The sequence below is a fragment of the Cynocephalus volans genome, chromosome 9 (assembly GCF_027409185.1).
Source record: "Cynocephalus volans isolate mCynVol1 chromosome 9, mCynVol1.pri, whole genome shotgun sequence".
Classification (NCBI taxonomy): Eukaryota; Metazoa; Chordata; class Mammalia; order Dermoptera; family Cynocephalidae; genus Cynocephalus; species Cynocephalus volans.
In genome coordinates this window covers 5,377,107-5,444,020 of record NC_084468.1, presented here as the reverse complement: position 1 = coordinate 5,444,020, position 66,914 = coordinate 5,377,107, and the positions used below count along the sequence as shown (strand labels likewise).

The 66,914-nt window shown below is 50.6% G+C and overlaps 2 protein-coding genes across 3 annotated transcripts in view; both read left to right on the top strand.

Annotated features, from left to right (window-relative positions):
* Nucleotides 1-7,697: 7,697 nt before the first annotated feature.
* MAN2B2 (mannosidase alpha class 2B member 2) lies at nt 7,698-48,808 on the top strand. Of its 2 annotated transcripts, none has more exons than XM_063108220.1 (19): nt 7,698-7,835; nt 10,292-10,438; nt 12,589-12,694; nt 20,057-20,229; nt 21,827-21,942; nt 24,350-24,527; nt 25,538-25,736; nt 28,182-28,372; nt 29,497-29,668; nt 31,275-31,408; nt 34,242-34,516; nt 38,870-39,061; nt 39,586-39,838; nt 40,344-40,454; nt 40,553-40,745; nt 43,056-43,193; nt 45,296-45,408; nt 47,363-47,480; nt 48,591-48,808. In XM_063108220.1, exons 1-19 carry the CDS (start codon nt 7,698-7,700, stop codon nt 48,686-48,688), a joined length of 3,045 nt encoding a protein of 1,014 aa, XP_062964290.1. In that variant the 3' UTR covers nt 48,689-48,808. The 2 variants fall into 2 exon arrangements, with proteins under 2 accessions (XP_062964290.1, XP_062964289.1); XM_063108219.1 differs by having other exon boundaries at nt 40,553-40,766.
* Nucleotides 48,809-64,915: 16,107 nt separating this feature from the next.
* Nucleotides 64,916-66,914, top strand: part of MRFAP1 (Morf4 family associated protein 1) — a 2,132-nt gene continuing 133 nt past the window's right edge. The window contains exons 1-3 of the mRNA XM_063107942.1: nt 64,916-64,990; nt 65,113-65,544; nt 66,043-66,914. The exon at nt 66,043-66,914 is cut by the window's right edge and continues 133 nt beyond it. Coding sequence (XP_062964012.1) covers nt 65,148-65,531 — 384 coding nt within the window. The 5' untranslated portion in view covers nt 64,916-64,990; nt 65,113-65,147 and the 3' untranslated portion in view covers nt 65,532-65,544; nt 66,043-66,914. The remainder of the gene's footprint in view (nt 64,991-65,112; nt 65,545-66,042) is intronic.

Genomic DNA, 66,914 nt, shown 5'->3' with positions numbered 1-66,914 from the left:
TAACAGAGTTAAAAGACAACCAACAGAGTGGGAGAAAACATTTGCAAAATATACATCTGACAAAGGATTAATATCCAGAATATATAAGGAACTCAAACAACTTTACAAGAAAAAAACAAGCAACCCAATTAAAAAATGGGCAAAAGAGCTAAGTAGGCATTTCTCTAAGGATGATATACAAATGGCCAACAGACATATGAAAAAATGCTCAACATCACTCAGCATCCGGGAAATGCAAATCAAAACCACACTGAGATACCATCTAACTCCAGTTACGATGGCTAAAATCCAAATGACTCTGAACGATAAATGCTGGCAAGGTTGCGGAGAAAAAGGAACTCTCATACATTGTTGGTGGGACTGCAAAATGGTACAGCCTCTATGGAAAATGGTATGGAGGTTCCTCAAACAATTGCAGATAGATCTACCATATGACCCAGCTATCCCACTGCTGGGAATATACCCAGAGGAATGGAAATCATCAAGTCGAAGGTATACCTGTTCCCCAATGTTCATCGCAGCACTCTTTACAATAGCCAAGAGTTGGAACCAGCCCAAATGTCCATCATCAGATGAGTGGATACGGAAAATGTGGTACATCTACACAATGGAATACTACTCAGCTATAAAAACGAATGAAATACTGCCATTTGCAACAACATGGATGGACCTTGAGAGAATTATATTAAGTGAAACGAGTCAGGCACAGAAAGAGAAATACCACATGTTCTCACTTATTGGTGGGAGCTAAAAATTAATATATAAATTCACACACACACACACACACAAAAAAAAAAACTGGGGGGGTGAGATGAAGATATAACAACTACAATTACTTGAAGTTGATACGACAAGCAAACAGAAAGGACATTGATGGCGGGGAGGGAGGAGAGGGAGGAGGGAGGGAGGTTTCGGTAATGGGCCACAATAATCAACCACAATGTATATCGACAAAATAAAATTTTTTAAAATAAATAAATAAATAAATAAAACTGCACCCCCTTTAAATAGTACCCAATTTAAAACTGTACCTCCTCCCCTATCTTTTAGATATTTTAGCACTTACCATTACTCAGTGTTGTATATATTTTGCTTATTTATTTTGCTTATTTTCTGTCTCCCCCTACATGGATGTAAACTCTATGGAGGGAGGGATTTTTCTCTGTTTCAGTCACTACTGCTGACCCCCAGGAACTAGAACTGTGCTCAGTATATAGTAGGTGCTCAGTAAATATTTGTCTCTTTCTCATCTGAGAAATCAAGGCAGGCAACCTTGGAACACTTAGATGAATTTACCTAAAAGGAATAGTCCACACTTTTACCCCAGAGGTTGCTGCCTTAGCCTGCTGGGGTTCACTGGAATAATCAGATCTTTGTATAGTTTAGTCATTATTGTTTCCTATTTTAATGTTGCAGCAGGAATGTATTGTTTTCTCTTACCAGAAAAGCATCTCCCTTTTTGGGGGGACATGCCCTTCCCCACTTTAACCATGGGAGTGCCATGCCACCAATCTAAGTATACCCTCCATGCCCACCACTCCCCACCTCCATAGTGTAGACACAAGGCTCACAGACCGAAGCCCTCATTCCTGATTCCTCTGAGACAGAGGTGGAAATAATGACTACAGTGACTATGGAGGTTTATGGCCCTTGCTTGGACCTATCAATGCTGTAGAGAAAGATGGAAAAGCTGAGAGTGAATAATCGCCAATGGAAAGCCAAGTGTGAAGCCAGAATAAACGATTCTTTATATTCTTGGCAGCACATAAACTCTCGTGTTCTGCAGCTGGAAGGCAGAAAAAAGCGAGAGCCAGCCCAGGGCTTAGTTATGTGGAGCAGAGCTGCAGAGGAAGCTACATCCCAACCCGGGCACGTCTGCTACACCAAGGTCGGGGGACTGATCATGAAGAAGACCCCAGGAAGAGTGGGATGGGAGGTCTGAGTCAATGCAGTCACCAAATCGTGGTTCCCCAGATTTCTCTGAACCCACTGGGCCTGTACAAGTGCCCAACTCCTCCCTTAAAGGATGCGCTCCCACCTTGCCTAGAGAAGACACCATACTTAGGCCTTCACCTTGGGACATCATATGTGCTGTCCTCAGAATCCACCTGCAACTCATGCAGGCCACCAGATTAATGACTAGGGTTAAGACACAAGAACACTCAGCTGGGGACATGCTGCACCAGCAAGAGAGGACCAGGACTATTCCCCAAAGGAGCTATGAACCCAGCCAGCATAAGCAGCAGGAGGCAGGAAAGTGCTCTCAGGACTGAATCAAGTGCAGGAGGAATATCATGTTGGATCAGCAAGGGTCTAGTGACATGGGAGCCCTCTCCAGTTGTTATGGACCAAATTATGTCCCCCCCTCAAATTCCTATCGTGAAGCCCTAAGCCCCAATGTAACTGTATTTGGATATAGGACCTGTAAGGAGGTAATTAAGTTTGAATGAAGTCATAAGGGTGGAGCCCTAATCTGATAGGACTGGTGTCCTTATATAAAGAGGAAGAGGCACCAGGGATCTCTCTGTCTCTCTGTGCACACACAGAGGAAAAGCCATGGGAGGACAAAGCAAGAAGGCAGACATCTACAAGTCAAGGAGAGAGGCCTCAGAATGAAATCAACCCTTCCAAAACCTTGATCTTGAACTTCTAGTCTCCAGAACTGTGAGAAAATAAATGTTTGATTAAGCTGCCTAGCCTGCGATATCTCACGACAGCAGCTGATGGAGTTTGGATGTGTTGTCCCCTCCAAAACTCATGTAGAAATTTGATCCCCATTGTGGCAGTGTTGGAAACTGATTGAGTTATGGAGGTGGATCCCTCATGAATGGATTAATGCTCTCCCTGGGGGAGGGGGAAGTAATGAGTGAGTTCTCACTCGATTCCTGTGAGAGCTGGTTGTTTAAAACACCCTGGCACCTGTGTCTCTCTCTCTGTCTCTCGGTCTCTGTCTCTATCTGTCTCTGTCTCTCTGTCTCTCTGTCTCTCTCTCTCAGTCTCTCTCTCTTCTCTCCTCTCTCTCTCTCTCCTCTCCTCTCTCTCTCTCTTTGTCTCTCTCTCTCTGTCTCTCTCTCTCTCTCTCTCTCTGTCTCTCTCTGTCTCAGTCTCTCTTATTTTCAAGCAAAAAAAAAAAGACCCTGGCACCTCCTCTCTGTCTCTCTCTTGCTTCCTCTCACCATGTGATCTGCTTGTACCTGCTGGCTGCCTGCCACTTTCCGCCATGAGTAGAAGCAGCCTGAGGCCCGTGCCAGATGCAGCTGTCCCAGAATCATAAGCCAAATAAACTTCTGTTCTTTACACATTACCCAGGCTCAGGTGTTCTGTCATAGCAACACAAAATGGACTAACACAGCAGCCTAAGATAATGCACCAGTCATGCAGGATTTATCACCAGGAGACTATGCTGACATGCTGCTGCAATGGCTTTCGAAGCTTGGAGAAAGGGTTGGGCCACACTAAGTGAGGAAGGGATGCCAGAACTACCACAGCAGATGGTAAAGAAGGGATGAAAAGATTCAGAGAAGTGGGCATGTCTAGATAGCAATGGTATGTCACCCCAAAACACCCAGTGGGTGACAGTGTTTCACAGGAGAAACATCCACTGACCAAGCATCAGCATCACCAGTAGTTCAGAGATGGGCTGTCCTCTGGAGGCTGGGGCTGAGGCAGCAGGTGCATTGCAGAACTAGGCTCCCTGTAGCACTGGGAGTAATGTGCTACAGAAATAAGAGGCCAGGTGACTGCACTTATCCATCAAAAGCAAGGTCAGTGCAATTATGGTAATAAGCATTAAGACTGGAATGGCAGCAAGATCCTCTGTGGGAGCAAGGGAAGTGGAGATGGTTAATAGAAAGCTGCAGCCCTAGGGGAAAAATAGATGGACGGCTGACACGGGGGACACTTAGCATGTCCTCTCAGAAGAAATCAACGGTGGATGGGTTAGGAGGCTGAGGGGAGCCACCCCAATGAAAAGTCCTGATCCCTTGTCCGGTTTCCAGAACTTAACCAGGTGTCAAATGCAAAACCTATCAGCTGAAAGAGAGATTGTGTTCCTGGGAAGGACTCTGCTACACCATGGCAAGGGCATGTGGGAATTCCCCATCCTTTGCCAGTGTTGAGTTATGGTCATTTACTCAGGCAATGAGTCATCAGGAAAAGATTACACAAATATTTCGAGGAGCGTAGCTGACAACAACCACAATGTTTATTATCATCACACTGTCTGTAGGTGACAAATTCAGGAGCAGGTCACGGTCTTTGATGAGGCTGCAGCAAGGACATCAGCTGGGACTGTGGGGGCTGGGCTGGAGGATCTGCTTCCCAGGGGCTCCCTCCCAAGGCTGGCAAGTTAGTGCTGGCTGTTGGCAGGAAGTGTCATCTCCTCTCTACGTGGCCCTCTCCACAGGCTGCCTGAGTGACCTCATGACATGGCTGCTGACTTCCTCCAGAGTGAGAGTCCCAAGAGAAGGCCAACCATCCCACAGGGCCATGGGATCCACTTTCCAGCAGAGGAGGTGGGACTGCAGGCCCCACACAGTATCTACTGGTCCTGTCATGTGCCATACCCCCAAGAAGCTTCCAGCCTGACAGGGGAAGGGAACAGCCAACTGAAGTCTCAGCTAAAACACCAGCCTGGAGATGCCACCTACGAAATTGGGACACCATCCTCCAGGGTGTATATACACCCTGAATCAGTGACCAGTATACAACGGGTCCTCAAAAAGTTCATGCAAATATTCGTATTAACTTTTAATTCTGTTTTTCCACAAATTTTTTGAGGTGCCCTCGTACGGTGTCTCCATTGGGTAAAATACTGAGAAACAACAGATGGAAGCAGGAATCATCCCGGGACCTACTGTGGGAAGTTGTGCTTCCTGTGCACACAACTGCAGCTCGAGTTCTGATTTCCAAAGGGGGAACAATTCCTCCAGGTAACACAGCTACAACTACCAGTCACATTGGGCTACTCATGTCTTGGAAGAGTCACCAAGCTAGCAGGAGTAATTGACCAGACCATCAGAGGAGGTAGGGCGGCTGTCACAGTGGAAACAGAGAAGACTGTGATTGACACCCACATGTAACTGAACATGTCCCATTGCCCAGTGCACAGTACATCAAACCCTGAGACACCAGTCTTTGCAACAGAGAAAAAGGTTTATTTGCAGGACAGCCAAGTGACAAAAGGAAAAACTTCAAATCTGCCTCCCTGATAGCAGGGAAGAAGGGATATTTAAAAGGAGAAGGTTAGAGGTGGTGCAGGTAATATTGGGCGGTGATTGGACAAGGGGTTTAAGAAATTTCTTTGGCATTCTGCTCAAGCACAAACTGTCTGCATTCCTCCTCACAGGCTGCACATTCAGACAATGGCAATGTTAGCATGATCTGGAGGTGGAGTTTTCAGCCCTCTGACATCAAACAGTGATACTCATGTAGACTCAGAGGATGGGCTTGTGGGCTCAGCTAGTTTAGGCCAGTTTGCCTGGACAAAGCTCACTCCAAGGGGGCTGCAAAACAGAAAAACTCATGAATTTTGTGTCAGAGACATTATCTTAAGAACCAGTACAGGAAGGGACAGCACAGGAAGCTTGTAGTGGAACCTTACTAATAGAGTGAGCAGAATAAGCAGGAGATCATTTTTAACCAAGAAGTCACCAGTGTCACACATGGGTGTCTCTCAGTACTCCTTTGCCTGATTTGCACAATAAACAGGTAAGTGAGTAGCCATAACTCAAGAAGGGCATGGTAACCAGGGGGACAGACCCCTTGGGGATGAGGATCTGGGGGGGCACCCCACCAGCTAAGCTATCTAGACCAGCACAGGTGCTCGCTGAGGGTGAAAGGAATTTGAATGAGTAGTGGGGGAGGGGTTATGAGTATCAGTTACAACCCTGAGCTGGCTGCAGCAAGAGGACCTAATGCAGAGGCCTTGAGAGCACAGGTATGGAAGTCCGCGCAGCTGGGAGACAGCAGGCTGGAGGAGAATGATGTGAGGTCTCGAGTGGTGGCGCTCAGACACGGGCTGCAGCTGAAACTGCAGGGCTGGCCCTACGTGGCCCTGCACCTCTCTCTTCATGTGCTCAGTTTCTCTGGGTAGGTTTCCCCACACACGCTGGTTTAGGCTTCCTCCCAGCATGGCTGCCTCAGAAGGCATGGAAGTCACACAGTGCCACTTTCACCACATTCTGTTGGTAGCAAGTGAGTCAGAGCCCACCCAGATCCCACAGGAGAAGATGCAGGCGCCATCTCTCAGTGGCGGAAATGTCAAGATCATCTCCTATGAAGAGGCGTGGATTGGTGCTGTTGTGGTAGCATCTTTGGTAAATACAGTCTGCAACACTGCTCTACCAGATAAACTTAGTGACGACACAACAAAAGCTTATTTCTCCCTCACGTCACACTCCATTGAACACCTTGTGGTTCCATGTGGTCCTTCAGAGCCTCCGTCAGTGGCTCTGGCCTCTCTGAGGTCTTTGGTGTGAGGAAGAGAGCAGGGCTCACACATGGAAGGTTTTTATGGACCAGCCTGGAAGTGGAGCTCATCCCCTCTGCCTACGTCCCTTCTGCTAACGCTCGCTCATGTGGCCACGCCTGGCCACAGGGAGGCTGGGAAAAGTAGTCCAGCTGTGAGTCCTGGAAAGCCATGAGGACACAGATGATGAGCACAACCACATCTGCACAGAGGGCCTGACCTGGGCTGTGGGGACGCAGAGGACCCAAGGAGGTGGATAGGACAGAAGGAGGATGCAGGCTCGCTTGGAGAATGTGCTCTCAAGTTGTATTTGCTGAACGAACGGGCAAGATGACTGGCACTGTGAGTCGGAGCCACAGCTCCAGCCCCGCTAGAAAATGCCAACCAAGGCCCCAGCCACCGTCTTCTCAGGTCCCTGCTGTCTGGGGCTGAGATGGTCCCAGGCAACTCTCGCCCCACCAGCTGCACTGAGGTGACCGCACCCTGTTGTGGGTTCCATCGTCTGGGCCTTCAAAGCACCTCCGCCATCATCCGCACTTCATCGAGGCTCGGAGAGGTTAAGTCTCTTGCCCAAAGTCACCATCCGGTAACCCAGACCTCCTCCTGAAAGTTTTCATCGGTCTTGGCTCCTCCACCAACTGTGTGATCTCACACACGCCAAGAACAAGGGAACTTCAAGAAGCTCATGCAAAGATTTGCTTTACCTTTTAATTCGACTTTCCCCGAACTTTTTGAAGTTCCCTCCTACTGTCTCTGAAAGCCAGTTTTAACTCCTTGTAACAGAGACAACCATCCCCACGACAAGCCCAGATTGGGGGTTCGGCGTGAGGCAGAGGGGTTACCCGGGAAGGCTCCCGGAGGCCCGAGCTGCCCCGACCTTTGCGCAGCAGCCAAGTGCAGAGCGCGGGCCGCGCGGGTGCTGCAGGCGCGAGCGCAGCGAGCACGAGCCGAGGGCGCGCCGTGGGCGAGGGGGCGGCTGGGGGACATCTGGCGGGCTTCCGGGGGAGGTGGTATTTGGGATTGGGCTCAAAGGATGGACAGGGACGTTTGGAAAACTGGAGATTGGGGCGCAGCGCTGGACGGCGTTGCACAAGCGCCGCCACCCGCCGGCCGGGCGCAGACGACAACAGCTCCCGAGTCCCCGCCCTCCCGCTCGCTCTTCCTGCCCCACCTCCCGGGGGACCCGGAAGTCGGTCCGGCGCCGTCCCGCCACCCGCCGGCCGTGGGGATGGGGTCGCTGCGCTGGCTGCCGCTGCTCGTGCACCTGCTGCTGCTGCGGCCGCCCGGGGCCCGGCCCGCGGGCCTCATCCGGGCCTTCGTGGTGCCCCACAGCCACATGGACGTGGGCTGGGTCTACACGGTCCGGGTAGGTGGCCGGCGACGCTTCCCGCGCCCCCAAAGCTGCAGCTCCTTCCTCCCTGCGGGATCGACTGTGGGTTTGCGTCCTGGGTCCGTCGCCGGCGCAGGAGGACCGGCCTGGGTTCTAGTGCAGGCTGCTGTGGACAGGTTGAGTCGCTGACTTTGGGCTGTCCACTTCCTGTCTCTGAGCCTCAGTTTCCCCTTCTGTAGAGTGGTACATTGATTGCATGGGTCACTGCATTCCAGGCTCGAGAGGGGTGTGGGGTCCCCTATGCGGGGTTGACGGCAGTAACCCCTTTTCTGGATAAGCCTGGAGCAGGAGGGGTTGGGGCTGGCTTCGGAGCAGGTGGACGTCAGGTGACCGCGGGAAAGCGGGCTGCGGCTGCCCCCTGTGAGCTGAATATCGGAGGCGACCCCTGTCCCCCTAGGACAGGCTTTGGGGTTGGACCTGTGGTCACCTCATGGTTCTGCTCAGCACCTTGGGCAAGTGGCTTTGCTTCCTGAGCCTCAGTTTCCTCATCTGTAAACTGTTAGGAATGTTCTCATTACAAAGAAATAATTAAGTTTTGTAATGATGAATATACTAATTTCCCTGATTTGATCATCTCACGTTGTGTACATGTGTTGAAATTCCACACATATGTATGATCAATGTTTCAATAAAAATAAATAAATAAGAGAAAAAGGGAAAATAAAAATTAAAAAGATAAAATAAAGTGTTAGGACGCTCCAGGAGTGGTGGATGTCAGATTTCCACACAGCCAGGGCTGCTGAACTGGAGTTGGGGGCCAGGCCTCAGGGCAGCCCTGGAGTTCCTGGGGAGGAACTGGCCACCAAGGCTGCCTTCCCATCCCTCTCTGGCCCTGGAATGGGAGGGGAGAGTGGGAGGAACCACATCCTTGTCATCTGTACAAATGCAGTCACCGTTAGGCGTGTGCCCGACACTGACCAAGGCGTGTAGTGGTCAGCCGATCCCCACGACTCTGCAGAGTTCCTCCCCCAGCTCCCCTCCACCCAGCCACCCTGGCCTCCCTGCTCTTCCCCTAACACCTCCAAAGCCATTCCTGCCTCAGGGCCTTTGCACTGGCTGTTCCCTTGGCCCAGAATGCTTTCCTCCCAGATAACTGCACGGCTCAGTCCCTCCCTTCCTTTGGGTTGTTCCTCCAAAGTCACTTGCTTGGTAAGGGCTTCCCGGCAGCCCTGTCTCTGCCCCTACCCCCTCTACCCCTTCCCACTTCATGTTTTTCTCCGAAGCACGTGTCACCGTCTGTTTATTTAGTGGCTCGTGGGTGGTCTGTTTCCCCACTAGAACAGAAGCTCCCCAGGGCAGGGGCCCTGTCCACTTTGTTCACCGCACAGCCTCGCCTGCCTGACAGAGCAGGTGCTCTGGGAGTGTGTTGATGAATGAATGATGAGAGTCTAAAAAGACAGAGAGGAAGCCTCTGGTCTCCTTCGGTTTCTGGGGTGGGTGATTGGGTACTATTTTGCAGGCCTCCTCACACTCTCTCTTGGAGAGAGGAAAGAAATGCCTAAATAAGTGGACAAAAAACCTTCTGTGATTATGGATGTAATAATCTTACAAAGGACATTAATGAGCAGGTAGCCCCACATTTTAAAGAGAGAGAGATGGGAAGAGGTTTTGATGCTAAGTGTTAGATCCAGTCCTGGGGTGCATTCACCAGCCTCTGGGGGAGGTGAACCACCCAGAGATGGAGACAGCTTAAGGGCAGGGGGAAGCGTGCCCACCACTCCCAGTTTCCAAAGAGGAAACTGAGGCCCAGAGAGGGTCGGTGCCTTGTCCAGGGTCACTCAGGAATAACCCCCATGCCTCCTGTCTCCTGCCCAGTGCTCTTTCCATTCATTTAATGAGCACTCTCCTGGCTCCACTGTGTGCAGGGCCCTGGAGACTCAGCTGGGAAGTGGCTGCAGCTCCATCCCTGAGAGCTCCCAGCCTGGGGGGAGGCAGCAGCCAGACCCACAGGGAAATCCGATGTCTCCTCTCAGCATCAGCTCCCACCACCCACTTCCCCCATTCATTTTACCCCGGGCAGGCCCCTTTGGGGTCACTGGACCATACTCCCCTCACCCATTGCACCCTCATGGCCCTGCTTGCACGTCCCCCTCTGGGAAGCCATGGCTGACCCCTGGGCTGGGGGGGCGTGTCCCCCTGCCCACGTGGTGTGTCGTCGGTTTCCTCATCTCTCTCCCCAGGAGAGCACATTCTCAGTGAGGGGAGGAGAGCCCATGTCATCCCATGTGTGTGTGGCACAGAGTGGGCACCGAATAGTCACTGGTTGGATGAGCGGTGGGGATGGGAGAGAAGAGCCCCCTGTGCAGATGTGCCCTGCAAGTGGCAGGGGTCCTGGGGACACTTGGTCTCGCTGGATTTTTCTCTCTGCTCCTCTGGCCCGAGCCCTCCAGGAGCCCCCACTGGGGCTGGTGTGATGGTGTCCCTCTTCCCAGGAAAGCATGCGGGCATACGCGGCCAATGTCTACACCTCCGTGGTGGAGGAGCTGACCCGCGGGGAGCAGCGCAGGTTCATCGCCGTGGAGCAGGAGTTCTTCCGGCTGTGGTGGGACGGCGTTGCCTCGGACCAGCAGAAACGCCAGGTAACATGGTTCACCAGGTGACACAGGGTGGCCCTGGTGGGGTCAGCCGAGAGAGGAGCAGCTGGGGTGTCCCAGTGAAGACCTAGGGCTGGGCCAGGATTGTGCCCGTGCAAACCATGAGGTCGAACCCCCTCCCCTCCTGGGCTGTTCACAGGGCTTGTTTAGATCAGGGTTTAGTCAGCTCCAAGAGACAGAGACAGACAGACAAACAGAGACAGAGAGAGAGGGGAAAAAAAGGTTTTTCTTTAATCCTGGCCATTATTGAGAAAATTGCCAGCTCTGGCAAGCCAGTTATGGATTCCCAAGAGGCAGCTCCAGCTGTTGCCAAGTGCATCACCTCCTGACACTGGGCACTCCCCAGGTGGTCCTGAGCCCCACACTCCCTTCCCTCATTTGTGTCATCTGGCTGGCCCACCGGGCACAGGAGTTGGGACCCTTGATGAGGGTGCAGCAGTCCCGGTGGTTTGTGGGCGGTCAGCCAATTGCTCACACAGTACAGAGAGTCAGAGTCCCCCAGTCCTGCCTCAGCTGCCACAGGCCACAACTGGCCTCTGTGAGTGGCAGGTTCCACTTCTGTAAAATGGGGGTGACCTCCCTTTCTCAGAGAGGTCATGCCAAGAATGAAACATGAAGTTAGCACCTAGAAAAATTCTCAGGAGCTCTTAGTTTCCTCCCCAGCATTCACCTTCTTTCAAAAGTCACTGAATGTGCAGTTCAGAGAGGCTGAGTGACTTGCTCAAGGTAACACAGCTAGGAAGGGTGTCCACCAGGTCCTGCTGGAGGGGGTGTCTCTCAAACCTGCAGCATGTCAAGTCTTGAGGAGGAGCCTGATGTTTGATGGGTGCTTGCTGTATGCTGAACAGTGGAGATTGTGAATCTTCTTTACAGAGAAGGTACAGGTTCAGAGAAGGCAGGTGACCGGCCCGGAGTCACATAGCTTATAAGCAACAGGTGGTGGGATTCTGAGCCAGGTATATCTGACTCAAAGCATAGCTCTCCAGGGTGTCCAGTGGGCATCCACACTTCTTATGTGGACACCAAACCCAGGGGTCTGTCTCCTACCCCCTGAGAGAGGCAGGCTAGCATGGCTGGGTAAAGACCTGGGCAGGAAACTTCTGGCAAAGCTTCCTAGAGGCAGAAGTTGTTGACTGCTTTGTTCCCTGCTGAATCCCCAGTGCCTGGGCATTGCCCTAAGTGTAGTAGGTGCTCATTTAATATTTGTTTACTGAATGATCTACAAATGCCGCACCTATAGAAAGCAAACCAAAAGTACAGTCTGTAAACGGCATGGTGGCCTAACACACCACGTCTTTGGCCACTGTTTATCTTTCCACCCTTTCATTCATTCACTGATTCAAAAACTGTTTATCAACTAATCATGAGACAAACCCAAATTTTGCAAAATAACTGGCCTATTATTTTTGAAATTGTCAATCCCATGAAAGAAAAGGAAAGTTGAGGAACTATTCCCGATTAAAGGACACAGAATGGAAATGACGATCAGGCACAGCGTGTGATCCTAGAGTGAATCTTGCCCTAGAAAAAAAGGACATTAGTGGGACAATTGGGAAAATTTTCATAAAGTCTGTGAATTAGATAGTAATGCTGTATTAATATTATATTATATTATATTTCCTGATTTTGATCATTATACTATGATTTTAATTGTCCTTGTTCTTCCGAAACACATACTGAAGTATTTAGAGCAAAGGACACGCTATTGCTGACTTTATGTGGTTTGGAAAAAACACAACCTGTGCAGAAAGAGGGGGTAGTGCTGAGTCAAGTGGGTCAAAAATGTTAACAGTGAGCGAATCTGGGGAAAAGGTACATGGGAGCTTTTGGACTATTCCTGCAACTTTTCTATAAGTTTAAAATCATTTCACAAGTAAACATATATATATTTATATATCAAATAATATATGTATAAAAATATATATATATATAAATAAAATACCGGCCATGGGCCACATGCTTTCTAGGTGGGGGGGACACAGTGTGGACCAGCACAATGTCCTGCTTTTGCAGAATAAGCCAGAGTGAGGAATGTTACAGAGGTCACAGAGGCACTGTAGGCTTGTCCCCCTCAGACTCAGCAAAGCTCGGGGGTTGTAAGCTGGCTTTGCTTCTCTCCACCCACCTATGCCAAGGTCCGCGAGCTGCTGGACAAAGGACACCTGGAGTTTGTCCTCGGAGGCCAGGTCATGCACGACGAGGCAGTGACCCACTATGATGACCAGATCCTACAGCTCACAGGTTTGGCCACCCTTCCCTACACCCAAGGTCCCTTGAGACCTCCAGTGGGGCTAAGACTGGGTATCTGAACCCCCAGGTTCTGAGCTCTGTCTGCCCTGCATATCAGGGGACCTTGACCAGGGAAACAGTGATTGCTAGTACCACGTTCATACCTGGCCAAGGGAGCTGAATGTGGGATTAAGAGCATGGATTCTAGAGTCAGATGGCCTGGATGTACTCCGGCTCTGCCATTTCCCACCCTGTGCCCCTGGGCAAGGGAAGTAACTTCATTGTGCCTCAGTTTCCTCATTGATAAGATGAGTTTGGTGGTAATACCTACTCCAGAGGGTTATTGTGAGGATTAAATTGTGATAATTCAAGTAAAGCATTTTTAGTAGAGTGTGTGGTTCCAGAGTAAATGCTCAGTAAACGTTAGCTGTCTTCACCACCATTACCACTACCACCACCATCATCTCCATCATCATCACCACCATCACCACCATCACCACCATCACCATCATCACCATCACCATCATCACCATCATCATCACCACCATCATCATCATCACCACCATCATCACCATCACCACCATCACCACCATCATCACTATAACCACCACCATCATCATCACTACCATCACCATCATCACCATCACCACCATCACCATCATCATCACTATCACCACCATCATCACCATCACCATCATCACCACCATCATCACCATCACCATCATCACCATCATCACCATCACCATCACCACCATAATCACCATCACCACCATCACCACCATTACCACTACCACCACCATCATCTCCATCATCATCACCACCATCACCATCACCATCATCATCATCACCATCACCACCACCATCATCACCATCATCACCATCACCACCATCACCACCATCACCATCATCATCACGTGACACCATCATCATCATCATCACCATCATCACCATCATCATCACCATCATCATCACCATCACCACCAGCATCGCCACCATCATCACCACCATCATCACCATCATCACCATCACCATCATCATCACCACCATCATCATCACCACCATCATCATCACCATCACCATCACCACCATCACCACCATCATCATCACCATCATCACCATCATCATCACCATCACCACCATCATCACCACCATCATCATCACCATCATCACCACCATCATCACCATCATCATCACCATCACCATCACCACCATCACCACCATCATCATCACCACCATCACCACCATCTCCACAAAACTTTAAGAGAGCTATTTCAGCAGGCCTCACATCCTGGCCTCCCTAACCAGTCTCACCCACTCTGCTTCCTCAGCTCTGTTGCTACTCCAGCAATGACACGTGCTACCTGTCACATCTGTGCATTTGTTTGTGATGTTTCCTCTTGTTGTCACCCTCATCCTCAAGATGTAGCTGAGGAGTCCCTCCTCCAGGAGATCTCCTTTGCCTCCCTACAGTTTCTTATCACCTCCCTGCCTTACTCCAAACCTACAAGTTGCCCCTGGCAGGGACCCCCCCATCTGGCTCATTCTGGATCTCCCGGTCTCAGCATAGGGTCTAGCTGAGACAAGTGCTTGGCATGAAGAACAGAGGGTGGGTTCTGAGCTGCCCTGTCTCAGGGGTGCCCACAGCTAGGGTACCCTCGCCTCTGGTCTCACCCTCCCGTGTCCCCTTCCTTGAAGCCCAAGTGCTGATCCTGCAGGCCTGACCTATAGCATGGCAATTGGAAGCCCCAGGAAACATGGGTCATGTTTTCTGACTTTGGGCAGAAAGGGCCGCTAGAGACCCCATAGAATGAGTGGATTCCGTGAGGCTCCATTTCCAAAATCATCCAAGTTCAAGGGGCCCTCAAAGGATAGAAACTTGGGTTTCTTTCACCATAACTGCCTTGTTCTATGTACAAGACATATGCTTATTTTTTTCAGTCCTCAGGGCAGTTCCATAGATGAGAAATCTTACAAATGCCCATTTGTAGGAGAAATTTGAGGCTCAAATGCTGCTAAAATGTGCCTGAGTCACACTCCAGCTAAGTGACGGGTCCCAAATCTGACCCAACCCTCGCCCATCAGTGAGCTTACTCGCTGGCTAAGCTTCCTCTCTCTGGTGGCTGACCCAGGTCCTTTCCTATCTATTATCTCGCAGCTGCATCAGAACTGCCTGGTAGCAGGTGGTACTGTTAACAATCCCACTGTACAGATGAGGAAACTGAGGCAGAGAGAGCCGCAAGGATGTGTATGCAGTAAGCAGCAGAGCTGAAGCTCAAGCCCAGGTCTCTCTGGCCCCTGGGCTTTCTCTGCTTGTGGTCCCCTGGGTGGGAAAGGATGGTGTGTACCAGATTCTCAGGGTGGTGACAGTGGTGGTGGTTTTAGTGGCGGTGCTGGTGATATCCCCAGGGATTCTGGCTGTGAATTGTGTCTCAGCTGTGTTGGGGTGAGATGTGCTGGGCCACCCCTCACTGCCCTGGGTTTCTTCATCCTCCATCTCATCTTTGTGGAGACCCTGCTGTGACATAGGCCCTGGGCAGGGGAGGAAGAGGCGAGCAGACGGGTGTGGCCTCTGGGCTCAGCCCAAGATGGTTCCCAGGCAGAACTCAGGGGGGTGGATCTTAGGGGCCAGGGGCCTCCCGGCCTCTGATCTTCTCCTGGGGGCATCTGGGGTTCTGAGGCGTCTCCTCAACCCAGACCCCTCAAGCTGCCCCCTGGGGCCTGGGGGCATCGAACCTGCCAGTGAGCTCACTGTTCTTGCCTGCCCCTCCCCCAGCCCCTGTTCTTTGCAGTCATGCCAACACCCACCTTCATTTCAGATGTGACATTTCTAGTGAGGGAAAGCATTTGTTCCTAGCACCCGAGTAATCACTCAGACAAAGCTGGGTGTGGGCTGCAGCCCTGGGGATGGGTGCTTTCGACTCCCTCCCTAAGATGACAGCTTCCAGCTGGGATTCTCAGCAGAGGCCTGGAAGAGTGGCAGATACCAGAGGGAGACCCCTCTTACACCCATCTGAATGAGAGACAGCCCAGCTTGGGCCTCAGAGGCTCTGGGGCTCCACTGGCCAGAGTGGAGAGCAGAGAAGGGCCCGGGTGGGGGCAAAGGAGATGCCTTGGACTGTCCTGGGTGGCCACTAGTATCCTGGTTACTCAAACCCAAGCTCTCAGCCCTGTCCCCCAACCCTTCTCTTTCCCACTCAAGCAGTGATCTCTCTCTCCCCTGTATTGTCAGTTTCTCGTCGACTTCCTCGTCCTTTTGACTCCTCCCCAGCAGTGTTTAAGACCCATTCAACATTAGCTTGAAAAGGAGGAAAGCAAGTCCCTCCAGCTCAAGTCGTAGCCACATTTCTCATCTCCCCATCTCCTCCACCCTCAGCCCCTGCAGTCTGGCCTCTGCCTCCACACACTGGCGAGCTGTAACTTGACCCATCACTGCACTGGTTAGGATACTGGTTCAGCTGCTTTAATGGAGATGAAATGACAGTAGTTCTAACAAGAGGAAAGAAAAGGTGTATTTCTCTCTGTGGAAGAGTCTGCAGTGGCAGGCCATTCTGGGCAATTGGGTGCTCTGCCCCACGGGGTGATCCATGGATCCAGGTTCCTTCTGTCTTATTGCTCTGCTGGCCCCTACCGTGTTACCCACCCAGGTTGCAAGCTGAAGCTGGCTCACCTGACCTAGTTGTCATTCAGGAGGGTGGGGGAAAAGGAATGGTGGAGAGGGGCAGGCAGCTTCCTTGTGAAGGGTGACCCAGAACCTGCCCACGTTCCTTTGCCCACATTCCTATGGTCATGCTCAGTCACATGGCCCCCTGGCTGCAGGGGCGGCTGGGGAATGCAGTTCATGATTTCTGCTCATATCCCATTGCACAGAACCCAGTCACATGGCCTCCACTGGTTGCAAGGGAGGCTGGGAAATGTAGTCTTTGGCTGGGAGTCCATGTGCCTCACTGAAACCAGTAGGGAGTGTGTGGTTCCATTACTAAAAGGAAGAAGTGGAGAGAGTATACTGGGAGCCAATTACTATTTTCATTCGTTAATCACCTCTTTCTGAAGTTCTCAGGAACGCTTTCTGCTAGAGGGCTGGAAAACCTGAGTAACAGTGACTTGTGTCTTAAGGACATTTACTGTTTACTTAACAACGTGGTGATAGTTTGGGTGCTGGTTAGGCAGCTCCTTGATGTCTGTAATTCTCGTGACCGTAACCTCGTGGTCACAAGGTGGCTGCTCTAGCTCCAAGCAGCATGTTGCCTTACATATACATTCAAGGCAGGAAAAAGCAGAAAGGGACTTTCTTCCAACTCTCTTTTTTAATTAAGGTGGAAAATCTTCCCCTGAAACTCAGCAGACTTAACACACACGTTATTGGCTATATCCATAGTCCATACTGTTAAAAGATAAACTTAGACACAATAAAACTTTAAAGAGTTTATCTGAGCAAACAGCAGTTCATGAACCAGGCAGCACCAGACTACAGGTGGTCCAGGGCTCCACGGAGGGGCATGAAGGAAGAACCATTATAAGGTGTGTCTGGAAGCAAGACAAAGGAAATACTTGATTGGTTCAAGTGGAAGGTCTCTGGTTAGAGGTTCATTGGCGGTCTCTAATTGGGTAAGCTTACGATTTGCTTTTTGCTGTTTACAGTGAGATGGGTTTCAGTTTGCTGGCGCAGGCACCCAAAGTGCTAGAGCCGCCTCAGCCTAGTGGCCTCTCAATTATTGAAAAGTGCCTGCCTCTAGCTGCCAGACGGCACAGGAGAACCAGTATCTGACGGAAGGGAATGGGCTGGCCGTGCTCGGCTCAGACCAGCTGTGCTTCATCCCTCGAGGCCAGGCATGGTGTTCCTGTGTTACACCTCTCGCTGTGTAACAGAGACATAAAAAAGATTACTCCAAGCACCATGAATGCAATGAGAAGCCCAAAGGGACGGCACCTCAGCAACTCCTCTGTTAGAAGGAGAAACTGGCTACAGCCCGAGTTAGTTTTTGTTTCAGTTTTTATTGTAAAGACAAGGAAATTACAGGAAAAGAACAGATAGTTAATCAGTCATAGTAAGCACCTAAAGAAACTGGCTGTGTAACAATCTTTATCCAAGCATGTATGGTTCAAACTAGTTTAAACAATATACCATCAAGAGTCATAAATCTAAGCTATGTGACAGGTAAAAGAAACAACAAGATAATCATTAAAGTGCCTGACTTTTTGAGAAACTCAAAGAAACAGCTTAAAGCAAAATGTGGACTGACCCCCATGTACTAACTCATCTAGCAGAACGTCCTTGGAAATCTTAACTCACATGTTTTCCCATCATTTAAGCTTTGTTGTATTAAGGGTTATTGCCCTCAGAACGATCCCTGTTTTGCTTTAGTTCTCTTGTTCACATTAAAGACTTTAGGCCTGTGTGAGTTTCCTTCTCACAAAATCTTCCAATGAACCCATTATATTAACAATCCGTGTATACAATCCCTTACCTAAACAGTGATTAGAATTGGTTCGGTGGGCTCTTGCCCCCAAGATGTAGGCTCTTGCCTCCTATCCAAGGACTTTTGTCCCACTCATGCATTACCTAAAAACCCTATCTAATAATCAAATAGGAATCAAGATTTCTAGCCCTCTACATTCCCGAAGGAAGCCAGGATTCTGCGAGTGGAGAGGGGCTGCTGAGCTGGCAGCGCCCCGCCCCGACAAGCCTCCCTGCCCTCTCTCGGTGTGGTGCCAATGACACTGATTGTCCTGCACCCTGCACCCCTCCAGGTCTCCCTGCCCTCAGCCGTCTCCTCCTCTGCCTGCCCAGTTGGCGTTCCTGAGGTCTGGGAGCATCGCTCCTAGTCTACACTCCCTGGCTGATCCCTCTCACCTCCTCTGTGCTTGTGACCCAGATCCCCCTCCGCCCCACCCTACACCTCCCAGGAGTCACCTCCCTCCCTGTCTTGGCCTTGCCTGTGGATCTGATCACTGCTCTGTCCCAGAATCCCAGGCATCATCTGGGCCTCAGCCAGTATCCCCAGGACTGGGGAGTTCATCAGTGAAAGGCACTTTGGCTCTAGACCAGTTACTAGAATTCTCCAAGTCTTTGTTCTCCGTCCTTAAAATGCAGATTCTAATACCCGTCTCTCAGGGCGTTAGGAAGGTAATATTTGGTGGAGGGCTTGGGAACCTTAGTCAATGCTTACACAAGTCTGGGGCTTTATTTCTCCCTAGAGCACTGCACCCAATGTCTGTTTGTCTGCAGTGGCTCTTGAGTAATGACTGAATACATGAGCGGTTGGATGCTTCTGGCATAGAGCCTGTGTATTCATTACCTCTTGCCATGCAACAAACTGCCCCAAACTTAGTAGCTTTCAACAGCAAGCACTGAACGTCTGTGGTTTCTGTGGGGGAAGAGTCAGGAGGGGCTTAGCCGGGTGGATCTGGCTCAGGGTCTCAGGAGGCTGCCCTCAGAGTGTCGGGGGGCTGCAGTCCTGAGGGGGCTGAGGCTGGAGGGTCTGCTTCCACACTCTCTCACGTGGCTATGAGACAAGGCCTCGGTGCCTCACAGTGTGACTGCTCATGACATGGCAGCTGGCTTCTCCAGAGGAGTGGCCCGAGGAGAGGGCAGAAGTGAGTGAAAAAGATGCTGCCTGCCTGTGTGCTCTAGGCTCAGAGCCGCGCACCATCACCGCCACTTCAGAGTGTGCTCAGGAGGGAGCCACAACGTCCCGCCACCTCCAGCCCGAGCCCCGCCCCGCCTCTGCAGGAAGTGTCGATCATTTACAGATGTACTCTTGAACCACTGCACCCTTAGACTTGAGTTCACCTTTAGCCTTTTATCGTTAGTGTTGCCCAAGAACTCCGCAGCAGTCATCAGAATCAGTACTTTGTCCAGTTCGTGCAAGAATCCTCACGTCCACACTCGCTACGACACAGCTGAACCTTGAGGGCATTGCACTGAGTGAAATAAGCCAGCCCCAGAAGGACAAATCCTGTATGAGTCCACTTACGTGAGGGTCCTAGGGTAGTCGAATTCACAGAGACTGAAAGTAGAGTGGTTGGGGCCAGGGGCCAGGCGAAGGGGGACAGAGAGGGAGTGTTTAATGGGGACAGAGTTCCAGTTTGGGAAGATGAAGAAGTCCTGGAGATGGACAGTGGTGACAGTTGCACGGCAGTGTGGCTGTGCTTGATGCCTCGGGGCTGTGCACTTGAAAATGGTTAAGATGGTCAGTTGTGTGTTTGTCAGGTGTATTTCACCACAATTAAAAGTTAAAACCCTCACCTCTGACAACCAATGTGACCCCACTTGGCCTTTAGCTGGCAGCTGGACGGGTGGCACCCTGGGAGAGCATGCAGCGTGGGGACAAGGGCCCACCCTGCCGGTCACCAGCAAGGCGGTGCTCTTTGCAGAAGGACACGGGTTTCTCTATGAAACGTTTGGGATCCGGCCACAGTTCTCCTGGCACGTTGACCCGTTTGGCGCATCTGCCACGACCCCCACCCTGTTTTCCCTGGCGGGCTTCAATGCCCACCTCACCTCCCGGATCGACTACGACCTGAAGGAAGCCATGCAGGAGGCCCAGGTGAGTGGTGCACCACGTGTGCACTGCGTCCTCCCTGTGCTACTCTGTCGTCTCAGAAAGCTGCTGCTGTGTGCAGAGCTCTGGGCATCCTTGGCAGCTCTGCAGGCTGTCGGGCTGTTCCCCCACCAGGAGTGCCCTGTTCTCCTGCAGGCCTAGCAGCCGCAGGCCAGCGTGACCGCCTCCTGCTCCTGCCCGCAGTGGGGCCTGCGCTGCACTGAGTCCTTCTTGGGTCCTCCTGGGACTAGAGCGGAGCTGCACTCACTGAACAGTGGTTGACGCATAGAGGGAATGGCAGGGCACATTCAGCTGGGAGTAGGGTCAGCAGAGACTTAACAGCTCCTCAGGTGTGTGGGCAACTGTTACAGGAGTGAAACAGTAACAGTAAAAAAGACAGCAGACACTAGGCCTGGTGGCGCGCTCAGGAAGCACCAGGCCTGTGTCTGCAGGGCTGGTTCCTTCTGAGGGCGGAGAGGGAGGGACCTGCCCCAGGTCTCGCTCCTTGGCTTGTAGACGCCATCTTCTCCCTGTGTCTTTACATCATCTTCCCTCTGTGCACATCTATGTCCAAATGTCCCCTTTTTATAAGGACACCAGTCCTATTGCATTAGGACGCACCTTACTCACCTCATTTTAACTTCATTATCTTGTTAAGACCCTTCTAAAAAAGGTCACGTTCTGAGGTACCGGGGGTTAGGATTTCAACATCTTTTTTTAGGCGGCCACTATTCAACCCATAATAGGTGGGTAGAATTATAATTATCCCCATTTTACAGATCGGGAAATTTAGGCCCAAAAAGGTAAGTATCCTGCCCAGGATCACTCTGGTAATAAAGTTCTGGAGGTCAAGGGTAGACCTGGCCAGCGGGAGTTTTACAAAAGTGGACTTAGGCTCTAGGTGGGCAAGAAAAGTAATGTTTTTATTGTTAGCAGGGGCTATTAATCCTCTACTGAATGCTGACAGGTCAGCTGGCTTCACCTGCAGATGGCCCGGAGAGCTGGGTGTGGATGTCCCCATTTTTCAGGCAGAAACCAGGTCACAAAGGGGCTGGCTGGTTTGCTCAATTGGTCAGGGTGCAGTGCTGATAATACCAAGGTCTAGGGTTCAATTCCCTGTACTGGACAGCCACCAGAAAAAAAAAAGAAAAAGAAACTGGGTCATAGAGGGATTAGGGACTGCGTATGGCTCCAGAACCAGGGCCTGATGGAACTAGGATTTCATCCCTGCTTTGTAACCCAGAGCACTCTCTAACCATGAGAAAGATTAAAAGTTGACTGCACACCTGGTAAGAGGTAATGAGCTCCCCGTGCCTGTGGGTATTTCAGCGGAGTTAGAATGAGCTTCTCTTAGAGGCCTTGGCAGAGAGAAGCCTGCACTGAGGAGCAGGTGGAGTGGTGAGCAGCTGCTTCTGGAGGGTAAGCCCATGACCTACAGCGTGTGGCTTTGGGAGCACCTGGTGAGAGGAATCTCATGGAGGAGAAGAGGGAGCTCTTGTCCTTGGTGAGGGCAGGCAGGAGAGACCCAAGTGGGGCTGGGGGAGACAGAGCCAGGGCAGTGTGTTGTCCCTCAGCCCTCACTCTGTACGCCCTGGGTTTGCAGGGGCTGCAGTTCGTGTGGCGAGGGTCCCCGTCCCTGTCGGAGCAGCAGGAGATCTTCACGCACGTCATGGACCAGTACAGCTACTGCACCCCGTCCCACATCCCCTTCTCCAACAGGTATGTGCTTTTCTGCAGGTGCCTCCCACCTGCCTGGGGCCTTTGCACAGCCTGGGAATCAGGACAGCCATCTACCCAGCCCCTGCAGCTCTTATGCAGCTTTTTGACAACGGCTTGTTAAACGTTGCCACATTTGATTTCCCACTTCTAAGCCTCCCCAGCACAATGGGTTGTGTTATTAAACCCATTTTACAGATGAGAAAACTGAGGCTCAGAGAGGGTAAGTGACCAGCTGAAGGTCACCCAGCTGGTAAGTGGTGGATGGGGGATTTGACTTCAGTTCTGTGTGACTCCAAATCGCTTCTTGTTATGAGTCCCTGTCCCAGTGTAGGATTATTTGAAGGACAAGGTCCACTGATTTCCAGCAGCCTCTCCAGTCTTATATCCACCCCACCCTTTCCACACCCTCCTGCAGGGCACAATGGAGCCGCTAACACCCTCCACCTCACCCATGGCCTCTGTTAGTCTGACTTCCCTCACCCATGATGACCAGCTGCCTCCCTGCCTCCGTCCCACCTGGGCTTGGAGCCCGTGCTGGGTTCCAGACGAAAGCATGCCAGCTCTGACGCTGTGGATGTGGGGGGTTGGTGTGAGGGTCAGTCCTCGTCCCTGTCAGGGACCACGATGAAGAAGGCAGGAGGAGTGCGAGGAGGAAAGGGTCCTGCACAGAAGCTCCGCAGTGAATCTGCTCCTCACCGTCTTGCAGAACTGCCTCCTGTTCCGATCACCTCCTACTCACCCCACTGGTGAGCAGAGATCCCCACCCACAATGTACGAGATGGCCAAACACCAGCACTGGACAGATGAGGGTCGACAGCTGTTCATTGGTCACATACATTCATGGTGCCAGGGAGGAGGAGCCCACGCTATATGTGACCTCATGGGGCTGTGCCAGCGAGCAGTGGACAAGCAGGGGCAGCTGTGTAGACAAGAGTGTGGCATGACCCCAGTTTCCACAGAAGGACGTGATTGGTTTGTTTGAATCATTTCACCAGCTGACAGGGAGGTGACACCTGTTAGGTTGAGGACCGGGTGGGGAATGGGCCTGGCGGGGAGCCTTCCTGCTGGGTGGGGGGCATATAGTTGGTGAGAGGATTTAGGGCCCTGTGAGACTCAAAAGATGTCACAAGCACGAAGATGAGGAACTTTAGCGTCACAATACACCTTCCCCAGAAGGGATCAGGTGAAGACATGGTGGGGACCAGGAGCGATCCACGGACAACTCCCCGGGCAGAGAGGATGGGAAGGGAGCCCAAAGGCATGTCCCTGGAGGCTTCTCAGAGCACCTGCCTGGGCCAGCCCCTGTTCAGAGCACTGTCCCTGTATTTCCTCAAAAACACACACAGCAGCCCCGAGGGAGACACTCTGAGTGCATCTCCAAGAAGGAGAAACGGAGGCATGGCGGCCTACCTAATGTCCTGTGGCTGGCAAAAGTGGCAGGGTCAGCGTGTGATTCAGGCCATTGTCACCAAAGCCTCTGTGTCATCCAGCCTGCCATCTCTGGAGTCGGGTGGCCCTGGGTTCAAATCCCAGCTCTGCCCTTTGTACCTAGGAGGCCTTGGGCAAGGTGCCGAGCCCCTCTGAACAGGAAAGGTAGCAGGCGGGGTGCAGGAAGAGCTGGGAGAGGAAGGCCAGACGGGATTCATTAACGGTCGTCACCATCTGCACCAGGCAGTTTCTAGCTCTTTTCTACAATTATTTTCACTTACTCTGGTAACAACCCACCACACATTTTACCAATGAGGAGACTGAGTCTCAGCGAAGTTAGAAGCAGCGGTGCCAGGAGGCTGGCCCAGGATCATGGGCTCCAGACCACAATCCCACGGATGTCACCCGACGCTGCACAGCGTGGGCAGGGAAGGCACTTAACTGGGGGCTCTCCAGACCCCTGAGGCTCATTCTCGGGGTCAGTGCGTGCTTGGGTAGGCTGGAGCCTAAGGCAAAGGAAGAAATCTGTTAATACTGATCCTGTCTTTGTTTAAAACTGACATTTTGATCATTATGGATTTTTTGCATTAATTTTGTTTTTCTAAAGTATTTTATCAAAATATCACTTATGTTGACTACTGAGATTTGAAGCACCCCTCAAATTTTGTACCCAGACGACTGTCTCACTTGCCTCACTCTGCCCCCGCCTACCTGGGGTCCCGAGACCCCAGTGTGCTGGGCAGGAGGTGGCCTGCACAAACGAGCCATCAAATGACTCCCACCTGACCCGCTGCCGGATTGTGGTGGTGGTGGGAGGCAGAGGTTGTTGTTGGCTGCATGTGACAGCTGACAAAATTCAGACCGGGGGCTGAGAAGATGTGCCCGAGGTCCCAAAGCTGGTAAACTGTGACACCTGGATTTGAGCCCTGTCTGTCCACAAATTTCTGTTTTCTCCCCCTCAACCTCTGCTCTCCTGCAGGTCGGGGTTTTACTGGAATGGAGTGGCTGTCTTTCCAGAGCCACCCCCAGATGGGGTGTACCCCAACATGAGTGAGCCCGTCACGCCAGCCAACATCGACCTCTACGCCGAGGCCCTGGTGGCCAATGTGAAGCAGCGGGCTGCCTGGTTCCGGACACCCCATGTTCTCTGGCCGTGGGTAAGGCAGGGTCCCAGGCCCTGGGGTCCTTGACACAGTCCAGGGACTGCTGTGCGGGGTCCAGCTCCTGCACCCAGGACCACCCTATCCAGGAGGGGCCGGGTGACCATCCCCAGCCCAGTGGCTTCCTCCTCCTTCCCTGCATGCCCCTGGGCCTCGCACGCTCTACCAGCGCCCCCCCGGATTCACCCCCAACCTCTTCCACCTGACAGCCCCTCGCCCAGACTGGCCTCCAACCACTGTCCTCCCTCTCCCATCACAACACTGGGGCCAGGCCTGGGCCAGAACCCTGGCTCCCTACTCGGTCACTGTGTGCCCAGAACCCTGTGAGCTTCAGTTCCTCATCTGTCAGATGGCGATAATGACAGCACCTGCTTCACAGGCTTGATAAGAGGTTAACCAAGGGAAGGCGTTCCCACGGGGACAGTGCCCGACACATCATCGTCATCATCACAGCTAACCTTTATTGCGCACCCGCTGTGTGCCAGGCACTGTTCTATGGCATCTATTTGTCTCATCATCTAACTGTCCCACTGGGCCCAGGGGGCAGGCATTGCTGGTATTCCATTTTTCTGTTGAGAGATCTGTGGCCAGAGAGGTTAAGGAGTTGTCCTGAGGACACACAGCTCCTTAGCAAGGCAGCTAGGAAGGGGTGGAATTTGTGCTCAGACCTGGCCAGGTGAGCTCCATAGCCTGCCTGTTTACCCCATGACTGCCTTGTTTCAAAGGTGAGCCTAAGGATAGTAAATGTGAGTCATGACTATTATTATCATTGTTACTGTATTATAAAATTACCATATTATTATAATTAATGAGATTGAAAAGTAGTGATACTGCTGGACTCTAAGAGATGCCCCAGGGCTTCAGCTGTGGGGGCCGGTTTGGGGCCCTTGTTGGCCACTATGGAGAGTGGGAGGGCAGCCGGTGGGGGGCAGGGACGAGCCCATCTTGTGTGGGCAAGGGCTGTGCTCCCAGAAGTACAGGGTGTTGCTCCCGGGTCCGGCCTGCAGGGATGTGACAAGCAGTTCTTCAACGCCTCGGTGCAGTTCGCCAACATGGACCCCCTGATGGACCACATCAACAGCCGTGCTGCCGAGCTTGGCGTCTCAGTGCAGTATGCCACGCTGAGCGACTACTTCCACGCCCTGCACGCTGTCAACATCACCTGGCACGTCCGTGACCACCACGACTTCCTGCCATATTCCACAGGTACGAGCCTTGGGGGCTGGAGTGGTGATTTGGTATCAGGGAGGGTACAGAGCTTCTGCCCACTTCAGTGTCACTGGGCACTGCTCTCTGAGCCCCCAAGGGGTGCCAGGCAGGGCGCTGGGACAGAGACTGGTCCCCACCTGCTTGCCCCACCTGACATCCTGGCTGCCACACACACAGCCTGGTTCCCATCCAGTTGTGCCTCTCGCCATTGCCCACACAGCAGTTTTCTGCCTCCATGACTATGCACTTGCAGTGCCCCCTGCCAGGCCTGCCCCTGCCCCACCCTGCCCTGCCCCACCCTGTGTGTGCCCCTGCTGGTGGCTTCCTGCAACCTGGCTCTTCTGTCTGCAGTCAGGGTGTGAATTAGGCCAAGCCCAGCACTGTTAAGAGCTGGAAGAGTTGGAAAATGCCCTCCCCACCCTGTTCCCAGGCCCTGCCTTGGGCCATCGCGGGGGAATGGTGTTGGCCAAACCGGGTAAAATACGTATTGCATAAGACGTCACAGCCCTTGAAAGGCCCTTGTCGTTCTGTTATGCCTTTGCATAGATGGGGAAGCCAAGAAGGGGTGGGTGGGATGTGGGGAAAAGGGAGTGCATGGGGCCAGGTCACTGCAAGCCAGGACAGATCACGGACCCGAACATAGCCCCCGCCTCCCGCCAGCTTTGCCCAGTACCGGCTTCCACGCACGGACTGACGCGGTTCAAGAGGTCATTTTGGAAGGGAGAGGAGGGAAGGAGATGGGCATGGTTGTAGTGCACCCCTGTGGCAACCCCCATCAGACAGGTGAGGAAACCGAGGCTCAGGGCGGCATCCACTGGCCAGACGGTCACCACCATGTGGCCAGGCTGCCTGGAGCTAGGCCTGTCCAGGGCCTGCCCCCTGTCCTGCCCTTCGGTGCTGTCAGGCAGCCACAGCGATGGGTGAGGGCTGGCCCCGGGAAGTGATCCAATGCCCACTTGGGTGTGGGACGCAGCTCCTTCCCGCACGGGCTGTGGCTCCGGGCATGTAACGACACCCATTGAGCCCCCGTTTGTCTTCAGTGAAGTGGGCTCCCGGGAGGATTAGGGGAGGCACCCATGCGAAGGCGCGACAGCGGCCACTTCCCTTCTCCCCATTTCCTTCCCTTCCAAAGTGGCTCCACAGATGGACTCCAGCTGCAGGGCTCGGTCCAGCCTGCGCGGGCGCTGCCCTGACTTGCCGGTGACCTGGCTTAGCCCTGCCCCGTGGGCCACGGTCTCTCCGGCCGCGTGGTGACAGGGGGGAGACCACCTACGAGGGTACCTGGCTCTCAGGACCCTTGGATTCGCCCCACGTTGCAGCCACACGCGGGTAAACCGCGAGGTGGGAGTGGGAGGGTGGGAGGTCCATCGGTGTGGGCGTGGCTACGTTGGTGGGAGGGGCTAGGCCAGCAGTTGGGTGGGCGGGGCTACACCGAGTGGGCGAGGTTAGGCCAGGAGTTGTGTGGGCGTGGCTACGCCGAGTGGGAGGGGTAGGCCGCAGTTGGTGGGCGTGGCTACGCCGGGTGGGCGTGGTGCCGTGGTTGGAGTGTTGTCCGCGGAGTACCCCTGCCTCACTTGAGATCTGCGTCCCATCCCGCACTCTCTTGGCCGTGGATCTGTGCGGAGCCCTGTCTATCTGACCCCACAGCCTGTGGCCTTTCCTCCGGGCCATGTGGTCACCCATCATGGTCTGGCCCAGGTCCCGTGGGGGAAGAACAGGGAATCTAGGCATAGCCCAGACCCCGGAAACTCTAAAGGCAGAAACATTAGGGAACCAAGAACCACCTTCTGAGACACAGGCACCCCTCCCCAGGAGGCTCTCAGCCCTCCGTCCTCCCATTCTGGCCCTGGTCCTGTCCTGTGTCCAGACAGCAGCTACCTGGGTTCTCTCACCTCCTACCGTCCCCTCCTGTCCATCCTCCCTGGGCTACCAGAGGGACCCTGCTGAAATGCAGGCCCATCCCAGTACTCCCCGTAGCCCCGAGTCACATAGACAGGCCTCTGCCTCATTCAAGGCCCTTCTTAGCTGTGCGCTGCCTACTTGGTCTCTCATCTCTCTCTATTCCCTCCCAGAGGTTTCCAGGTCCTTTGCTCACGTGGCCGCCCCAGGTTTCCTAGATATAACCTGCATTTTCTCGTCTCTGATCACAATCCTTCCGCACCCCACCCCGCCCCCAGCCTGCCCCAGCCCAGCCTGGTACTGCCACTCTGCCCCAGGCCCTGTTTAGGGCTCCCTGGGCAGTTCCAGGTCTGGCTGGGGGAGGAGCCCTGGACTGGGAACCATAGCCCTGAGATCACTGCCCACCCCAGGCTGCCTCCCTGGGTGACCCAGGCAGACCCTGCCCATCTTTGGCCTCAGCATCTTCAGCTTCTCCAGGGCTTGGGCTTAAGGGATTCCATGGGAAAGGGAGTCTCAGGCTCACAGTCTGCCCTTGTCTCCCAGAACCGTTCCAGGCCTGGACGGGCTTCTACACATCCCGCAGCACGCTCAAAGGGCTGGCGCGGCGAGCCAGCGCCTTGTTGTATGCCGGGGAGTCCATGTTCACACGCTACATGTGGCCAGCCCCCCATGGGCCCCTGGACCCGGCCTGGGCCCTGCAGCAGCTGCAGCAGCTCCGCTGGGCTGTCTCTGAGGTAACACCACACTTCTCAACCACAGTAGCAGGACTCGAACCTCCCCTTGTACATTTCCCCACCCTTGTCCCAGCAAATCCTCCCAGTGCCTGAGCACTAGAGGCCCCACTTTACAGATGAGAAAACTAAGGTTCCCTTTGGTCACAAGTGCATTGTGAAGCTGGCCCAAGGCTGGGCCCAAGGACTGACAGCATCCAGCTGGTGGCCTCATCAAGCTTTGTAGCTGATTTTACCAAGAGGGATAAAAGACAAAGTGGAGTAGCATTTGCTTCAGACTGTCCTGCCTGCATCCAAGTCTCAGCTCAGCTGTGTGACCTCAGGCATGTGACTTTCCCTCTCTGAGCCCTAGTCCCCCAATCCCCCCAACCCTGCCCCAAAGGAGGAGAATGACACGCCCACCCCAGAGGATGTGGGGGCAATTGAATGTGATAATATACATAACCTGCTTGGCCCAGTGGCTGCCACGCAGCAAATTGTTCATAGATTTCCAACTCCATTCATCCCCCACTGTACAGATGGGAAAACTGAGACCCCAGAAGTCCTGTGACCTGTCTTTGGTCACCCATCCAGAAAAGAGCCACGCTGGCCGTGACATTTTTACAGTTACCTAAAGGGAAGTGCTGGCAGAACGTGACCTTGTGTTTGAGGAGAATTGGGTTTAAAGAGACTTTAAGTCCATCAGAGCAGGGTCAGCCAGGTGCCTTCACCTGTGGAGCCTCGGTTTCCCCTTCTGTGAAGAGGAGATCATCTTGCCTCTACCTCAGTGCAAAGGAGTGTAAACGTCACGTTGTACGGACCATGCCTGGAACATACCAGCTGCACTTATGGGAAGATTAGGTCATGGAGAAGCTGGGTCCTTTCCAGAAGTATGGTTTCTGCCAGAGATGGAGGACAGCGCAATGAGTTTCCACAAGGTCAGGAAAAGTTGGCAAGTCCACCAGCCTCTCTTAGCCTTAGTTTCCTTTTCTGTAAAATGGCAGGGACTCCCACCTTCCCCACTGGCACCTAGTGAGAGGGAACTAGAGCCAGCACATAGTAGGTGCCAGGCCCTTGTAGGCGCCTTGTAGGTACCTTGCAGAGTCAGGTCCTGAGCCTGTTCTTCCTTGACTCTGGGGGTGCCACAGGTCCAGCACCACGACGCCATCACTGGGACTGAGTCCCCCAAAGTGAGAGACATGTACGTGGAGCACCTGGCCTCAGGGATGCTGGGCGTGCGAAAACTGATGGCCTCCATCGTCCTGGACAGGCTGCGGCCCAGGGCAGGGGAGTGGCGAGCAGCCCCAGCAGCTGACTCAGGTAAGCCAGGTCCCTGCAGGGAGGCTGTGGCCCCTTTCTGAGAAGAGAGCCTGGGAGGGTCAGGGGAGGGGGCTGGACAACCTGAGCTTCAAATTCTGAGTTCGCATCCCCCGCGTACCCGTTGCCCGTGGCACAAACTTGGACAAGAGGCTTCACACCTCTGAGCCTCCATTTCCTCATCCTTGAAATGAGAAAGGATTGGTGTGGCAATTAGAGCAAGAAATAGCTGCTGACAGGTTCTGAGCATTTACTCAGTGCTCTTCATGCAGTATTTAATTTCATGCCTCACAGATCTCCAGGATAGGAGCTGTAGTCCTCAGTTTATAACTGAGGAACCTGGGACTGAAAGAGGTCATGTACTAGCCCAGGTCACACAGGTAGGAGGGAGCAGAGCATGGATTTGAACCCTTAAGCCAGTTCTCCTCTGCAGAGGGGATGTGGGGGTCTTCGGGGGCCTGGTCCCATCCTGGCTCCCGGCACTCCCTCCTGTCCTCAGTTTGGCTGCACATCATTTCGGGGCAGCCATTGGAGCTGCCTTTTTGACCGAGATTTTACATGCATAGAGTAACCAATTATACCAGTTCGCCTGAACTGAGGAGATTCCAAAGCCAGGAAAATCCCGGGCAAACGGGGATGAGTTGGTCTCCCTCTGTGTGCATGAGATTTTCCCATGCCCAGGCCCCAGCTGCCCACCCTCAGCCTGCACTCTGGTCATCATGTCATCTCGCACTTCCTGATGTCCCAGCTCTGGCCGTCCCACTGCCCTGGCAGTGTTTGGGCCGTGCCCTCCACCTGCTCCACCCTTCCCCTCCTGTCTCTGTCCGTGTGTGTAATCCAGTCCGAGCTGCAGACTCTGGAAGGCCCCCTGAGATCAGGGGTGGAGCAGACAGGGCCTCTGCCCTTGGGACAGCAGTCTGGTGGGAGAGACAGTCGCAGAAAGAGAGCCGTGACCTGGGTCTGACTTCCCTGCCAGCTGGGGCCGTTGGTGAGCTGTCATGCCGATGATATGCTCATGTCATCCAACGTGCACACAGGGAGGCTGCCCTGTGCAGTGAATAGATACCAGGAAAGGCGGCCCAGGCGGAGGGAACGGCCAGGGCAGAGGCAGGGAGGCTGGCAGTGTGAGCTGTGTTCAGGGATCCAGGAGTCCTCAGAGGAGGCCAGAGTGTACGGCACATGGGACAGCAGGACGAAGAGAAAGGGAGGCCAAAGCCATGTCGCAGGGGCCTCGAATGCCAGGCTGGGGAACTGGACTTGACCCTCCAGCCTCCAGAGAATTCTACAGTCGCTCGCAGTGCCAAGCACTCAGAGTTTTGGAGCTGGGCCTTAGAAGCTGGGTCACCTTGGGTAGGTGATTCTTCTTCCCTGGGCCTCAGTTTCTTCATGTAAAGTGGGCTAATGGGGAGAGATGCATGAGGAGCAGATGGAACCTCAGCTCTCGGGGGCCACTGTGTGTTCCTGTCCGCCTCCCCTGCCTCAGAACCCAGACCAAGCCTACCCCCCGCCCAGCTCCCCTGGGAGCTCTGGAGGGCTGGGTCTCACCAGCCTGTTTCCCTCACCCGGGGGTCTCAAGTAAGTCCAGTGGCAGCCTGTTCTCTGTGTGCAGGCACAGGGCCTACAGGACATTTTGTCGTGGTCTACAACCCACTGGCCTGGACAGTCACCACCATCGTCACCCTGACCGTGGGCCTAGCTGGAGTCAGCGTCACAGATGAGTCAGGCCACCCTGTGCCTGCACAGGTATGGATGCAAAATGCTGCTGGAGGGGTATTTGCCATTTGCAGATACCTGCTCCGGGTTAGGCACTTTACGCACGTGATCTCTACTGACCCTGCAAGGAAGGCCCTATCGCCTCTGTTTTACAGGTGAGGAAACAGGCTCAGGAAGGCAAAGTGTCTCTTTTCTCTAACACCCTCTGAGTGTCTTAAAATTCAGTTCAGTTCTGAACCAACTACCTTGAGTTATCGTAGACCCCACAAGTTAGAGGCTCAGTCCCCACAAGACCCCCACTCAGACACCAGCCACAAATGGGGTTCCCAGGCTACTGCACTTCTGTCCAGCTGATGACAAATTCAGGGTCCCCTTGAGGACTCTGAGACCCACTGAAGCTAAGGGACATGCCTGTGGTTCCCCATGAAGTGAGAGGTGGAGCAGGCTCCACGTCCAGGCCCCATGCTGGGCACCGTGCCCGCGCAGTGACATGCTCACACCATGGGACGTAAGATCCTCATCTGTCATAATCTGTTTGTGCTCCTGTAACAAAGCACCATAGACTGGGTGGCTTAAATAACAGACATTTATCTCTCACAGTTCTGGAGGCCAGAAGTCCAAGGTCAAGGTGCCGGCACAGTTTTGGGGGAGGGCCCTCTTCCTGGTGGCCATCTTCTCATTTTATCCTCGCATAGCAGAGAAGAGCGAGCTCTCTGGGGTCCCTTTTTCCAGGGCACTCCCTAATCCCATTCATGACCTGGTCACCTCCCAAAGGCCCCACCTCTAACACCATCACACAGGGAATGAGGATTTCAGCATTTGGGGGACACCAACTTTCAGTCCATTGCATCATTCACACCGAATGAGAGTTAGGAAACCGGCGTCCACAGCTCACCTTCTTGTCCCTGCTCCCATTCCTGTTCCCCAGGCCCACTTCTACTGTCCCCTGTCTCCAGCAGGGTCTCACGGTGTGGAAGCCTCCCTCACTCCCCTCCCTTCAGGAATATTTATAATGTAATGTGACTTTCCACTCTGGCATGGGGAAAGGCCTTCAAGAGTCTTAAAGGGGTGCTCTAATGGAGGTGCTGATGTTGGGGGCAGGGCCCAGGCTGCCTCTTTCCGCATCACCCAGACACCCAGACATCCAGAGTGAGTCGGATGGTCCGTTCTCGTCCCCTTCCACTGCCTGGAGCCAACACCGGTTCCAGAAGGCAGCCTGTGCATTGCTCAGCGACCCTTTCTTGGGGGGATGAGACGGGGCTGACATCACTCAGTCATTCAGCAAACACCCAGACACCCACTCTGGGCCCTGCCCTGGGCCGGATGCTGGGTGCCTGGACATGAGTGCGGCCCGGGCCCCAGATGTGGACACTTATGGAGTGGGGTGATGACTCGGAGCCAGGGAATGAGAAGGAGTTGGTCTGGCAAAGGGAGGGGAGGGGGGGTATGGATTTGAGCAGCCCCAACGTGTAACACCCCTTTCCCCACCCAAATATGTGTGGAGCTCCCACTGTATGTCTGGCCCTGGGGATACTGTACTAACCAGACAGACAAGAATCACTGCCATTAGGAGGCTTCTAATCTAGAATGTGATAGACAGTGACCACTGTGATGGGGCAGGTTACAGGGGCGGTGACACATTTTTAAATAGCATGGCTGGTCGCGTCAGTGCAGGAGCAAGCGAGTGAAGAACGAAACATTTGCTGTTTCTGATAATTGGAGGACGTGGGTGGCAGTCACGGGATTGCTAATAGGGCTCCCAAAGGGCCTCCCCACAAGAGCTCAGAACAGCATGCATTAGCTGGAGGGCCAGTCCACTGGGCTGAGTGTGCCCGGTGACCTCTCCTAACCCCCTCCCCAAATCAGATTCCTCAGAGGTGGGCAGAGGCCAGGAGGATTAACCTGGAAAAGTCCCTCCACATGGAAATTAGAGGGTTGGAGACTGCGCCCTCCCAAGAGAAGAGAACAGCATGAGCAAAGGCTCAGAGGCAGGAAACCACAGGAGTGTGGGGAAGGACGGGCAGCTGGAGAGGCCAGAGCCCAAGGAGACTAAGGAGTGAACAAGGCAGGGGAGGGAGAGGGGGCTGACCCCGGTGGCCTGAAGGCCCATCCCCCAGGTTGTAGCAGTGAGGGTCTTGAAAAGCCTCTCTGGTTGCCGGGGCCAATGGGTTGGTGGGGACAGCAGGACATATGGGAACAGCGTGAGGATGCTGGGTGGTCATCCAGGGAGGGGCCGTGGCAGCTGTGACAGGTGGAGGCCACAGGGGAGAGCCAGAGGCTCTGACGGTCTGCAGGACGTAAGTGGACAGGCCTCGGTGGGGGTGGGGGTGGCTGGGGGTCAGGGGGCAGATGCTGTGAGGGGCAGGGAGGCTCAGGGGTGGGTGCTGGAAACACCATCAGTGGATGGGGAATGCTGGGGGGAGCAGATGTGGGGTGAGTGAGGGATGCAGGTGGTGTCATCTGGCAGGGAGTTGTATTCGTGAGTCTTAGGTTCTAGAAGAGGTCAAAGGTTAAGACCTAGATTTGGGAGTCACACTTTTGGCTGATGAAGGAAGGTTGAAGGAGTTGGGGGTGTTGATCCTGAATAAGAGAAGTCTTGCGGGGACCGATAGCCAGCCATCTTCAGGTCACTGAAGGGTTCTCCCAGGGCTGATGTATTTCAGGGGGTCCTGGAGGGTGAGGCAGAACTGGGGGAAGATGCAGGGAGGAGAGCTGGGCACGGTCCAGGAGACGAAAGGACACTGCCGCCCCAGGGGGTAGTGAGCACACAACCCCAGCAGGTGTGCAAGCTGGGGTTACAGAGGAGGCTGGGGTCTTCCAGCCTTGAAATCCATCGTTTGGTCCCATCCTGCTGGCCTTGCAGATCCAGAACTCGACGGAAACCCCATCCGCGTATGACCTGCATATCCTGACCACAATCCTGGGCCTCAGTTTCCGGCACTACAGCATCAGGCCCAGCACAGGGGCCCAGGAGGGCACCCAGGAGCCAGCCGCCACCGTGGCCAGCACCCTCCAATTCGGCCGCAGGCTGAGGAGACACGCCAGCCGTGGGGGCAGGCGCCTGGTGCCCGTGGTGAACGACTGCTACACTGTGCTGCTCGACCAGGACACCAACCTGCTGCACAGCATCTGGGAGAGGTGAGGCGCCGCCACTGCTGGCTCTGAGGCACAGGTGTGCCTGGGGCCCATACCTGGGTGTCCGTGTGCTCACCTGCCTGGGCAAGGACCGCATGGTGGAGAGGGCCTTCCTGCTGTTGTGAGCTTTCATTTTGGGAGTGCGACTCTAGGCCAGTGCAGGAAAGCCTTTCTTATGCTTTTTTACTCCAGGACTGTTGGTCCATAGAAAAAGGGTGCATTGAGGAACTCACCTGGGGAAAAAATGTGCTATTCACACTACCCACTTTTCTAAATTTAGACAAACACAAAATCTCTGTTCAGTAAATAGTCATACAACAAGGGGCCTTGGGAATCACCTGGTCCCACCCATCCACTCATTCATGTATTCATTCATTCGGCAGCTATTTGTGGACAGTAGAAAGGGCAGCTGAGCCCCCAGGGAAGGCTCAGGCTCACGGTCAGTGGGGCAGACACCCCCTGCAGGGCCAGCCCCCACTTGCCATCACCCCCTTCCACCAGACTCAGATGCTACACGCCTAAGCCATGTCCCCACCCAGCAATTTCTAGCACTAGAGCTCATGCCGCACTGGCCTATGCCTGGCTTCCATCTGTCTCTCTTGCTTTTGAACTCCGGTGAGGACAGGGTGTTCCTTATCAGGCTCCCCAAAACCCCACCAGAGATAAGCCTTGCAAAACCAGCACCTGCCCCCTGGGCAGAAGGAGGAGGAGCTGTTGGAATTGAAGCAGGGGTCCTTGCCTCCATCAGGGAGGCCCAAGGAGGCTAAGGGAGGAGACACCCGGAGCCAGGCCTCCCGCCTTGAAGGGAATCCAAGGCGAGAGATGGGAAAACAGTGGTTCCTTATGAGGGAAACCACCTGTGCAGAAGCCTGAGGTGGGAAGCCCTGGTGTGTACAGGCACTATATTAGTCTATTTCTGTTGCTTATAACAAAATACATGGAACTGGATGATTTATATGACAATGAAATTTATTGCTTACAGTTTGGGAGGCTGGGAAGTCCGTAGTGCGGGGAATACATCTGGTGAGGGTCTTGGTGGTGGCATCAGTGACCCAGGGGTCTCACATGGCAAAAAATGGCAGAGCAGAGAGAGAGAGTGAACTTCTCAGGTGCTCTCCTTTCAAAGCCCTCAGAACCATACCCATGACCACCATTATTAACCCATTTACTAGTGCACAGTCCTACAATCCAATCACCTCTTCAAGGCTCCACCTTTTAGTTACCATAATAGGATTTCCCACCCTCTAAAGAGGGTGTCACAGTGGGAACTAAGTTTTGGGGGGACATCAGTCCACACCAGGTACCAACCCCAGAGCCGTTTGAGTTGAGGGGAACTATTTTTTCCTTATATGCAGCTTTATTAAGATAAAATTCACATAACACAATTCACCCATTAAAGTGTGTAGTTCAGTGGTTTTTAATACATTCATAGAGTTGCACAACCATCACCACAGTCAATTTTTGAACATTTTCATCACCCCAAAAAGGAACGTTATGCTGTTTGGCAGTCACTCCCCAGTTTTCTCCACCCACAAGGCCGTGGTGATTGTAACCTATTTTCTTTTTTTTTTTTTTTTTTAGTTTCACAATGCTTGTTTTAATAGGAAAAAATTTAAATGCCTGACAAATTACATGTTCTTGAAATAAAATGCTATGCAGCGCTTACAAATGCTAGAGAAGTGTATTCATTAAAATTGGAGAAATTTCACATTATGAAATTACAAAATATAACAATGACTCCATTTTTGCATAAGCATAGAAAAGGATAAGGGAAAAATGCACCTTTAGCTATTTAAATAGTTGTCTAAGTGAATTATGGCTGGTTTTAGTTTGTCTGCATTTGCTGTTTTCTTCCAATGAGCATGAATTGCTCTTGTACTTAGTTACATACACACTTCTCCTTGCACCTGCCCAACCCACCTAACTCCCATCCCCACCCTCACAAAACACTTTTTATTTATTTATTTATTTTTATTTTTATTTTTTTAAATTTTATTTTGTCGATATACATTGTGGTTGATTATTGTTGCCCATCACCAAAACCTCCCTCCCTCCTCCCTCTCCTCCCTCCCCCCCAACAATGTCCTTTCTGTTTGCTTGTCATATCAACTTCAAGGAATTGTAGTTGTTATGTCTTCTCCCCCCCCCCAGTTTTTTTTTTTTTTTTTTGTGTGTGTGTGTGTGTGTGTGTGAGTGTGTGTGTGTGTGAATTTATATATTAATTTTTAGCTCCCACCAATAAGTGAGAACATGTGGTATTTCTCTTTCTGTGCCTGACTTGTTTCACTTAATATAACTCTCTCAAGGTCCATCCATGTTGTTGCAAATGGCAGTATTTCATTCGTTTTTATAGCTGAGTAGTATTCCATTGTGTAGATGTACCACATTTTCCGTATCCACTCATCTGATGATGGACATTTGGGCTGGTTCCAACTCTTGGCTATTGTAAAGAGTGCTGCGATGAACATTGGGGAGCAGGTATACCTTCGACTTGATGATTTCCATTCCTCTGGGTATATTCCCAACAGTGGGATAGCTGGGTCATATGGTAGATCTATCTGCAATTGTTTGAGGAACCTCCATACCATTTTCCATAGAGGCTGCACCATTTTGCAGTCCCACCAACAATGTATGAGAGTTCCTTTTTCTCCGCAACCTCGCCAGCATTTATCGTTCAGAGTCTTCTGGATTTTAACCATCCTAACTGGGGTGAGATGGTATCTCAGTGTGGTTTTGATTTGCATTTCCCGGATGCTGAGTGATATTGAGCATTTTTTCATATGTCTGTTGGCCATTTGTATATCTTCCTTAGAGAAATGCCTACTTAGCTCTTTTGCCCATTTTTTAATTGGGTAACCTACTTTCTGTCTGTAGATTTGCCTGTTCTGGACATTTCATGTAAAGGGAATCATAGGATATGTGGTTCTTTTGTGGCTGGCTTGTTTCACTTTGCATAATGTTTTCAAGGTTTACCTGTGTTGTAGCATGTGTCAGTGCTCTGTAGCTTTTTATGGCTGAACCATACCTCACCGCGTGATGTGCCACATTTAGTTTATCCATTCTTCAGTTGATGGACATCTGGCTTGTTTCCACATTCTGGCCGCTGTAAACACTCGTGAGACTGTGTGTGGACGTACGCTTTCATTTCTCTTGGGTCAGTGAAGTGGTACCTCATGGTTTTGATTCGCACTTCCCTGCTACAGACATTGAGCTTATTGGCCATTTGTATGTCCTCATTAGAGAAATGTCTACTCAGATTCTTTGCCCATTTTAAAATTGGTTGTGTTTTTATTATTGAGTTGTATGGTTTTATTATATATTCTAGATACAAGTCCCTTATCAGATATATGATTTGAAAATCCTTTCTCCCAATCCATGGGTTGTCTTTCCACTCTCTCAGTGGCCCTGGGGGAGTTTTTTGGAAGGAAGCTGGAGGCAGGGATCTAGGACCAGAGGTGAAGGGCTCTCATGCCAGACGGATGAAAACGATTCTGTTCTCTTCTCTCCTCTTGAACAGGGGCTTAGCTGGGCCTTCTCCGCCTGCCTCCTTTTCCTTCCCTTCTTTGGCTTCCTTCCCCACCCTGCCCACAACCCCACAGAAATCCCCAGAGTGGGTAGGGAGGCTGTCCAGTTCTTCATCTTCTGCCCCACGGCAAGGCCAAGTGCACAGTGGAATGTATCCTGTGCTTGGGCCACATGCATCTTTACACTGCTCTTAGACCCCTTCCTGCCCTTCCCCCAACCTATGAACTCTCCTGAACATCCTAATCTAAGGAAGTGAGCACAGGGTTTGGAGCCATGGCTTGCCCACTTCCGAGCCATGCAGTCTTGGGTGAGTGAGGTCATGTCTCCCAGCCTCGTGGTCTCTGTGGTGAAATGGGCTAGTAGCCCTTGCCTGGGGGTTGGGAGAATTTAATGAGGTAAGCGAAGGCACTGGCATGTGACACGGGGTCAGTAAATGTTGGTGTCCTTGGACAGCTCAGGGGCAGCATGATGGAAACATCCTTGCCTGGTTCCCCTCGCGGGCCCTGCAGGCCGTCTGGATGACCAGGCGCCTCTGTGGGCAGCGCCTCTGATCGTGGCCCTCGGCGCCTGCTGTGCAGCCTCTGACCTCCTATTTGTGATCCTCTTGGGGACACAGGGAAATGCAGTGCCACATCGGCTCTGGGCGGGGTCTCAAGGGCTTTCATACATGCTTTATTGCGTGGCCTCGTGGCTGTTACTCGGGCCCCTCGGAGGCTGTTTTTCCTCACTCCTGGCTCACGCTGGTGGTTGGATGGAAGGGTGTCAGCTGGTTCCACATCATGAGAATAGCATCCATGACAGAACGATGCTGTCTCTTTCTTGCCTCTGCAGACAGAGTAACCGAACAGTGCGCGTGACCCAGGAGTTCCTGGAGTACCATGTCAACGGTGATGTGAAACGAGGCCCCATCTCTGATAACTACATGTTTGCGCCCAGCAAGGCTGCAGAGCCTGCATGGGAAGCTGTGGGAATGGAGATCGTGGCCGGACAGCTCGTGACCGAGGTCCGGCAGTACTTCTACAGGTGCGGTCGGCCTCACCCTGCGCTGATCCCCACAACCCGGCTCACAGTAGGCACACACAGCAGGCGAAGGAGTGGGCGAGGCCCATCTGCTCCAGATCCCCTGCTCTTGGGCCTGCACTCGGCACATGGTTGGTGCTCGATGGAGGTTTGACGAAGAGACGATTGCTCTGGGCGCATGCTGGCTGTGTTTGCATGCACTGCGTCATGTTGGTCAGCAGCTAAGATCAGAGCTGGGACGGAGACCCAGAGTCAGTGACTTAGACGTGAGAGGAGTTCTGATTCTTCCATTACCGGTGCAGATGTCCAGGCCTGGCTTGGCCACTCCATGATATCTGAGAACCAGGATCCTCCTGCTGTATTGCTCAGCATCCAGGTGGTGCCCTTGTCCACAGGGCCCAGGAAGGCTCCTTGCCTGCCCTATCTGCCCTTCCTGCCCAACCTGCCTGTGGGAAGGAAGGAAAGAAGGAAGGAATCATCCAGAAGGCTCCCAGAGCTTTACTTACCGATGCCCTCTTCTCCTCCAGGAATGTGACTGCCCGGGATTACACATATGCGATCTACTCTCGGCTCGCCCACGTGCCACAGGGCTATGACAGGCAGCTGCTGTGCCATCGGATAGAGCAGGAATACAGGGTGGGCCCCCTGGAGCTAAACCGAGAAGCCATCCTGAGGACCAGCACCGATCTAAAGAGCCAGCAGGTCATCCACTCGGATGACAATGGCTACCAGATGCAGCAGAGGCCATACCAGGTCTACGTGAACAACAGCATCGCTCGGGTATGCCTGCGATACCCACAGGGCGCACCTCTGCTGATGGCACTTGTCCCAGGCCCTTTGAGCATCAACTGTAGTGGTAAAGGCCTCAGGAGAGAATTCTTTCAAAGCCCCTTTGCCCACATGTCTGCCTGTCCAGGGGTCAAAAGCACAGGCTCTTGGTCAGACCGGTGTCTCAGTTCTGGTGCTACCACATAGGCAGACCTCAGTTTGTACTTCAATTTCCTTTTCTTGTAAAATGCGTGCCTCATCAAAGGGTCATCCCAAGGATGAGTGAGGTGGTGCATGGCAGTGCTTAGCTAGGGTGCAGCTCACATCAGCAGGCTTATATGGTTAGAGGGCAGTGCAGCTGGGAGCCGGACCCCGGTCTGTGGGTCTCCCAAGTCGGCATCCCTGCCCCACGCCACCGCAGTGCCTCTGGGGAAGGCTGGCTGGGGTAGCCAGAGGGTGATCCCTGCCCAAGTGGCCTTTGCCCTGACTGCCAGCTTGGCAATGTTTATTTCTGCAGAATTACTATCCTATGGTTCAGTCGGCCTTTATCGAAGACAGCGGAAGCAGGCTTGTGCTGCTGTCGGAGCGGGCACATGGCATCTCCAGCCAAGGGAATGGGCAGATGGAGGTAGGAGAGGCATGGTCTATCCTGCTGCAGCCACTTGTGGCCACCTACGGGCATGCCCAGGTGCGAGGCAGAGCCTGTCAGGCAACTCTTTCCTGCAGGTCATGCTCCATCGACGGCTGTGGAACAACTTTGACTGGGACCTGGGCTATAACCTCACGCTGAACGATACCTCAGTTGTCCACCCAGTGCTGTGGCTTCTACTGGGGCCCTGGTCGGTCACAGCTGCCCTGCGCCAGAGGAGTGGGCTGGCGCTGCAGCACAGGCCCCTATTGCTGTTCGGAGAGCTGGCCGGTAAAGGAGAACCTTATCAGAGTATGCAACACTGCTACCTGAAATAAGCCAACCTGGCCAGGGTCGCCTTGGGAGGGGCTTGTGCCCTCAGGGGTTTTGGCAGCTTTGGGGCAAGAAGGGACCTCAGGGGCCTCTGGTCCAAGCCCCTCATTAATAAATCAGCAAACTGAGAGCAAACAGTGGTTCACTCAACATTGTGCAGCTAGTAAGTGCAGAGCTGGGGCTCATACCTATCCCGCCTTTCACCTCCTCCCTGTGTCTTCACCTCCATTTTCTTCCTAGATGTATCGCTTTCTTTCTTATTAGGACGTTATGTCATTGTGGTACTTCAGGTCTGGAGGCTCAGCATTTAAAGACTGTTTTTGTCTGAGTCTGGGGATGCTGTCACCAGGTGAGGGTGCTTCTGGTCCACACTCTAATCTGTAAGGTTCATGCTTTGCCTGCACTGAGGCTTTGTAGAGTAGCAACCATCTAGTTCTGTATCTTTATGAAAATAGTGGAGCATGAGAAACATTAAACAATGATTACATTTAAATATGATACTTTGGAGCAGCCTTTAAAGAAGTAAAGACCTGGGTACAATTTGATACCATTCTTGCTAATCCTTGGATTCTTTTTCAACTCACTTGCAGAGGTTTTGATTAGCATATGCTTTTGGGGTTCTCCCTGCTTAGGATTCAGAGCCGGACCTTCCCAGGGCATTAGCAAGCAAGCAGGCCATCATTCACTAGTGCGACAGGCGTTTACTGAGCCCACTCTGTGCCACACGCTGTGGAGTGGGTGTGTAAGACGCAGCCCCTCTCCTGCAAGAGTTCTAATGGGCGGTCGGGTGGGGGAGTCATGCTCATACAGAACCAGGAGTCAGGGTGAAGGGGAGCCGTGCTGTCCAGGAACTGCTGCTCAGTGGGTTGGGAGGAGCATGAGACCGCAAACCGGGAGGAGCTCAGGGATCGGTTTTGGGGGATGTCAGTTAAGGTTCCTTTGTTTGGAAATAGCAGAAACTAAAGGGGCACCTAGTTGGGCAGAGCCTAGGAGAGCTCGTGGATCTAAGGAGGAGCTGGACAGGAGGCATGGCAGCTCCGGGCATCTCAGGAGCAGACGTTCGCAGCCACGTCTCCCAGAACTTTCACTGAGCTGCCTGTCCGGCTGCCTCCAGTCCCCGTGCTCCAGACTCCCAGCAGAAGGAATCTGATCGGCCCAGCAGCATCAGGGTCTGCCACAGGCTGGTTGGTGGTTTCTTCCTGGCAGCTGGGGGCCTTTCCTGCAGAGGGAGATGCCGTGTCTCAGAAAGTGCCGTGGCTGTTGTCAACTCCATCCCACCTGGCCCCACTCTGGTCTCAGCTGGTTGCAAGTGAGAGAGGCCAATGTGAACTAGCTGAGCCACAAGGAGAGTTTGTTCTGAGGCCCACATAGCGAAGGGAAGGGCAGAGGTGTGACGGGGCTCAGGGACTGGAGCGCGCACGAGGCTGCCCCTCTCCACCTCGTCTCACCTGTGCTGCTCTCTGCCTGCTGACAGTCTTTCCCCTCCTCACCAGGACTTGCCTGTGAATAGCTCTGGGGCCCCTCTCAGAGAACAGCTCTGTCTCCCCCACCCAAAAGGAATGGAGACTCGGGCTTCCCAGCCTCAAGTGCAAGTCCCGGGAAGAGGGCTGGCCTGTTAGCCCAGTTGGTCAGAGCACAGTGTTACAACACCAAGGTCAAGGGTTCGGATACCCGAACGGGCCAGCCGCCAAAAAAAAAAAGTGCTGGGGAAGGATTCTGATTCGTTCTGCTTGGGTCAGCTCCAGTCAGTGTGGCCTGGGGTATTGTGAGAAGATGGTAGCTGCGGTTGCAAGTCCAGAGTTGGAGGGAGCAGTAGCTGAGGAGCCTTCTGAGCAGAGTACCCGATAGATGATGAAACTAGGGAGGAACTGGTGTCCCAGACCTCGAATAGAAAGCAGGGCTGTGCGAGAACTTGCCAGCTGGTCCTAACAAGCTGTGTCCCCTCTCTGGACCTTATTCTCCCAGCTCCAGTTTGAGATGGCTAGACTGAGGAGATTCAAGGTCCTTCCTGCCACCCTTTAGCTCTGTGATCTCAGCAGCTGGAAACTGCTGTGTGCAGGAGGAAAGGCCCAGGTGGAAGGGCCTGCGTGGGCAAAGGCAGGGAAGTGGCAGCCTAGGGTGCTGGGGCCGCAGATGCTTCTGGCTGACGTGGTGTGGAGATGGGCAGCAGATAGGCTGGAAGGGCTGGGGCACATAGTGTAGAGCTCTGAATGCCAGGAGGAGTCTAGCCCCAAAACCCTCTCTTTGTTCTGTCCCTCTGCCTTGCAGGGACTGCCCCAAAGCCCCCAGGACCCCAGCAGCAAGAGGCTGTGACGCTGCCCCCAAATCTTCACCTGCAGATCCTGAGCATCCCCGGCTGGAACTACAGCTCGAACCACACCGAACACATGCAGAATCTTCAGGAAGGTGAGGCAGGTGTCCAAGGGGTCCGTACCCACCCCTGTCTCCCTGAGTCAGCCAGGCCCCCGAGCCCGTCACCAGATAAAGGGGCTCATCTTAGAGTTGTCACGGCTCTTATCTGGCATATGGGGAGACCCAGGCCCACAGAGAGGCAGTGAGTGACCAGAGATGCTCAGCAAGCCAGGGCAAGGTGGGCCTGGACCGCAGCCCTGTGATCTCAGCCCAGGTGCAGCCCACACCACTCTGAATGGATCCCTCCCAGCTCCCCACCCCAACTCCATACTGTTGTCCACATCCTGCCCAACCCTCAGGGCTTCCTCCTGGAGCCCGCTAATGCCCAAGTTCCCACTTGTTCTCTGAGCTCAAGCAGCCTGACTGTCAGGAGCTTACACTGACTCATTCAACAAGTGTCACTTGTGCCAGGCACTGGGGAATGAACAGTGACCAAGATAGGCAAGGTCCATGGTGTCTCTGAGCTCTTGCTCTAGAGGGGGCCAAGTCACCAGACAGAGATGACGTGATAAGGGGGAAGCCCCTAGCAGAGCATCAGGGAGGGCTTCCTGGAGGAAGCGACACCAGCCAGATATGGACTTGTCCTGTTGCTAAAGCTCCAGCTGCATTTTATCTGCCCCCTTTACACTGTGAGCAGCTCAAAGGCCAGGTCTGACCATACCTCGGCCATCCTCATGTCCCTAGGACCCTGCTCAAGGCTTAATAAAAGTCTCCAGAATTCAGAATAAAAAAGAAAAGGAAGAGGCATTAACCCCTTTTCCTTGTGAGCCTCTGCAGAAGCATGATACATGGAGATCAGCCAGAACAGGCCAAATAACACCCTGATAAAGCTGATCTTGGAGACTATGGCTCATTCCTGCAGCCAAGGTGACTTTCCAACACTGAACCCCAGCACTACCAACTCCCCCACCTGTCCCAGAAGACATGGCCACCTGCAGCTGCAACTTGTGTACATGGCCCAGCACAATTGATAACATGCTTCCTGTAAGCAGCTCGCTTCCACATGGGAAAAGGAACAGAAAGGGACTGGGCCGAACATGCCTGCCAGACCCGCTGATGAGAAGGTCCCTCCTCCCTGCAGGAGCTGCTTCTCCAGATGCTTTAAGCGCCCTGTGAAGTAGATTCCTCACCGTCCCACTGCGCTAGGAGCACGCAGAAGTGATTTTACAAACCTCATAGCTTTTGTGGTCCTTGGCAGACACTCCTATGTGCCATTCGGAAAACCAGCAGCCTCATAGCCCCGTGATGAGATTTTTAAAAATACTGAAGCCTCAGTTCTACACCCAGAGAGTTAGATTCAGTCAGCTTTGGGGTGTAGCTGCAGAGCTGGGGTTCTGTGAGCCAGGGTTTAGCAAACACTGATGTCAGTGAGGCCTTTGAACCCAGTGCTTTCCTCTAAGCCTTGCTCTTCTCATCTACAAAATGGGAGCGACAGCAACGAGCCTGCCCTGCGGGGTGATGGGGTAGGACAGAGCCCAGACACAACGGGGCGAATGGGACCGTTGCGTCAGCCGGGGTGGCAGCTCATGCTGCAGACTCTCACTGTCTTCACACAGCATAAGCTCACTCTGCCCTGTGCTCCAAGTCCACCGGGGCTCAGCAGGAAGGCCCTTCTCACTGGGCCCCCAGGACCCGCTGGTGGAGGTGGGGTTGCCACACGTGCTTCTGTGACCATCAAGGCAGGAAGGAGTGTCTGCCGGGAGGTGACCCTCACTTCTGCTCCCTTTGAGTTGACCTAGCATCAAAGGGACAGGCAAGGAGAGCACCGGAGTATTTGAGGACAGGCCCGGTGATGACCACACAGCAAATGAAGGCTGAGACTTTTCAGACGTTGCTGTCAGCCCCTGTGTGTTGTGGGAGGCCTTGGAGTCGGCTAGACCTGGGTTGGAATCCCGTCTACTGTACATCAGCTGTGTGGCTGATGACTGCCCCTCTCCGAGCCTTGGTTTCCTTGTCTGTCCAGTGGGGCCATGTCAGCTGCCTTACAGGAAAGTGGAAGATGAAATGGAGTTGATGTGTAAAGCCCTGGGTATAGACTAAGAGCATCGGGGTTGGTTGATGGGGTTCTCACCACCACCTTCCTTTTGTCCCCAAAGGCCATCAAAGAAAGGCCCAGGCAGACCTCCGCCGTGTCCTGCTGAGGCTCCACCACCTGTATGAGGCAGGGGAGGACCCAGTCCTGTCTCAGCCGGTGACAGTGAATCTAGAGGTAAACTGCCCCCGTTCCTGGCCCACCCCTAGACCACTGTGTCAGGCCTCCCCAGACGGAAAGCCAACCCCAAGCATGAAACCCCCAGCTGAGAAACCACCTTGGCAGAGATCCGTCTGGGCCTACTGGCAGATGGACTGCTGGCATGGGCTCTGCTGGGGCTGGAGGGGACATCCTCCCACCCAGCCCTCCCTTCACGTGGTCTTCTGGATTTGTCAGTTATTACAACAGGCCTGCATTTTATTTCTTTCTTGTTTATTCCTGTTGTAAAGCTTTTTTCTTTTCGTGGCTGGCCTGTACACGGGTGCAAACCTCTGACCTTGGTGTTATCAACACTGCACTTTAACCAACTGAGCTAACCGGCCAGCCCCTCTTGTCGTAAAACATTTTAAACAACAGATATCATTTGTGTAATCAGAAAACAGATTCTCCCATAGAGTTCCTTTGAAGATAACTTACACAACCCAGGGTCCATGTCCAGACACCTCCACTGGGGCATCTTGGACACCCCCATGCCTCTGGGCCTCAGTTTCCTCACCTGTAAAGTGGGGGGAGGTAAGAGTTCTTTGTCCAAAAGGCTGTTGAGAGGTTCTGGCGAGGTGATCTGTGCACAAACGCCTGGCACCGAAGGGGGCTCATCAGGAATCAGTTCCCCCTCCCAGGCCCCTTTCCACATTCCCCTCCTGGCCCCGACATTGCCCTCTGAGCCCCAGCTAGCAGGTGAGGCTTCCACTGCCAGCCTGACCACATTCTCTCCCCGGGAGATACAACCTGAGACTCCGCATTTCCTCAGTTTGCATGCTTTCCAGGGGCTATGAGCTCTTCATTCCGTTTCCTGCTCACAGAGAATTTCTGTAAGTCTCTGTGCCGGGCCTTGGGGCTTCTTCAGCATCTGTGTCCTGAATGGAATCCAAGAGAAGCCCCAGTAACCTCCCTCCCTGGCGCCTCCCGCATGCCCCCCACCAGTCTTTGCTCTTACCAGTCTCCTGGCCGGGCTGTGGGCCCCGTGGAGAGCTGAGAATGGGTTGGGGCCATCCAGGGCTCTGGCACCCATTACAGGGCCTGGTGTCTGATGGGTGCTGAGCCACTGCACCAACGGGAGCAAGGACAACACATGTAGCATTTGGAAGTCGGCCACCCTGTGCTGCCCCATTGTACTGGTGAAGGCGCAGAGGCCCTGAGAGGAGATGGTTGGGGTGCACACCTAGACCCTGGCAGAGCTGCAAGGGCATTTACAGTTAGCAGTATGTTTACGGCAAGTCACAGAACACCCACCAGGAGTGCTTGGAACAGGGGACAGTGTCAGCAGTCCAGCTGCCCAATGCTGTCGTCTTGGGTCTGGTCACCATCACCTTCCCACGCAGCCATCGCTAGCATGGTGGTTTTTTGTCTCCCTGCCATTCTCCTCCTGGCTAGAAGGCAGCACAGGCCTCCCTCACAAGCAAATTTAAAGGCAGAAGCAGGACGGCTGGTAGCAGTGAAAGGGGACTTGCCCTAGAGTGGCTCTCAGCTCCAGTCAGCACAGGAAGCTTCTCCTAGAACTCCCCAACCCTCCTGCTCAGCAGACCTGTCCAGAACTGCATGGGCCTCCCAGCTCTCCACGCTGCAGGGGAGGCCATGAGGACGCTTATTTGGAAAGGGGGGCTGGAATAACCGTGACTGGCTTCATCCCTCGGCTGGTCACGGTGCAAGCTGAGCCATGCTGGGGAGAAGGGGGACCGATGCTCAGCAGCTCCAAATGCCTGCTCATCCAGCTCAGCCACCTGGTGAAGCACACGCCTCCTAGCCTCAGTTTTCTCATCTATTAAATAGGCTGCTGATCCTGTCCTTGCAGATTTGCTGTGAGAATTAAATGAGGGGGGTGTGTTAGGCGTGCCCTGCCACTGTTTTGGTTCTCTGCTCAGATCCGGGGCATCTGTGTAGCTCACCCCTCTCTGCACTCCTGTCCCTGCAGGCCATGCTGCGGGGGCTGGGGTCTGTGGCAGCCGTGGAGGAGCGCTCGCTCACAGGGACCTGGGATGTGAGCACACTGGACCGCTGGAGCTGGAGGACAAAGACTGGCCACCAGAGAGGTTTGGGAACCCCTGCTTTAGGCTCCAACCCAGGAAGGATCGGGAGCTGGACAGACCTGGCTCCGATCCAGACATCTGCCCCTCACAGCCTCTGTGACCTTGAGTGGCTGCTTTCCCTCGCTGAATCTGCAGTCCTCCTTTATCCACCACAGTGCATTAAGAAAGGCTTGGGTCCATCTCCACCTGCCAGGGTTCCCAACAGGTGCGCACGTGTGCTTGCATGTGTACGCACATGCACACACAGACCACACTCCCTGCCTGTGCCCTGGGTGAGAGCCCTGAACTCATGAGCGTGCCCGGGGTTGAGCATGCCCCAGAGCGTTCTGCCCGACTTGGCCCTGCTGACATCAGCCATCCCGTGCCTCACATCGCACACGCCACTCTCAGCTCTTGCGCGCCATGGCACCTTCATGCCTCCCGGTCTTTGCTCATGCCGTTCCCCCTGCCTGGAACACCCTCGTCTCATTCCTTCCAGCCAGCTCCTGCTCAGGCTTCTCCAAGAAGCCTCCCCCAAGTCCCCGGCTGGGTCAGGCGCCACCTCTGCTCTCATGGCCCCAAGTGTCTCCTCTGTCCCATGCACCTCCCTTTGTCCACTGCACACAGGGTAGTGCTGGGTGCATACTGGACAGTCACCAGGGGTGGGTGGATGGATGATGGAAGGAAGGAAGGAACAAATGAATAAATGGAGGAATAAAGATAGGTAGACAGACAGATGCATGGATGGATGGATGGATGCACGATGGATGGATGAACAGGCTCCCCTTCTGAAGGCGAACCCCAGGGCATGACTTCAGTAGGGTCTAGTGAAGGAAAGGGCAGGTTTTACCAAATGGTCTCAGAAAGCACTTAGTCATTGAGTGCAACACCCCACGGGGAAATGAGGCCAGTGGGGCCAGGACCAGCTTATTATTACCCTTCACCGTGGGCTGGGCCCTCAGGGAAGGGCAGAAATGCAGGAGAGGAGGGGCAGCCAAGGGCCGTCGTCACCGTGGAAGCCACAGCAGTTTGTAGACAGGTGCAGTAGACAGGAGCGAGAGGCTGGGAGCAGGCATCCTGGGGAGGAGGTGGCTCTGAGTGGCAGTGCTGGACAGTCCCCCTCTGCTCCCTCAGGCGGCTCCACCTCTCCCTCGAGGCTGCCGGGAGGCCCCACCGTCACCATCCACCCGCAGGAAATCCGGACGTTCTTCATTCACTTCTCACAGCAGTGAGCCCTCGTGCAGGCCGCTGCCTCCGGGGACACCACGTCAGGGGACAGACCCAGGACACAGAAGAGCAACGTGGATGGGCCAAGGGGGAATAAGCTGCTCATCTGGCAGTCTAATGTCAGGAAATGATCATGTTTGTGGTTTTCTCTTATTTTTTTTTAATAAAAATTACATTACAAGGTCCAGGTTTTCCCCTCCCACATTCCAGCCTTCCTGCACCAGCGACAGCCCTGCGATGGGGCTTGACTGTGCCCACTGGTCAGGGGAGGACACCACAGCACTGAGCTTGGGTACAGTGAGACCAAGCTGGGGTTCCAGCCTCAGACTCCCTCCTGTGCCCCAGGGCACCACCTGCCATTCAGGGGAGCCACGGCAGCAGGCTGGGTCCACAAAGAGATGAAACTACACAGCAGGGAGACAAGGGAGGTTCAATATAAGAATTATTAACAACATAAAGGTGTAATTTTCACTCCTAGGTTTATTCCTAAGAGAATTGAAAACATCCATGCACACAAAAACCTGTACACCTGTGTTCACAGCAGCATTGGTCACAAAAGCCAAAAGCTGGAAACAACCCACCTGTCCATCAACAGATAAATGGATAAACAAGATGTGGTGTATTCATGCAATGGAATCTAATCCAGAGATAGAAGGGATGAAGTACTGACACATGTCACGACATGAATGAACCTTGAAAACAGCACGCTGAATGAAGGAAGCCAGACACAAAAGGCCACACACTGTATGAGTCCACTCGTACGAAATGTCCAGAATAGCCAAATCTATAGAGAACAAAGACAGACGCGTGATTGCCAGGGAGCGGGGGAGGAGAGAACGGGAGTGGCCTCTCGCAGGCACAGGGACCTTTTGGGAAGATGAAATTGTGGAATTAGATACTGGTGATGGATGCACCTCTTTGTGGATATACTTAAAACCACAGAGCTGTGCACTTTGAAAGATGAATTTTATGGTAAGTGAACTACATCAATTTTAAGCAGTTTCAAAGAGTAAACTATAAGATATAAGGAAATTATATGGTACCCTAGGGCTGAAGGAAAGTACCCAGGGACGGACAAACTTGGAAGGATTCAGACCTTCTTGGAGAAGGTGAGTTTTGGCCACTGGATAACAGAGAGTTTCTCTGGTTTGGCCGGTCAGGAGCTGGGCTGGAGTTGCTGGGCAAGCTGGGACATGCTTGTGCGGCAGTGAACGGGGCACGGGGCAGTGGGGCAGGAGCCCTTTAGAGCACAGAGGCCTCACGGGGGCTTGGTTTCCTTGCCAGGAATGCTGCAGAAAGGTTATCCCCAGGTGAGAGCTGCCAGGCTGTAGAAGGACCACACCCACTGGAAGTGCCGTCACCCACAGTGCCCATCCCGGCCAGGCCAGAAGCTGCAGGAAAGCCACTTCCTCTGGCAGGGTGCCTCCAGCTCCCTCCACTGAGAAGAGTGAGAACAGAGAGTAAAGGAGAAAACCCATCCACAATAGACAGAGCCGTTACTAAAGCCCAACATCCATTTGTTATTTTCGTAAAACCAACACAACTCCCAATGAACTATGTTGCTCACTGAAAAGCATAATCCCAACAAAATCCCAATGGGTTTGTTGTGGAATTTGACAAGATGATTCTAAAATATATTGGTAAGTACATGTGTTAGCCCTTTCAGGTTGCTATAACAATGTCCTAGACTGGGTGGCTTATAAACAGCAGAAAATTTCCCACAGGCCTGGAGCCTGGGAAGTCCAAGATCAAGGTGCTGGCAGACTCGGTGTCTGGTGAGGGCCCATTTCCTGGTTCATAGATAGTGCCTTCTCTCTGTGTCCTCACGTAGTGGAAAGGGGGAGGCAGCTCTCTGGGGTCTTTTTATGAGGGCACTAATTGCATTCATGAGGGCTCCACCATCACGACCTAATCACCTCCCAATGGCCCCACCTCCTAACACCATCACCTTGGGGGTTAGGATTCAGCATATGAATTTGTGGGGGACACACACATTCAGACCACAGTAAATAGAGAGCCCAGAACCAGGGCTGTGCACACACGGACGCTGACGTGAGAGAGGTGGGATGCCTCATGGGGGGAAGAGGGGTTATGTGGCAGAGGTGCTGTGACAACTGCTTATCCACTTAGAACAAAAAGAAATGTGACCCTCCCTCACATCATATGCAAGTATCCCCCAGATGAAATCGCAGTAGTTGATATACACGTGAAAAGATGCTCAAACTCACTAGTAATCAGGTCAATGCAAATTAGAGCCACAGTAAGACTATTTCACATCTGCCATATTTTTTATTTAAAAAATTAAAAATATGTGTTAGTGGGCAGTCACAGAAACCCTCACACACCTCCAGTGTGAGAGTAAAGTGAAGGAGCAAACAGGAAATAGTTTAGCATGATCTTCTAAAGTTACACTTGTGCATACTCTACACCCAGCAATTCTGTTCTAGGTGTGTAACCAAGAAAAAAATCACGTACGTGTGCACAAGAATATATAACATTGTTCATACAGCATGGCTCATAACTGTAAATTGGAAACCACCCAAAGGTCCATCAAGAGCACGTGCATAAGTCAAGAGTGGTACATTCATTCAGAGATATCATAGAACAGTGGGTCTCAAAGTCTGCCCCCAGCCCAGCAGTGCCAGCATCACCTGGGACATTGTTAGAAATACAAATTCTTGGACCCTCCCTATCCCAGACCAAATAAGTCAGAAACTCTAGGAGTGTGCCCAGCAATGTGTTTTAGCAAGCTTTCCAGATTATTCTGATGCACACTCAAATTTAAGAAGCTGTGTATAAAACTATCAAAATGAGTGAACTACTCCAGCCTGCACCAACACAGGTGACTCTCGGGTAGGTAGATAGACACATAGATAAATACGTGCATCCAGGATAATATGGGGGATCTTCAGAAAGTTCATGAAAGATTCATGTTATCTTGTAACTCCATTCTTCCACAAACATTTTGAAGTACCCTGACATTGAGCAGAAGAAGCAAGATGCAAATAAGTAATATGAGGGCTGGCCAGTTAGCTCAGCTGGTTAGAGCACAGACTTATAACACCAAGGTGATGGGCTTGGATCTCTGTACCAGCCAGCAGCCAAAAAAAAAAAAAAAAAAAGAATAATTATGATTCCATTTACATTAAGCTCAAACATGGAGAAAACGATATCACATTCTTTATTATTACACTCATAGCTGATAAGACAATAAAGAAAGTGAAGAAATGACTAATCAAAAAATCACGAGGGGTTTCCTCTAGCAAGGAGAGGGCAGAGCTGGAATAAGAAGGAACACACCTGGATTTCTGGGAGTGTTTGCCGGGTTTTCTTTTTCTTTTCTTTTTTTTTCTTTTTTTTTTTTTAAAGATGACTGGTAAGGGGATCTTAACCCTTGACTTGGTGTTGTCGGCTCCACGCTCTCCCAAGTGAGCTAACCGACCTCCCTATATAGGGATCCGAACCCGTGGCCTTGGTGTTATCAGCACCACACTCTCCCAAGTGAGCCATGGGCCAGCCCTCAGGTCTTCTTTCTTGGTCTGGTTGATGGTTATATGTGAGTTTCCTTTAAAATTATTCTATAGTTATACATACATACATACATTTTTTTGGCAGCTGGCCAGTAAGGGAATCTGAACTCTTGACCTTGCTGTTATCAACACCACACTCTAACCAAGTGAGCTAACCAGCCACTCCTGAAACTATATTTTATATACAGCAAGCCATTAAACAACACAGGTTAGAACTGCATGGGTCCATTCATACATACACTGATTTTTTTCAATAAATATACTGCATTGGAAAATTCAAGGTTAAATATGTCATGAATACATGGCATACCTAGCCAAACAGTGAAGTAGCCTACTAACAGAAGGCTATTAGTAGGCTATTAATAGTTAAGTACTTAACTAGTTAAATATTACTTGAGTAACATTGTGGTGCACTGCCCCCCCCCCTTGCAGGGTTTGTGGCCTGCAGTGTGGCAAATTTTCATGTGATTATATATGACAATATGAATAATTTTCATATGATAATATGAATACAGTAATGTTATATACATATTCTTTTCACAAAAAATATTAAAATGTTAAAAAGAAAAATACGAAAATGTGAAAAATATAAATGTAAAAATTTTAAAAGATAAAACAAATTTAAATTTACACTTCATATCCAACAGCTCCTGTTGTATAATCCAGACTGTACAAAACCTAGCTCAAACTGGCTTAAATAATATGGGGGTGTTTTTGATTGTGGGAGAGATGGTTAGCAGTCTACCAACACCCATTCTTCCCCTCCATGATATAAACTGGTTTCAGATGAGAAGTGGCTTCCTACTGGGGACCACATTTTCCAGCTTCCCTGACATCCAAAGGCAGCATACAAATCCTTCTCACCAAGGTAATGAGAGTAAAAGAGAAAGCCCCTGGCCATTCCAAACACCCCACCTAAGACCCCAGACAGTGAGTGAGACCTTTCTGGGTCTTTCAGCCCATCCCAGCCAGCAGCAGCTCAAAGCAGCTGAGCAAGTGACTCCAGGAGATACTATATGAAGCAGAAGAACCAACCAGCTGAGCCCTGTCCAAACCCCTGGCCCCAGAGTTGTGGCAAACAATTGTTTTGGTGCTGAACCATTAAGTTTTGTGGTGTCATGAACACAGCAATAGATAACTGAGACAATATAACCTCTTTGTAAATCATATTTTTTAATGTCCCTCTTATTTCTGTTTGACACATCTGACCTTAAATTCTACTTTATTCCTTAATGTTTATACTTTCATTGTCACTTCATTTCAGGTGTGTTTCTTATAAATCACACCTGGATTTTAGCTTTAACTTCAACTGCCAGATTCTATCTTTTAAGAAAAGTTAGTATGCTCACTGCTCAGATTTTATTCCTTCTGTTTTCTATTTATAATGTATTTTGCTTATTGTTTTCTCTTTTCATTTTTCTTTTTCAGTCATCTAGATTTCTATCTTATTCTCTTCCCCTCATTACTTTGAAAGCTCTACTAGTCTTTTCAAAGTTTCTAGTAATTTCCTGGGGTTTTCCCCCCTAATAATCATAAACAAACCTATATTTCTTTACTGAGCCATCAAAATAAAATAATCATTACACTTCACCACTGCCAAGACAGCTTTATCCCCTGCTCTCCCTGCTCTTTCTCCCAGTAGCAAGATAAAGCTTTTGGACCATACATGTATTCCCACTCTCCCCATACATTTATAGCAATTTCAGGCTTTGGCCTGGTCAAGCTGTTCAAGGCTCTGGAGAAGCAGCAAAACAGAAAGTGGGGAAAATGTGACAGTTTGTGCACTTCTGGACCGATGGTGCAAACAGCAGGGGGAGGAGGCTTGCCTGCTCCCAGCATCCTTAGGGGCAGACCCAGTCGTCTTAGTTTGCTGAAGCTGCTGTAACAAATTACCACAGACTGAGTGGCCTAGACAATAAACACTTATTTCTCACAGTTCTGGAGGCTGGAAGTCAAAGATCAAGGCACCAGCAGATCCAGTGTCTGGTGAGGGCTCTCTTCCTGGTTTGATGGATGTCTTCTCATTCTATCCTCGTGGCAGACAGCAGAATGAAGAGCAAACTCTTGTGTCTTTTTGTAAGGGCATTAATCCCATCATGGGGCCCCACCCTCAATTCTAACCCTAATTACTTCATCTCCAAATACCATCACATTGATGGTTAAGATTTCAACATATGAATTTGGGGGTATACAAACATTCAGTTTATAACATCAGACCTCTCTCAACCTTGGGCAGGGGAGTGGCTCAGCCTCTGAGCATCTACAGTCAGGGCCTGCAACACCATACTGGTGCTCCTCAGGCCTCAGGTGTGTAAGCAGCTTCAAACCTTAGGTGTGAAAGCAGCTTCAATCCTCCCAGAGGGCTCACGGGTGTCCAGGGGCTGTGCTCTCTCTGGGATTCATTAAAGGCTGCTCTGTGCTCCAAGCCTTTCTCACTGGGCCCTCAACATCACCCCCCTCCCAGGGCATCAAGAGGGAATAAAAACTCTCTTATCTGCTCCTCTCTGCAAGGTTTGGACCCAAATTATAGGACTCAGAGTTCCACTTCTTCCCCCATGTGGCCCTGCCTTGCCTCACTTGGTTCAGGACAAACTATTGCCCAGTTTCCAGCTTGGGGAAACTCCACATTGTCACATCATTTACTGGCTGAAACTGCCTGGTTTTATTCGTACCTCTGTTTGTTCTTAGGTGACAGCTGATGATGCCCTGGGGCTGCCCATAGCCAAACTGGTGTGCAAAACTGCATCTTTGACTTTGCTAATTTCTAAAGAATTTCTAAATTTCTAAAGAATTTACTCAAGAGAAAGAAAAATGATTCTGGACAGAAACTCTGCAGAGCAGCAAAGAAATGGGAGCTGTGCAGCGGTTAGACTACAGAAGAGCAAGGCAAAAACAGGAAGCTATTGCAAGAATAGAGGCAGGAGGTGGTGGACATGCATGAAGTCCTGCTCCCAATAACTGGAGAATGCTCAAGCACACATGTAAAATGTGCTAAATGTACACAGGCCATAAAGCAAATCTTAAATCTCAAAGAATTAGTATCAGACAGAACTCCATCTCTAAGCAGGATGCAATTTAGAAATCAGCATAAACAGTCCTTATGTGGTTGAAAATATTAAAAGAGGGTTTTAGTCCATTTTCTGTTGCTATAACAGAATACCTAAGACTGGGTGATTTATAAAGAAAACGATTTGTATTGCTTACAGTTTCTGAAGCTGGGAAGTCCAAAGTTCACCTGAGAGTGGCAACAGTGACCAAGGGGTCTCATATTGCAAGATGGTGGAAGAAGAGAGAGCAGAGAGAGAGACTCTCCTCTTCTTTTAAAGCCCTCAGAACCATGCCCCGACCACCATTTTTAATGCATTTACTACTGCATGGTCCTACAATCCAATCACCTCTTCAAAGCCCCACCTTACAATTACCATAATAGGATTTCCCACCCTCTTAACAGTCACAGTGGGGGCTAAGTTTCTAATATATAAAACTTGGGGAACACAATTCAAGTTTCAGTGGGTTTTGGGGAGATATAATTCAATACACTACACTGAGACAGGGAAATGTATAAAGAAGTTTATTTGGCTCCTATTTCTGGAGGCTGGGAAGTTCAAGGGCATGGTGGCAGCCTCTGGTGGCTTTCATACTGCATCATACCATGGCAGAAAAGCAAAAACACAAGCATGGGCATGCAAAAGAGGCAAAACAGGAGGGGCAGCCTCATTTTATAACAACCTGCTGTCATGTAACTAATCCAGTCCCACAAGAGCGAGAACCCACTCACTCCAGAGAGAATTAACCAGGTTATGTTCTCCTAAGAGAGTGGCATTAATTCCTCTTAATGACTCAATCATCTCTTAAGAGTCCTACCTCCCAACACCTTTACACTGGGGGACCCAATTTCCAACACATGAATTCTGAGATAACACTCAAACCATAGCACCCAGTTCTAATAATTTATGGATTAAGAAAAAATCATAATGGGAATAAAAGTACACTTAGAATGAAATAATAATAAAAACGAATATCAAAATTTGTGTCATACAGCTAAAGTCATACTTGATGGAATTCAAGATCTTAAATCTTGAAAAAAAAAAAAAGAAAAGTATTAGTAAGTTAAGAGTTTCACCTAAGAAGTTAAAGGAACACAGAATAAATCAAAGAAGCTCTTGCTCTCTTTGCTTCCACCATCTTGCAATGTGAGACCCCTGGGCCACTGTTGCCACCACCAGATGGACTTTGGACTTCCCAGCCTCAGAAACTATTAAGAGAGGAGATTGAGCTGAAATAAAAGGAGTAAAAGGTTCAGGAGCGGCGGCAGCGGCAGCAGCAGCAGCGGTGGCAGTGGCACCAACAGTAGTGGTGCCAGCGGCAGCAGCGGGGGAAGCGGCACCAGCAGTAGTGGCGGGAGTGGGGGAAGCGGTGGCAGCAGAGCCGGTGGCAACAGAACCAGTGGCAGTGGTGCCGGCGGCAGCACTGTGAGTGGCGGCGGCGGCAGCAGTGGAGGAAGCGGCAGCGGCAGTAGTGACACCCTGTGGTACCGCCCCGTCACCCGGCAGCCCGGCTGAGTCCAAGCTGACCAGAGAGGTGGCTGCCCGGAGAGGCCCAAGACCTGAGGGAACCACATATGCAAGGCACTAGTGGCCAACTGAGTAGTCACTGAGGTAGCCATACCAAATTGGCAAAAACAGCAACATCTTAGTCAGTCAATAGTGTCAAACCTGTGGACTGTGAAACCCCCTGCCACAATGAATAAACATCAAAGAAAAGATACCAGAAATACAAAAAATCAAGAAAGCACACCACCCAAAGGTAATAAATCTCAAGGTCTAGATCCTATAGAACAAGAAGCCCTTGAAATGACTGACAAGGAAATTTGAGTGATAATTCTAAGGAAACTGAATGAGATACAAGAAAACTCAGCTAGACATCATGATGAAATGAGGAAAAGTATACTGGACCTGAAAGAGGAAATGTACAAGGAGATCAATGCCCTGAAAAAAAATGTAGCAGAACTTGCTGAACTGAAGAAGTTATTCAACGAAATAAAAAACACAACGGAGAGTTTAACCAGCAGGCTTGTGGAAGTTGAAGAGAGAACCTCTGAACTTGAAGATGGGCTGTTTGAAATAACACAAGCAGACAAAAAAGAAAAAGAAAAAAGAAACAAAAGCATTGAAGGAAATCTGAGAGAGAGATCAGACAACCTTAAGCGCTCAAATATCCGAGTCATGGGTATTCCAGAAGGGGAGGAAAAAGGAGATTGCATTGAAAACATATTCAACAAAATAGTGGCAGAAAAATTCCCAGGTATAGGAAAAATCACAGATCTTCAGATCCAGGAAGCTCAACGATCTCCAAACGTATTCAACCCAAAAAGGCCTTCTCCAAGACATGTTATAGTCAAATTGGCAAAACTCAAAGACAAAGAGAGAATCTTAAAAGCTGCAAGGGAGAAGCGTCAAATCACCTATAAGGGAGCCCCAATCAGGCTAACATCAGACTTTTTATCATAAACCCTAAAAGCCAGAAAGGAATGGTATGATATATTCAAAATACTAAAAGACAAAGATTGTCAGCCAAGAATACTCTACCCTGCAAGGCTATCCTTCAGAAATGAAGGGCAAATAGTATATTTCTCAGACAAACAAAAACTGCGGGAGTTCACCACCACACGACGACCCTTACAGGAAATTCTCAAGGGAGTACTGGGTTTGGTTCCTGAAAAATAACTACCACTGCCATAAAAATCCAAGAAAAATCTAAACCCACTACTATAATAAAAATGGCATTCATGAAGAGAAAACAAACAAACAAAAAAGCTATCTACAACCTAAGGAACCAACAAACACAGAAAACAAACAGTAAATCAGAAAGCAAGGAACAAAAGACACCTAAGACAACCAAACAACAATCAATAAAATGCTAGGAATAAATCATCACTTTTCAATAACAACTCTGAATGTAAAAGGCTTAAATTCCCCAATCAAAAGACACAGACTGGCTGACTGGATTAAAAAGGAGGACCCAACTATATGCTGCCTTCAAGAGACCCACCTCACCCATAAAGACTCACATAGACTAAGAGTGAAAGGATTGGAAAAGATTTACCATGCAAACAGAAAAGAAAAACGAGATGGAGCAGCTATTCTTATATCTGACAAAGCAGACTTTGAACTAAAAACCATAAAAAGAGACAATGAGGGACACTACATAATGATTAAAGGACTGATCCATCAAGAAGACATAACAATCATAAATATGTACGCACCTAAAGTTGGAGCAGCCATATTTATAAAACAAACTCTATTACCTAAAGAAGGAAATAGACACTAATACCATAATAGCAGGGGACCTGAACACCCCACTGTCAATATTGGACAGATCATCTAGGCAAAGAATCAACAGAGAAACACAAGATCTAAACAATACTCTAGACCAATTGGACATGGCAGATATCTACAGAACATTCCATCCAACAACCTCAGAATAATCATTCTTCTCATCAGCACATGGATCATACTCCAGGATAGATCACATATTAGGTCACAAATCAAGTCTCAACAAATTCAAAAAAATTGGAATTATCCCATGTATTTTCTCAGACCATAATGGATTAAAACTAGAAATCAATAACAAATGAAATTCTGGAAACTATACAAACACAAGGAAATTAAACAGCATTCTACTTAATGACATATGGGTCCAAGAAGAAATCAAGCAGGAAATAAAAAAAATTATTGAAACTAATGAAAATAAAGATACATCCTACCAAAACCTGTGGGATACTGCAAAAGCAGTATTAAGGGGGAAATTTATTGCATTAAATGCTCACCTCAGAAGAATGGAAAGATGGCAAGTCAACAACCTAACACTTCACCTTAAAGAATTAGAAAATCAAGAACAATCCAAACCTAAAGTTAGCAGACGGAAAGACATCATTCTTAATGAAATTGAAACCCAAAAAATCATACAAAAGATCAATGAATCAAAAAGCTGGTTTTCTGGAAAGATGAATAAAATTGACAAACCATTAGCTTGCCTAACCAAAAACAGAAGAGAGAAGATTCAAATAACAAAAATTAGAAATGAAAAAGGCGATATTACAACTGATTCATCTGAAATACAAGGAATCATTCAAGACTACTATAAACAACTATACGCCAACAAGTTTGAAAATCTGGAGGAAATGGATAAATTTCTGGACACACACAAGCTCCTAGAACTGAGCCATGAAGATGTAGAAAATCTGAACAGACAAATAACAACAAAGGAGATTGAAGCTGTTATCAGAAAGCTCCCAACAAAGAAAAGCCCAGGACCAGATGGATTCACAGCAGAATTTTACCAAACATTCAAAGAAGAATTGACACCGATTCTTTACAAACTATTCCAAAAGATTGAAACAGACGCAAATCTCCCAAACTCATTCTATGAAGCAAACATCATCCTGATACCAAAACCAGGTAAAGATATAACCAAAAAAGAAAACTACAGGCCAATATCCTTGATGAATATAGATGCCAAAATCCTCAATAAAATACTAGCAAACAGAATACAGAAACACATACGTAAAATTATTCACCACGATCAAGTGGGATTCATCCAAGGGATGCAAGGTTGGTTCAACATACGCAAATCAATAAATGTGATACACCATATTAATAAACTCAAACACAAGGACCATATGATTATACGTGCTGAAAAAGCATTTGATAAAATTCAGCACTCATTCATGACAAAGACCCTCTATAAGTTAGTTGTAGATGGAAAGTATCTCAACATAATTAAAGCCATATATGCCAAACCCACTGCCAATATCATCCTGAATGGGCAAAAGCTGAAAGCTTTTCCTTTAAGAACAGGAACTAGACAAGGATGCCCACTCTCACCATTCCTATTCAACATAGTGTTGGAAGTACTAGCCAGAGCAATCAGAGAAGAGAAGGAAATAAAGGGCATCCAGATTGGAAAAGATGAAGTCAAACTGTCCCTGTTTGCAGATGACATGATCCTATATATCGAACAGCCTAAAACCTCTACAAAAAAACTCTTGGAATTGATAAATGATTTCAGCACAGTAGCAGGATACAAAATCAACACACAAAAATCAGTAGCATTTCTTTTCTCCAATAGTGAACATGCAGAAAGAGAAATCAAGAAAGCCTGCCCATTTACAATAGCCACCAAAAATAAAATAAAATACTTATGAATTGAGTTAACCAAGGAGGTGAAAAATCTCTATAATGAGAACTACAAACCACTGCTGAGAGAAATTAGAGAGGATACAAGAAGATGGAAAGATATCCCATGCTCTTGGATTGGAAGAATCAACATGGTGAAAATGTCCATACTACCCAAAGTGATATACAAATTCAATGCAATCCCCATCAAAATTCCAAAGTCATTTTTCTCAGAAATGGAAAGAACTATCCAGACATTTATATGAAATAACAAAAGACCACACATAGCCAAAGCAACACTGAGCAAAAAAAATAAAGCTGGAGGCATAACACTACCTGACTTTAAACTATACTACAAAGCTATAATAACCAAAACAATATGGTACTGGCATAAAAACAGACACACTGATCAATGGAATAGAATAGAGAATCCAGAAATCAACCCACACACCTACAGCCATCTGATCTTTGACAAAGGCCCCAAGCCTATACACTGGGGAAGAGACTGCCTCTTTAGCAAATGGTGCTGGGAGAACTGGATATCAATATGCAGGAGAATGAAACTAGACCCATACCTTTCACCATACACTAAAGTCAACTCAAAATGGATTAAAGAATTAAATACACACCCTGAAACAATAAATTTTCTTAAAGAAAACATAGGAGAAACACTTCAGGAAGTAGGACTGGACACAGACTTCATGAATACGACCCCAAAAGCACGGGCAACCAAAGGAAAAATAAACAAATGGGATTATATCAAACTAAAAAGCTTCTGCACAGCAAAAGAAACAATTAACAGAGTTAAAAGACAACCAACACAGTGGGAGAAAATATTTGCAAAATATACATCTGACAAAGGATTAATACCCAGAATATATAAGGAACTCAAACAACTTTACAAGAAGAAAACAAGCAACCCAATTAAAAAATGGGCAAAAGAGCTAAGTAGGCATTTCTCTAAGGAAGATATACAAATGGCCAACAGACATATGAAAAAATGCTCAACATCACTCAGCATCCGGGAAATGCAAATCAAAACTACACTGAGATACCATCTCACCCCAGTTAGGATGGCTAAAACCCAAATGACTCTGAACGATAAATGCTGGCAAGGTTGCGGAGAAAAAGGAACTCTCATACATTGTTGGTGGGACTGCAAAATGGTGCAGCCTCTACGGAAAATGGTATGGAGGTTCCTCAAACAATTGCAGATAGATCTGCCATATGACTCAGCTATCCCACTGCTGGGAATATACCCAGAGGAATGGAAATCATCAAGTCGAAGGTATACCTGTTCCCCAATGTTCATCGCAGCACTCTTTACAATAGCCAAGAGTTGGAACCAGCCCAAATGTCCATCATCGGATGAGTGGATACGGAAAATGTGGTATATCTACACAATGGAATACTACTCGGCTATAAAAACGAATGAAATACTGCCATTTGCAACGACATGGATGGACCTTGAGAGAATTATATTAAGTGAAACGAGTCAGGCACAGAAAGAGAAATACCACATGTTCTCCCTTATTGGTGGGAGCTAAAAATAAATAAATAAATTCACACACACGCACAAAAAAAAAACGGGAGCGGGGGGAAGAAGACATAACAACTACAATTCCTTGAAGTTGATACGACAAGCAAACAGAAAGGACATTGCTGGGTGGGAGTGGGGAGAGGGAGGAGGGAGGGAGGTTTCGGTAATGGGCCACAATAATCAACCACATTGTATATCGACAAAGTAAATAAATAAAAATTATTTTAAAAAGAATAAATCAAAGAAAGTAGAAAGGAGATAATAAAGATAAGGACAGGAATTAATGAAAAAGAAAACAAAAAAATGTCAGAGATCACGTCCCTAAAGAATGTTATGCACTTTGTGTTTTCTTCCCTGCAGGAAAGAACCAGGATGGGTGGGGCCCAAGCTATGGAAAGGAATTTGCCATTCTAGGGAAGAGGAATTGTGCTTCAAGTCATATGCCTGGTGGGAGCTGTTTATTGCCCTCCCCTTTTAAACAGATTTTATTTTTTACAGAGTTTTCGGTTCACAGCAAAGTTGAACAGGAAGTACAGAGAGTTCCCATACACCTCCTGCCCTCCCGCCCCCACGCACAGCCTCTCCCACCATCAACATCCCTGCATCAGAGTGGCACACTTGTTACAGTCGACGAACCTACGTTCACACCTCATATCACCCAAATTGCATAGTTTACGTTCAGGTTCACTTTTGGTGCTACACATTCTATGGGATTAGACAAAGGTGTAATGACACGTATCCACCACTGTGGTATCATACAGAGTAGTTCTGTTGTCCTAAAGATCCCGTGTTCCACGTATTGATCCCTCCCTTCCCGCTGGACCTCGGATCTTTTCACTGTCTCCATAGTTTTGCCTTTTCTGGAATGTTGCATAGTTGGAATCATACAGTAACCATACAGATTGGCTCCTTTCACTTAGTAATATGCATTTACGGTTCTTCCATGTCTTTTCATGGCTTGATAGCTCATTTCTTTTTAGTGCTGAACGATATTCCACTATACAGGTGTACCACCGTTTATCTATTCACCTACTGAAGGACATCTTGGTTGCTTTCAAGTTTTGGCAACTACAAATAAAGGTGGTATAAACATCCATGTGCAGGTTTGTGCGTGGACGTTAGTTTTCAATTCATTTGGATAAATGCCAAGGAGCGTGATGTTGGGTCATATTGTAAGAGTATGATTTAGTTTTGTAAGCAACTACCAAACTGTCTCCCAATGTGCTTGTACAATTTTGCATTCCCATCAGCAAGGAATGATCATTTCTGTTTATCTACATCTTCGCCAGCATTTGGTGTTGCCCGTGTTCTGAATTTTGACTCTTCTGATAAGCGTGTAGTGTTACCTCATTATTGAACCATTTATTTTTATTCATACAAAAAATTTATAAGGGAACATTACTCTCTTGTGATGCCCCTGTGCTTTGTCTTCCCCTAGCAGTTAAATAATAAAATTTGTTATGGCTTTTCTTCCTATTGTTCTAAATTTGTCAGTGATTTTTATTAATGAACCTTTAGGGGGTGACGTTTTCCCTTGGCCCCTACAGTTATGTCGCTGTGAGCAGGATACAAAAAGCCATCCTGCCTTTCTGGAGCTGCAGATGGAAGAGATCAGAGCCTGAAAGCCAGCAGAAAAGGGCACCTCTCAAGGATCTCCTGAACCAAACTGAAGAAGAAATTAATAAAGCTCTAAACAGAAAAATGGGTTAGAACACTTTAGAACAATCAGCCTGGAACTGCAGACTTGCTACAAGACACCACTTATGTCCGGACCCCAAGACATCAGTAAAGCTATGGTGATTTCTTCCTGAATCAGGACCCTGAGATAACATCAAGGATGGGAGCAGAAACCAGATGGAGTCTTGGCGAGACCTTGCACCTGGCTCCTTGCACGGAGCCCCCACGGCTCATGTCCCCCTCCCTCCTGCTTGTCACTTCCCACGATCCATTCCTTCAACCCCCTCTTTAAAAACCCCTCAGTAAACCCGTGTCTTTGACATGGCTTTAGTCTGGCCACTCGCCTTCTGGCTTCCCAAAAGAGATAGGGTAGCCTAACATCTCTCTTCAGGTCATCATTATCCCTAAATAAAAGCTGACTTCCATTTTCATCAAAAAAAAAAAAAAAAAAATTATGAGCTAGCTGCCTCTAATATATAAAGAAAGCCCAAAAGTTGGATTTTTACAAGAGCAACCAAAATGTAAGGGACCTGAGAAAAATCTAAACAAAAGACATGCTTTTGTTTCTCTTAATCCTTAACTCTGCTATATTCAAAACTGTGACCTGTGTCCCTTCAACGGACTGGAAAACAGAAGCCATATCGGTGACACTTTGCAAACTGGTTCCTGAGATATTTATTGCTGTTTGGGGGACTGGGTCAATAGGCTAGAAAGTTAAGTTATCTTCCCTTAAATTTTCGTGTTGAGTTAACGTTAACACAAATTCATCAACCTGTGCCGAGCTCTGCCCGGGGCGCTGGGGACACAGAGCTGAGGACCGCAGGGCCCTCGGAATCCTGAAGCTTCAGGGCGGCTGGGGCCTCAGGTGACTCAGACCAGGCCTCTTCCCCCGGGGTGTGGGGGGGCCGCCTGGTGAAGACACCCGGACACTTCCGACGGCAATGCAAGACAGACCGACAACTACACTTTAACATGACTGAGAGGGTCGGGTCGCCGAGCTTAAGAGGAAGGGGCTATATGCGTCAGCCCGGGCACGTCGCAACCTTTGACTACATCACATGGGATCCTCCTCTTCTAGCGTGAAAATCTTTCTTTAAAGTAAACTCCCGAACCCAAGAAACCCTCTAGGATGGGGCACCCGGAAGCGGTCACCCTCGCAGACGCAGGGTGGCAGAGGTGGGGAGCACCGACCCACGGGGAAGCGGGAAAGGGCCACGGCGGGCGCGACAGGATGGAGTTCGCCGCGTCTCCGAGTGTTGACGTGCGCGCGCCCGCACCGCGCGCATGACCGTAAAGAGGCACACCCGTGTCGTGAAAGGCGTCGCAACGTGCAGAGCGCTGGTTGACGGCTGGGACTCCATTTTGTTCGCCGCTTCTCTGCTCGTAAGTCGCCTCTTTCCGTGGCATCTCTGAGGAAAAAAAGTTGTAAAAGGGTAAAAGTTTGAAAGAATATTCTGGCGCTCTGTTGCTAAGCGTAGCGAGTGTCCGTTTTATCTCTCCAGCAGACGTCGGTACCGCGGCTCCGAAGCGGCAGGACAGGATGCGGCCCCTGGACGTCGTCGAGCTGGCGGAGCCGGAGGAGGTGGAGGTGCTGGAGCCCGAGGAGGACTTCGAGCAGTTTCTGCTTCCCGTCATCAACGAGATGCGGGAGGACATCGCGTCCCTCACCCGCGAGCACGGGAGGGCGTCCATGCGGAACAGGAGCAAGTTGTGGGAGATGGACAATATGCTCATCCAGATCAAGACCCAGGTGGAGGCGTCGGAGGAGAGCGCCCTGAACCATCTGCAGAGCCCAGACGACGGGGTCGAGGGCAGGGGGACGAAGAGGGGCGACAAGGCCGAGGAGAAGGCCAAGGAGGTCGCGAAGATGGCAGAGATGCTGGTCGAGCTGGTCCGGCGGATAGAGAAGAGCGAGTCGTCTTGAGGCGGGATCGGCGGTAAGGGCGGGAGTCGGAACAGTCGCCGCAAACTCGGGGATCTTCGAGAAGGGATTTAACGAAGATCCACGGGGGAGGGCAGGTGGGGGAGGGGAGAGGAAGAGCGTGCCCAGTTTTCATGTAGGAGGTGGCGGTAGGTACCACTGAAACTGTCGTTCACGTGGGGCATTTGGAAAATGAGGTAGGCTTGGTTTTGGCTTGATGTGTGTTTGGTTGTAACCTAAGGTCACAGTCGATAGAATCATTGTAGAATCATGAGCAGAAAAATGGCTGAGGGAACAATCAGACAATATAGGCCATTTCTCCCGAGGAAGTAGAAATAGAGAACGTCAGAGGGAAGGCCGTTGGACGAGCCCAGATTTTGCTAGAAGACTGGAATGAGTCAAACTGCATCCCGAAGGGGAGGCGTCCCGTGTGGTTGAATTCGTGAGGGGTTTTGGTTTGTTTTCCCCGCAGGATTAACCTCTTGATGATGAATTTCTCCCAATTGTGCTTTAGGTTAACAGCCAATGGATTCTGGTCAACTGATGGAGATTGGCTGACACCCTGGAGAAGCTGTAACCAGAGAGCCTTTGTTTTCTCTTTTTTCCTCTGTCTACGCTCTGTCCTCACTTACACTACGTTTCTGCTATGGTCTGTGGTTGATGACCTCAATGAGTCTTGACTGTTAAATGTTTTTGTTTGGGGAAGTAACTTTTATTTGGAAAATGCTCTCACATACAGGAATTAGGGCCTAGATTGTAAGCTCTTGCAGCAGTCACATTTGTTCCTGGGCTTTGGTTGTTATTTCTAAATTTTGAGGTGCTTTGCTCTTTCTTGTGTGACCTGATAGCTCCCTGGAACTTTGGGTCTGTGTGTGACACATGAGACTCAGAGTTGGAATTCTCCAGCTCTGGAGGTGCTGAAGGAGCTGCATTCCTAGAAGAATTCTAGAAGACATCTCCATGCAGCACTGCTGAAGAAGGGACCAGACTTCAACTGGAAATGTGGATGGGCCTGATCTGGCTAGGACTGATGAATCCGGAGAAGGGATGGAGGATAGTATTGTTTATATGCATATTTGGGGACTTTAATTTCTGTGTGAGACCAAAGGAGGAGAAATGTATTTTGTTCGAAATTTAAATTTTATGTGATACATTATCTGATGTAAACTGTCTGATGAGTTTGTTTGGACAACCTAACTCAGCTTTATTTGACATAGAACCTAGAATAGGAGATGAGATCTTGGTATTCTTTACAAGTCGGTGCATTTCAGGGAATTCTGGGCATAAAATGAAGGCGATATTTGCCAAGGTCCTTTGGGGGCTTGGGGGTGGAAGCGTGGAACTGTCTGCATTGAACCCTAAAGTGGACAGGGAAGAGGCATCTTC

Bases quoted from the DNA above. Each gene is read 5' to 3' on its own strand.
- MAN2B2 (XM_063108219.1), top strand. From the start codon at position 7,698: ATGGGGTCGCTGCGCTGGCTGCCGCTGCTCGTGCACCTGCTGCTGCTG. The intron at 12,695-20,056 runs GTTTGGCCACCC...TGCTCTTTGCAG, and splicing joins CCAGATCCTACAGCTCACAG to AAGGACACGGGTTTCTCTAT. The intron at 39,839-40,343 runs GTATGCCTGCGA...TTATTTCTGCAG, and splicing joins TGAACAACAGCATCGCTCGG to AATTACTATCCTATGGTTCA.